This window comes from Corythoichthys intestinalis, chromosome 20, assembly GCF_030265065.1.
Source record: "Corythoichthys intestinalis isolate RoL2023-P3 chromosome 20, ASM3026506v1, whole genome shotgun sequence".
Classification (NCBI taxonomy): Eukaryota; Metazoa; Chordata; class Actinopteri; order Syngnathiformes; family Syngnathidae; genus Corythoichthys; species Corythoichthys intestinalis.
The window spans coordinates 32,655,857-32,727,945 of record NC_080414.1 but is presented as its reverse complement, the minus strand read 5'-3'; the positions used below and the strand labels follow the sequence as shown (position 1 = coordinate 32,727,945).

Below are 72,089 nucleotides of genomic sequence, written 5' to 3'. Positions count from 1 at the left end.
GACTATGTCTTTCGGCTGGCCTGGGAACGCCTTGGGATCCCGCCGGAGAGCTAGTTGAAGTGGCTAGGGAGAGGGAAGTCTGGGCTTCCCTGCGAAAGCTGCTGTCCCCTCGACCCAACAGCGGCAGATGATGGATGGATGGATATCTGTAACCAAAAAGATTACGAAAGTGTGAAGGAATTCAAGTTTACGGCTACGACTCACTGAGTGACGCGACCCCCAAAACAACAACAAAATGGCTGACTGCAGTGTTGTGCGCAGAACTAACCTGTCAGGTGAAATATGATGAATCACTGGTAAAGTCAATAACATGTTTGCCCAATACATTTTTCTTGTAATTGTACTTTATTAAAAGATGCATAGTTCATTGACTCCTATAGCCCGCAACTGTTTTTGTTTTGGCGCATGTGCTGTTAGCAGAATCAAGGATAGTTTTTCTTGAGACCTATGTAATGTCATTTCAACCTATTTGAGTCATAGCCGTAAAAAATAATTTGTTCACAGACAAGCTTCATAGTCGTCGAAAAGAGTTGTGTTCAGATACACACAATAAATCAGACGTCAGAGTTTTATGGTTACAGAAACAAATGCCTAAATATGAACATGAATGCGTAAATATGAATAGGAATCGTTTGTATGCTAACACAAATGTGTAAATACGAGTACGAATCTTTTTGACTGCTATCTTACTCCATATTCTCAATCTTGCTTGTTTGGAAACACAGTAAGAGTAGATGTCTTATCTTGGCAAAAGAGAATATGCAATGCTGCTTTAGTCTTTAAAGGTCTGTGCTGAGTGATCATCGGACTAATTGTAACTCTATGCGTTAGCGTAGCATTCGTGTTAGAATTAGCTTCGGAATGGTGTCCTCCTAAAACACTGGCCAGTCTTAAGCAGAGCCTCTTGATTTTCTGGTCTAGAGGAGAGCTACGGCCAAACACTGCTAAATGCGTTCTAACTAAACATACAATAAGAAAATATTTGCCTGGTACACCAGACTCACCGCTGTTCCAGCTATTGAGTCTGGCCACCATTCAGTGGATACAATTTCCAGGGCGGAGCAAGCCACAGCAAACAGACAGCGGAGTGGACCAATCAGCGACGGGCAGACGTGACGTTAGTAAAATGACGAGGGCAGGATGAGAGACTTGCGCGCGGAAGTAAACATACGAGGAGAGCGGAGTTTTTTCAACATGGCTAGTGTGAGACAGACTGTTGTCAATGACTCGTGTCGATGTGTTTTTTTGTTAATTTAAAACTGATTTTACCGTGGATTGGAACATATTCTCGGCTCTCCTGTTCACCATCTGTGTTGTTGTGGAGACGACTTCCAACACGCAAGGATGACGTTGCTAGTTAAGAACACGTCACGCAAATAAACAAATCTGATTTGTCGATTGATTTTGTACCTGCTCGAGAGGCCGTTAATGGGCTGGTTCCCAGACTTTTCTCTCAGTGTTTGAAAAATACAGGGAGAACAGTCTGGCCGTGCCAGGCAAAGAAAATATCACACATTGTGAATTTATGATGGGAACTATGGCGAATTTTCATCTCGTTCTCGTGTCGTCAGTTGACAACTGGCATCCATCTTTTTATGTTTTTGTCTTCCAAGTCACGTTTTCAGCGCATCATCGTCATGAAAAAATTGTTCGCTGACTAAATATTTTCGTTATTACCATCGTTGACAAAACAACACTGATTTTGAGTAACTGTCGGCTAAAACTAAATGAAATCTAAAACTAGATGAAAACGAACGCATTTTGAAATGACTAAAATATGACTAAGACGAATAAGTATTTTCGTCCAAAGGATTAAGACTTAGGGCTGCCAAAAACAACAGTTGCACAGAACAATATTGTCTCCTCTGAGAAAGCCTGTAAGCATATGCTAGGGACCTTGACCCCAGCAATAAACAATGTTTCCACCCAATGATGAATTTCAGTACTTGGATCTATTTCTTCCATGTTTGAGACTCCATAATTTTAAAGAGTTCACTGAATCTGCTAAATAATGAATACTCGTCAATTATTATCCATGTGTCCATATGTCCAATTTGTGAGGAAAGACAGAAAGTTATGCTTGGCTGGAGTCCATGTTGTTGTCTCCAAGGTCTCCTCATTAGCTCAGATGTAATTGTCTCATCCTTTGCGGCCTTTTTATTTACCACCCAAATAAGAGATTATCTAATGCTGTCGGATCCTTTACTATCTAATTTGCCCTTTCGAACAGTTCATGCATTGTTTGTCATGCCCATGTTGCCATTTCCAGTTCAGCAAGGCCATTGCAATGTGCAGGGAGGGGAAACACTCTGTTTGTTTTTATGTGACCTGAAATCCGCTGAGACTAGTCTTTGCTTTAACATATTTATGTCTGGAAGTCAACTTCCTACCTCTCTAGGGCAGGGGAAGAGGCTCTCTGTGGGATTGGATTCAAGAACGTTTTAATTAGGGCTGTCAAACGGTTAAAATTTTTAATCGAGTTAACAACAGCTTAAAAATTAATCAATCGTAATTATTTGCAATTGAACCCATCAATAAAATATGCCATATTTTTCTGTAAATTATTGTTGGAATGGAAAGATAAGACACAAGACAGATATATACATTCAACATACTGTACATAAGTACTGTATTTGTTTATTATAACAATAATTCAACATGATGGCATTAACATTATTAACATTCTGTTAAAGCGATCCATGGATAGAAAGACTTGTAGTTCCTAAAAGATAAATGTTAGTACAAGTTATAGAAATTTTATATTAAAACCCCTCTTAATTTTTTCGTTTTAATAAAATTTGAACAATTTTCAATCAAAAAATAAACTAGTAGCTCGCCATTGTTGATGTCAATAATTACACAACGCTCATAGTGCTGAAACCCATAAAATCAGTCGCACCCAAGCGCCAGCAGAGGGCGACAAAACACCTAAAAACACAAGTAACAAGTGGACATTACACTGTGCTGTCATTTTAATCTGTTTGAGCGGGGCATGTGCGTTAAATGCGTCAAATATTTTAAAGTGATTAATTTAAAAAATGAATTACCGCCTGTTAACCCGATAATTTTGACAGCCCTAGTTTTAATAAGATGGGTCTTTTTTCCAGTCAAAATCAGATATTGTATGACCTTGCTTACCTTTCGTTGTGAGTTTATTTGACTTTTTCACATTTTAATTTGGTGGGCAAATGTATCTTACCTCTGAGTTAATGTCAGCGGTGATAGGCTCCAGCTAGCCTGCTTTTCTAACAAGGTTAATGAGTATTCACAATGGATGGATTTTACTGTAAATGAAGGGTATGAACCTCTGGGTATTTCACGATACGATGCGATTTTCAAGATATGGCTCACAATAACAATGATCTCACGATATGTTATCGATACATGGGTCAAGAAATCCTAGAATATTCTACAAAACAACAAATAAATACAAAAATAATTTTTTATCTTTCTGCAGTTGATTAGAATAAGTTTATTACAAGTAGCTGCATAAGCAGAGTTTAAGGGGGACCCAGGAGGGCCAGCCCCCTGGTGGCCGAAAATTATCATTGCATCTAATTGACTTTTTTATATATGGTTTTAAAATTAAGAGTTTTCCGGTAAACTATTGTCTATAAAAGTTGTAAAGCAATAAAAGAAACAACAAAAATTAATGAAAGAAATGAAAAAATATATACAGTATTTTTATAACGGGTCAAAATTATTTTTCGAACAGATCATGTGACTAGCATCTTAGACGGTCATTTGCTTTGCTTAGCCAAAACCACCCGAGGACCGAAGAGGCAAGATGAATAAACGTAATTTTTTTCACACCTAAGCTTTCAAAAGCGACAACAACTACTGAGCAAGAACCAAGGATTGAAAATGTGGGCCATGAAATGCCAGAGACCACCGTCAAAATGATGAGTGGCATTTTAATTTGCCCTAATAAAGAATTGTACAACAGAGTCACGACCAGTGTCTTGCCAATGTATTTACCCCCATCATAAATTGTATCTCCTGGCCGCGGGAGCGCACACACTCACATTAGTTATGAGTTATGTCGACTTAAAACAGTTAATCGGTGTGGTTTGGAAGGGGCGTGGTTTGTAGCGGCTGTTGCTTGGCTCTGGGCTGCAGTCAGACCCTTCTCCAAACACGAGGAAGAGCGCATTTGCCCCCACGAAGAAGTCGCAAGAGAGTGAGGAAAGATTGCAGCTTAGCTGACTGTCTAGCTAGGACTTACTGTAACTCCAACTTCTTGGCGAGGACAGTAGAATGACATATAATACATGTTTTTGGACAGTTATTTTGAGATATAGGTGGTATTTAGGGGGTACTTAAAGGATTCATTCTGATTTACGTGGAAATCCAGGTTACGTTGCCAGCGAAGGAACAAAAACTCATTCGTAGCCCAGGGACCCCCTGTATTTATTTATATATATATATATTTTTTAAACAAATTTACATGAATACCATAATTTTTGCAATATTAGCCGCATCTGACTATAAGCCGCCACCCACCAAATTTGGCAAGAAAACAGCAGTTGTTCATATACATGACACACTGGACTATAAGCCGCAGCTGTCCTCACTGTATTATGGGATATTCACAGCAAAAGATAATAACCGGTAACACTTCATTTGGCAGCGGCATTATCCGACTGTCATAAAACCAAAAGAACCACCATGAAGCTTTAAACCAAATGGCTGCAAAGCTTCATTGCTTCAAGAAGCTTCATTTGGCTATCACTGCTCCCTTGGGGGAGACACTCAACCTCTGCTGCCACCTGCCGTCAATACTGTTGTTGTCCAACATGGTTCCTAGCATGCATTGCAGCGCTACAGATAAATAACAATCAAAATTCATGTTCTGTGCTTCAGTTATTGCTCCAGTTGTTTCATTAATCTCACTTTTGAATGGATGTAAAAGATCCAAGCTGGACATGAATGGAGTTGGTGATATAATTTGCCAGATGACACCCACTGACATAAGCATTCAGTAATGCCCATGATAGTGTAATGTCATAATTATGACAGTCTTATCACAGTCTTATGATGCCACTGTCAAATAAACTGTTACCTATCAACCCAAATGAACCACCATTAAGCTTTGAACCAAATGGCTGCAAAGCTTCATTGCATCAAGAAGCTTCATTTGGCCATCACTGCTCCCTTGGAGGAGACACTCAACCTCTGCTGCCACCTGCTGTCAATACTGTTGTTGTCCAACATGCCCCCTAGCATGCATTGCAGCGCTACAGATAAATAACAATCAAAATTCATGTGGACTGCTTCAGTTATTACTCCTGTTGTTTCATTAATCTCACTTTTGAATGGATGTAAAAGATCCAAGCTGGACATGAATGGAGTTGGTGATATAATTTGCCAGATGACACCCAATGACATAAGCATTCAGTAATGCCCATGATAGTGTAATGTCATAATTATGACAGTCTTATCACAGTCTTATGACGCCACTGTCAAATAAACTGTTACCTATCAACCCAAATGAACCACCATGAAGCTTTGAACCAAATGGCTGCAAAGCTTCATTGCATCATGAAGCTTCATTTGGCTATCACTGCTTCCTTGGGGGAGACACTCAACCTCTGCTGCCACCTGCCGTCAATACTGTTGTTGTCCAACATGCCTCCTAGCATGCATTGCAGCACTACAGATTAATAACAATCAAAATTCATGTTCTGTGCTTCAGTTACTCTTCCAGTTGTTTCAATAATGGCTATGTATGGTATTTGGTAACACTTTATTTGAAAGCGGTGCCATAAGACTGTCATTAGACAATCATAATTATGACATGGCACTGTCATGAGCATTAATGAATGCTTATAACAGATGTCATTTAGTTTTATCGGGAAAATTGTCTCACTTTTGAATGGATGTAAAAAATCCAAGCTGGACATAAATGGAGTTGGTGACATAATTTGACACTTAACGAGATAAGCATTCAGTAATGCACATGATAGTGTCATATCATAATTATGACGGTCTTATGATAGTATTATGATGCCGCTGTCAAATAAAGTGTTACCTATTAAATCAAATAAATCAACAGATAAGCCACACTAGACTATAAACCTCAGGATTCAAAATGAAAGGAAAAAGTAGCACCTTATAGTCCGAAAATTACGGTAGTCAAAAGAATTGACATGGCTTAAATAATTTAACACAGTAAAATGCATAGAGAAACTCTAGTAGAATAAATAAAAGTGTGCTTGTACAGTATTTCAATTGCAGGAATACAGTGAGTGGTAGTAACTTGTTTGCATGACATCATGTCTTGAGGTGCGTTTGATCACTGTAATACGTATCCAGTAGTTCTCAAAAGGAGTCAGGCCTGTCCTGACAGAGAGTTGAGTGATACAGCTGTCTATCTTGTTCTTTGTAGTTTGCCAGTGAGGCATTCATTTGACATACAAAATCAGCTTCACCCAATAAAACGTGTCCGTTTGAATTGTCTGTTTATTTTCCATGCTCTCTGCTTTAGTAGTTCTATGTCACTAGGAACTGTTTATTGACTACGCGTTCTAATTTCTCATGGCCATCGGGACATTTTCTTCAAAACATTCCCAAGGAAATCATAAACTGCACGAGCAAAAGAGTAATTACCCAACATTCCCTAACATACAGCAGTTCCTACATGTGATTTTACATGCCCCCGGGCACTACCCTGAACATATGGTTGCTGTGTCACTAAGCAAAGGCTTGAACATAAACAAATAGATCCATTCATTTTGTCAGAAGGGGGGAATTTTAGTGCTCTGCTTGCTTTTATCACATACAAACTCCATTGGCAGCATGAAGTAATGGTTCTTCTACAAAAAAATACGTTAACATGCTGTATGGCTTTACTCAACAAGTCCAGAATAAACACCAGATGAAGACGGGCCTATAAAGTATGTGGTAACACAGTCAGGCCTTGCTATTTAGTCTATGGGATTCTTTTGGACAAATTTACCAGAGCTGCACTGCAGGAGATAACCAGGCTCGTAAATACTTGTCTGTCGTCATCCCTCCTCTTGGAAATAGGATCCGTTACAAACCTCTGACCTCTTAAGATGAAAAATTAGTAAAGCAAGAATATGACAAAAAACGCACATGGCAATGTATCACAATATTTTTAACTGAAACCATATATCCTCAACGCAGTGAAGCCTCCTATTCATTCTCGTTTCTTCAGCTTCATTTAGTTTAAATTAATAATTTAATCTGTTCCAACATCAAACTTTATTGAATAGGAAAACAAAGCAAAAAATTTCAGAAACTAAACTTCAAATATTTTCCTTTCTATGCACTTTGCCCAATATTTATGACATATTATGTGACGGACAAGTATAAAATAAATTGTATTCATGTGAATTATCCAAATTACTGTAATTTTCAGACTATAAACTACTACCTTTTTCCCTCATTTTGAATTCTCTGGCTTATAGTCCAATGCGGCTTATTTGTTTGTTTGGCTTCATAAGGCTGCCATAAATCATCTTAATTATGACATGACGCTATCATGGGCATTAATGATATTTTATATATATGTTATATTTATATATTTGCTATTTTTAATGATCTTTTACATCTATTCAAAAGTGAGATCATTTGCCGGATGACACAAAATGCCATCATAGGCATTCATTAATGCTCATGGCAGTGTCATGTCATAATTATGATGGTCTTATGACAGTTTTATGGCACCACTGTCAAATAAAATGTTATCAACTACCAGAGCTAGCAATTAATGAAACAACAGCTAATGAGTAACTGAAGAAATAATTAGCACAGAACATGAATTTTGATTGTTATTTACATCTGCAGCGCTGCAATGCATGCTAGGAGGCATGTTGGATGACAACAGTGTTGACAGCAGGTGGCAGCAGAGGTTGACTGTCTCCCCCAAGGGAGCAGGGATAGCCAAATAAAGCTACTTGAAGCAATGAGGCTTCGCTGCCAATTGGTTCAAAACTTCATGGTGATTCATTTGGTCTTATGACAGTCTTATGATGCCGCTGTCAAATTTAGTGTTACCAGTTAATGTCTTATGGTGTAAATATCCCATAAAACAGTGAGGACAGCTGCGAGTTATAGTATAGTGTGACTTATTTATAAACAAATGCTGTTTTCATGTCAAATTTGGTGGGTGACAATTTATAGTCCGGTGCGCCGTATAGTCCGAAAATTACAGTACATTTATGTGTGCAAATTAGAGGTGGGAACCTTTGTGTACCTCACGGTACGGTACGATACGATTTGCGGTACAAGGCTCACGATAACAATAATCTCACAATATGGCGATACAACATATCATATATTATTGATACATTGGGTCAGAAAATCATACTAGGATACGAAGTGTGTAGAGCAGCCAAAAATGTTTACTTAAGTAAGAGTAGCATTACTTCAGAATAATATGATTCAAGTAAAAGTAAAAGTAGTCATCAAAAATGTACTCAAGTACAAGTAAAACACTATTTGGTAAAAACAATACTCAAGCAATGAGTAACATTGTGAGTAACTGCTTACGATGTTGGATTTTTTTTGTAAACAATGTTTTTTTTTTAAATCTATACGAACTGTTAATATTTTACTTTGAAGGTGAAGAAGAACACTACGACCTAACCACATTAAGCCAAAGAAATATAAAAAAAAAAAAAGTTATAATAATAATTGAATTCTGGCGACAGAAAAAATATACTAAAATGAACCATCATTCGTCGAAAGAGCATGAGTGCCCTCAAGTGGAGAAAACATATTTCCTATTATGAACCTAAGAGGATATTTCTGGGTTTCTGTGGTCAGTCGGTGACAAATAAAACTAGGAAAGAGGTTTAAATCTGCACTTTCGAGTCATGTTGACGGCTCTATACCAAATAATCATATTTTTTTTTAGAGTGCTTTAAGGCCGGCATCATCATATAATGGCAAGCTTGAGTCTGGTTGGTCTAATGGAGTCATGTGATTACTGTTGCGACCTTTCATTGATGAAATTGCCAGCGCCACTGTTGGCGTCTGTCAAAAAATAAAAAATAAAAAAAGTAAAATCTGATATGCAGAATAAAGAAGAAAAATGTACTGTTTTGTCTTCACAAATCTACTCAGGTAAAAGTAAAATGTGTGACTTAATAGAACTACTCTTAGAATCCATTTTTCTTAAAACGTTAATCAAGTAAATTTAACAGTGTAATTATAACGCACCTTTGTCTAGGATATTCTACAAAAAAGATAATACTAAACAGAAAAACAAGCTCTTTTCATCTTTTTATCGCGAGTAGACGTCTAATTCGTTTGAACTGGGAGTGAACTGCCGCTCCATCCCTCCCACTTCAAATGGATTGGACATCTAAGGCCGTCAGTGGCAGCCAATGCCAGGCACCGCGTTCATTTTGGGGTATTTCACGTCATTTCCTTTTAATTTTAGGTGACTTCCTATTACATTTGGGATATTTACGGGTCACTTACTGTTGATTTTGGAGCATTCACAGGTCACTCCCCGTTGATTTTGAGTTACCGAAACGGAAGTGACTCAAGAATCTCCCTTAATGAATAGGAAGTGACTCAAAATCAACAGGACCGAAAATCAATAGGAAATGACGCTGATGTTTTTTGTTGATGTCTATGGCCGCCAGTAGCAACCAATTCCAGGCAATGAGTTAATTTTGGGGCATTTCACGTCATTTCCTGTTGATTTTCGGTCACTTCATATTCCCTTGTGAACTTTTACTGGTCACTTCCTGTTAAATTTTGGGGCATTTGCAGGTCATGTCCTATTGATTTTAAGTTAGAGTTGGTCAAAATGAATTGTCTAGCACCGTCAATGGCAGCCGGTGCGCTAACAAAAACACTGTTCTAATGGAAGATTTTGATGGCAATCTCTTGGAGGGATCATATCGATAACCTTTAGGGCTACAAAGTATCGCGATATATCACCTTTTCGATATTTTATCACACCTCTATATTAAGCTATACCATGTCATTTGCCTCCAAATGTACAGTGGGGCAAATAAGTATTTAGTCAATCACTAATTGTGCAAGTTCTCCCACTTGAATATATTAGCGGGGCCTGTAATTGTCAACATGGGTAAACCTCAACCATGAGAGACAGAATGTGGGAAAAAAAAAAGAGAAAATCACATTGTTTGATTTTTGAAGAATTTATTTGCAAATCATGGTCGAAAATAAGTATTTGGTCTATACCAAAAGTTAATCTCAATACTTTGTTATGTACCCTTTGTTGGCAATAACAGTGGCCAAACGTTTTCTGTAACTCTTCACAAGCTTTTCACACACTTTTGCTGGTATTTTGGCCCATTCCTCCATGCAGATCTCCTCTAGAGCAGTGATGTTTTGGGGCTGTTGTTGGGGAACACGGACTTTCAACTCCCTCCTCACTCCGTGGTGTCAAAATGATAACAAGAACGGGGAGCAAAAATCCCAGAACCACACAGGGGGGCTTAGTGAATAACCTACAGAGAGTTGGGACCACAGTAACAAAGGCTACTATCAGTAACACAATGCGCCGCCAGGGACTAGAATCCTGCACTACCAGACGTGTCCCCCTGCTGAAGAAAGTACACGTTCAGGCCCGTCTGCGGTTCGCTCAAGAGCATTTGGATGATCCAGAAGAGGACTGGGAGAATGTGTTATGATGAGATGAAACCAAAATAGAACTTTTTGGTAGGAACAGAGGTTCTCTTGTTTGGAGGGAAAAGAATACTGAATTGCACCATACCCACTGTGAAGCATGGGGGTGGAAACATCATGCTTTGGGGCTGTTTTTCTGCAAAGGGACCAGGACAACTCATCTGTGTAACGGAAAGAATGAATGGGGCCATGTATCGAGAGATTTTGAGTGAAAATCTCCTTCCATCAGCAAGGGCATTAAAGAAGAGACGTGGCTGGGTCTTTCAGCATGACAATGATCCAGCCAGGGCAACAAAGGAGTGGCTTCGTAAGAACCATTTCAAGGTCCTGGAGTGGCCTAGCCAGTCTCCAGGTCTCAACCCCATAGAAAATCTGCGGAGGGAGTTGAAAGTCTGTGTTGCCCAACAACAGCCCCAAAACATCGCTGCTCTAGAGGAGATCCGCATGGAGGAATGGGCCAAAATACCAGCAACAGTGTGTGAAAATCTTGTGAAGACTTACAGAAAACGTTTGGCCTCCGTTATTGCCAACAAAGGCTACATAACAAAGTATTGAGATGAACTTTTGGTATTGACAAATACTTATTTTCCACCCTGATTTGCAAATAAATTATTTAAAAATGAAACAATGTGATTTTCTGGGGGGGTTTTCCACATTCTGTCTCTCATGGTTGAGGTTTAACCATGTTGACAATTACAGGCCTCTCTAATAATTTCAAGTGGGAGAACTTGCACAATTAGTGGTTGACTAAATACTTATTTGCCCCACTGTAGTTTGAGGCTTGTGCGTGGAGGGTTGAGAGCCTTTTTGCTTCAGGCCCAGTAATCCCTGGGATCTGCAGCCACAATGAACACACATCAGAGTAAATAGGCAAGTATCCAGTCCCAAGGCTAGGCTGTCAGCTCAAGGTGCACATCTCCATTCCACAGAGATGCACTGGCCCTCTGCCAAGCCCAATGGCTTTGTGGAAGCTATTATCATGGGCCTTTAGCACATATACAAGAGCTGGGAGGTCACCACACCTCTGGGTGTCCTTTTTCCCGCTCCTGATGTATAGTATGTTTACACTAGCACGTGAGTCAAGTTGCCATAGCTTTTACTGTGTAGACATAGTTGCCAAGTACCAAGCCTAAAAAATGTGTATAAAATGTGACTTATTAGCAATGTGGCGTTTACCAAATCCTTCTTCCAGAATAACAAGGCCATTTCGCAATTAGGGCACTTTCAAGAGGACTCGGGTACCTTGCAACAACACTTGCGAATGGCATGTTGAAAAGGTTCAGTATTCACACTGCGCCAACTGAACTTTCACATGGACGAAAGGCTAACTCATTGATTGGACAAATTTAGAAGGGGAAATAAATGTCTTCGTCTTGGGAGGGGAGGGGGAGTGGAGTGTCACAGCAGCTGCATGCAATGTAGCATAAGCGCAAACTGCTGCTTAAAGCGGACCAAGACCAACAATTTTTGAGTGGACCAGAGTTCGTTTGTTTGGTCCGAATCAGAGTTTGGATGCGCGTTCACATATACAAAACTAAGCGGACTATCAGAGAAAAGAGCTCTTGTCCATTTAAAAAGGACCAAACAGTGCTAGTGTGATAGTGTCCTTATACTGTACAGTACTATGCAACTAAAAACACCAACGACAAACAAATGTAACTACTTATATCTACTTTAACTCTGTAAAACTCTTATAATTTATCTGTGATAAATACATTGTTGAATTCACACATTTCTGACAGTGATAATGAAAATTAGAGATAGATCATAGATCATGGACATGGATCCATCTATTTTTTAACGCTGTTTAACCAGATTGCAGAAAATTGGAGCCTATTCTAGCACACCAGGGACTAAAGGGCAAAAGTCACTCACGATGTACATTATGGGTATGTATTGCCTCATATCTAGCGATTCGTATCACGGTTCACAGGTCACAATTTTGATTGACTTGAAGACGATTATTGCGATATTAATACTGTATATCAATTTTTTTTTTTTTAATCAAAATAGACATAAGTACATTTATATCAATTTATTCCTCAAACCTCATCCAGCACTCAAGTAAAAATGTATTTTTCTTTTATACAGTATTTGAACAACATATAGCTTTCACTACAACATTTTCTATTTTTGAGTGCAACATTATTCCAAAACTGCTTAAAGGCAAAATTCTAAATCAAGGGCTTAGGTTTGCATAGGGACGGTAGGGACACAACACTACCAACTTTTTATGATGCTGAAATTGTCCCCACCAACCTTTAAGCAACCTTATACGTATGCATGATGTATTGAGACCAGTTATATAGGTCAGTTAGAATGTCTTCACATATGTTGTAAGGATTGAATTGAGCCTACCATCATTAAGTGAATTATTTACATTGTGTTCAAACTTACATTTACCCCTTTTCCCTTGCTAAATGCGCCGGGCCGCCCCCACCCCCCGATCCCCCCGAAACGCTTAATTTGCTGATGACTTGACGCACTCCCGACACACACACGCACATTCACACACAGCCGCGACAAAAATACATGTCGACAACATGCCGCTTCCTCCGCCCCCTTAGAAGAAGGGGATATTGGAAGTTTTTTTTCGGCCAGCGGCAGCCACTGTAAGTAATGTAAAAAGACGTCAGTGTTGAGGAGGTGAGGAAGATACCTTTTGCTACTGAAAGTCCGTCTTGCATCAGAGTTAGCATTAACATTAAACCGTGTGAACTTGCTAACCTGCAAAACCCGTGTAGGAAGCTGCTTATAGGGAAGTGTCCTTCTGTTTGTGTTTTGTACTGTTAACTTTAAATAAACTGTGAGAAATGTAGTGAGCTCTGCTGGAAACTACAGAACTAGAAAAACGTGAGCAAGAAGCTGCTTGGAGGGACAGGGGTGATGCAATAACCTCATGTTGCTAACAGTGATGTTAATAACAGCGTAAGAGTATAACGGCGTTACTAATAGCGTTGTTTTTTTTTCATTACTAATATCGTTATTTTTTTCAGTAGTGAGTAATCTAATTAATTACTTTTCTCATCTTGGCAACGCCGTTAGCATTACTGAGGATGTAAAGGCGTGCGTTACTATGCGTTAGTACATTGATTGAATGATGCGAGAAAAGTCTGTGAGAGACACGGACTCACAGAGACAAGAGAGCAAAGCGGGAGTAGGGAGGAGGGACGGAAGTTGTGATGTGGTGCTAGGTGGCTCCAATAATACCTGACTGTAGCCGATAGCCTACAAACTACGCCCACATGAGGCTAAGGTAGATATCATATGTATATATAACTAGATACGAAATGACAGACACGGCTGCGTTAGCACATGTATAGAGAACTAGATGCGAAATGATCGACTCACCGGCGTGAGTAAACAGCCGCCATCTCAAAGCAGTAGACTTCTCAGGAAGGCTCTCTTGTACAGAACCTCCCTAGCGAACCTAAGCAATGTTTTATCTAAAACACTCCTAAATCAGCTAAATCTTGAGTTGGATCTATCTTTAAATGATGAAACAGTTTTAAACTTTCACATGTCGATAGTAGACAGAAGAGAACTAATGCAATAATGGGAGCAATTTTAACAACTTTAACAGTTGATTCACAACATTAAATGACTTCCAAACACAGCAAAGGTTGCTATGTTTTTTGGAGGGGTTTTTGGGGGGATGGAAAAAAAAAACATGAAAAGCAACACCAGTTACTTTGCCAAATAACTAATTACTCTTACATTCAGGTAACTGAGTTACTAACTCAATTACTTTTTGGGAGAAGTAATTTGTAACTGTAATTAATTACTTTTTTAAAGTAAGATTAACAACACTGGTTGGTAACATAACACAACATAATCATAATAACTATATACATTTTTTTTTTTTTTTTTTTGATGCCACAAGCTACCCACACTAGCGTTGCAATCGACTGGTCGATCGTGATCGACGTAATGAGCACCCCGCATTCAGCATATCAATTAATTAGGTTCATATTCTTGAGAAATGTAGCTCTGACCCCCATTCACCCAATCTGTTTGTTCTTAATAATGTCCCATCCCGAGCAAAAAGTGCACATGCATGTTATGCTGTTGCAGGGTGACCCAAAAAAAAGTTTACACTCAGTTGACTGCTTGTTTAAAAGCCATTGAAACATATCTAAATAGGTTGTCATGCTTAAGTGATTCATTAAGGTCACTCAATGCAGCTGGTAATCTCTCGTCTCTACAATTCCTGTGCTTCTGCTGAAAATGAAGAAAACTTTAGCTGTACCTGATTTGCTGCGTGCCGGTCTGACACCTACTGAGATTGCAGCAAATCTGAGAATATCCAGATGTGCGGTCTACAAAGTTAAAAAGAAGCTGAAAGATACTGGAACAGCCTCACGAAAAGGGTCTGGAAAACCCGATCTGTGCGGACCAAAAAGTTGATTGACAAGGTGATATGTGGCCACCCCAGAGTCCAGATCTCAATCCCCTGGATTATAGCATATGGGCAACTGCGGAGGACAGTGCCTGTAAGAAGCCACAAACCTTTGTGGCAGCCTTGGAGAGGTCCATTGTTAGATCTTGGGAAAAGATGACAGCATCCTACATAAAGAAGACCTGTCAAGCGTTCCGCAGGCGCCTGGAGGCTGTTGTGACACTTAAGGGAGGACACATTGAAAAAAAGAGTGTACTGTACATGTTCTTTACAATAATGTATAATTTGTGATTAAATTCTAATTCTAAGCTGAATAAACATGGCATTTAAATTGTATTATGGCAGTGTAAACTTTTTTTTGGGTCACCCTCTATATCATCCCCACCAATGTTGAGACCAAACCTACGCCCTTGTTCTAAATACTCCAGTTAAAGCCAAAATCAGCCCAAATTTCAGATTTATAGAAGGACTAATCCGAGCAACCACTAGAGGGTGACATACATAAATCCCTACTCAGATTAGTCTAATGTTGTTGTTACTTCAGCAGACTGCAAGCCAATGCTGCTGAGCACTGTTAACTACTGGACGGGAGTAGTAGTGCAGCCTCTGAATTGTTTATTTCCATCAAAAACACACAAAAAACACAATTGCGAGACGTAATATTACGATATATCTCAGAATCGATTTTTGAATCAAACACCCGAGTGTACATTCAGTGGAACAACAGTTCACACTCACATTTCACATACAGAATTCTGTATTGTCTAAAATGATACAGTACAGTTTATATTGAAAGGTCATTATACTATAACCTTCTGCACAAAGTGGCCCAGAAGTTCAGTAAACATTCCCAACGTTAGTATTTTTCTTTTGGGGCACAATTTGCTCTATATCTCACTGTTAACAGCATTCTGGGGTAAATGTTTAGATAAATGGGATGAGTTAAATGAGAACATGCACTGAAGAGGCTCTACTTTTATCCATTGGAAGGAAGTGAATTAGCTAAATATTTAGAGCCTATCCTCTTTCAGTGGATGTCTTTTTAAGAAGGGCAAGATTTGTTCATGCACTCATCTAATTTCGACTTAAAAGAAAAAGTACTTTTTGTTCCGTGGAAAGACAATCTGTGTTTGTTTCCATGAATTTGTAATTTGTTTATAACTGGAAATTGGTAAACAGCCCTCGAGTATTTGTGATTTTATTTATGCCAGAGATACTTCACACGAAGATCTGAACAGAATACTACTATTGTATCAAATTAGTGTGGATGTCAATGATGTCATAAAATGGAAGCAATCAAACTTAGTTTGACAACAACAAAAAAAAGTTTGACACATCAATCTTTTTGGTTAATGTAACTGTAATGTGACCATGACCGAGTTAGCAAACAGGCGTAAAATGCCTTGTTAAAGGGAAAGATTCAGGAAACTCCCTATGTAAAGCTGCACATTGAGAGGAGGGCGATTTGAGATATATACAACCCCGAGCAAAAAGTATGGAATCACCAGTCTCGGACGAGCACTCACTCAGACATTTTATCATGTAGAACAATGCAGATTCTTGACTCTTGACACACTGTCCAATGCAGATTCTTGACTCTTGACGAGGTGATGGTGTTTTTGTTTGGTGCTGTTCCAGTGAGATTTACAAAGATGACTGCCTGAATAAAACACCAAAATTTTCTTCAGTCTTTGATGATGTGGTGCTGCATGTCAGGCAAAGGCACTGGGGAGATGGCTGTGGTTAAATCTTCAATAAATGCACAACTTTACATTGAAATTTAAGACAGCTTTCTTATCCCTTCAATTGAAAATATGTTTGTCATTTTCCAAGATGACAATGCATCATGCCACAGAGCTAAAACTGTTAAAGCATTCCTTGGAGAAAGACTTATTTAGTCAATGTCATGGCCTGCAAATAGCCCAGATCTCAACCCTATAGAAAACCTGTGGTGGAAATTGAAAAAAAATGTTCCACAGCAAGGCTGAGATCTGCAACGATGATCTGGCAACTGCAATCAAAGAGAGTTGGCACCAAATTGATGAAGAATACTCATCAAGTACATGGTGGTGCTACTAAATACTAGAGATGTGTTTCGATTGTTATTTCTTTGTTTGTTTCTCATGATTGCATTGATATTCCTCAGAATGGAGTGATTCCATAAATACTTCCCTGCACTTGCTCTGTCAAAGTAACATTTACTGACCACCACAATATTTTTTTATTCATTTCTTTTAGTATTTCTGAATGCTGAACAGTTGCACTTTTGAACTAATTCTTTTTTTTTTTCAAGCTTTTTATCCGAGTTTGTTCTACATGATAAGATGTCTAAATGCTAAAGAGCTGCACTTTTGAACTAATTCATTATTTTTTCAAGCTTTTTATCTGAGTTTGTTCTACATGATAAAATGTCTGAGTGAGTGCTCGTCCGAGACTGGTGATTCCATACTTTTTGCTAGGGGTTGTATATAGACTTTTTTTTCCACTATTTTGCACTGTTGGTGTACTGTATATAACCCGTTTTGACCATAGCCTATGACTATGACCATACCTGCTGTTTGTGTTGAATTGTCAGATATAAAACCACTTAGTCTTATTTTTTCTGTTGAATGTTTATCCGAACAAGTTGAATAAATATAATCAAGCTTCAAAACAGTTTGTCGAGTATGTTTGGTTGTCAATGGGACATCAATATTACTAATTTTGACAAAAGACTTTGGTCTTTTTTGGTCTTTTTGGGTCCAAAATGTTGATTATAATTGGTCAGTGAAGAAAACAACAGTTTGGACAGGGAGGTTATGGTGTCCTAAAAAAACGGACCTAATCAGGTGATGGTGAACAATTTTTTCTTTGAAATATAAAGGCATCATCAAAAGCACGCAAATTCGGACAAAATTGGCTCAGTTGTTAAAGGGTTAAACTGTTAAATTTTTTGTCGGATTTATTTATAGTTTATTTGTTTTGCTTTGTGTACCGTATTTTTCGGACTATAAGTCGCACCTGAGTATAAGTCGCACCAGCCAAAAAATGCGCAATGAAGAGGGAAAAAAAACATATAAGTCGCATTTTGGGGGGAAATTTACTTGATAAAATCTAACACATTGCTATTTGTAATTGTGCCTGCAGTATTTATTAGTGATTTAGCTAGGTTTTTGGGCTATGGAATGAATTGATCTAATTATAATGTATTCTTTTGGGGAAATTTTGATATATAACCCAAATCCTGGAACTAATTAAATTGGTATGTAGAGGTACCACTGTATATGACTTTTGCTTTTATATGGCTTTTCCTGTTTTAATTGTTTTTAACTTTCTTGATGATTTAAAGTAATTCATAGACTTCATAACCTATTGACATGAGACAGGAAACGGGGCCGATTCGTAGAGGGCCTATTTTAAAAAACTTCAAATTCAAATATCTAAAAACCAAAGCTGCTACTGACCTAAAACCAAAACAGGCCTTTGCCATATTTGAGTCTCCATGAGAAGCGGCTTCAAAAAATTCAAAGTCGTTCCCTTATTAAATCCCGATTAATTATTTTTATAGAAGTATAAAACAACTTAAAATGGCTACAAAAGTCTCAGATTTTACACTAAATGCACAAAAATCAACGAAATGCAGAGAGAATCATCTATATTTTCAGTATCAATAGCAATATTTAACATATCATATACGTTTTTGCCCAAAATAGAAACTTTAATTTTTTTCAACAGCTAATAAATCACTCAACTTTTACATCAGAGACTTAATACTTGAGGAAAACATGCAGAATCAATCATAGACAATATATAAATAGATAATTAATAAGTTCTATATGCAATCACAACTTATTATAGAATAGAATAGCCCTTCATTGTCATTATACAGTTGTATAGTTAGTTAGTTATACTGGACTGTCTCAGAAAATTAGAATACACAATATTCTAATTTTTTGAGACAGTCCTGTGTATATATACAGGACTGTCTCAGGAAATTAGAATACACAATATTCTAATCTCCTGAGACAGTCAGGAAATTAGAATATTGTGTATTCTAATTTCCTGAGACAGTCCTGTATATATACACAGGACTGTCTCAAAAAATTAGAATATTGTGTATTCTAATTTCCTGAGACAGTCCAGTATAGTTGTAGTGAATGAGGCTAGCGGCCGCCTGACGTAAACAGAGCTTTTCTGGTGAAAATTCTTGTGAACAAATGCTTAAATCCCCAAATTCTTCATAGATATGGACGTAAAACAGTCTCGATTCTTGATTTTTTAAAAAAAACATGCAGTTAGCGTCTATTTTATGTAAATATGTCAATGTACAATGCTAACCTGTTAGTGTATGAGGCTAGCGGCCGCCTGACGTAAACAGAGCTTTTCTGGTGAAAATTCTTGTGAATAAATGATTAAATCTCAATTTTTGGTTAAAAGCAACAACAACAAAAAACGTGCAGTTAGTGTTTATTTCTTGTGAATAAATGATTAAATCTCGATTCTTGGTTAAAAGCAACAACAACAAAAACGTGCAGTTAGTGTTTATTTTACATAAATATGTCGAAGTACAATGCTAATCTGTTAGTGAATGAGGCCAGCATCTGCCTGACATAAACAGAGCTTTTCTGGGGATAATTCTTGTAAATAAATGCTTAAATCAATGAATACTTTATAGATATGGGCGTAAAACAATCTCGAATCTTGGTTTAAAGCAAAACACCATGCAGTTGGCTGTTATGTTAAGTAAATATTGCGAAGTATAATGCCAATGCTGTAGCCCATTCTCCCATTCATTTTTTCGTTTCAAAATGCATGTATGGTACGAAAAATATAATTACCTTGAATCCTCCATCAAATCACTCCTGAAAAAAATCCTTCTTGTTTGTATGCGGTACAGCTTTCGTACTTTTTCAAAAATCCAAGCTTCGATCCGGTTTATACTCGCAGCGTCTACTGTCTTCGAATAACTATCACTAAATTAAGCGGACTTTGGCACGGCCCCCTACGGGAATGCGTGACGCAAAGAATGACGAAGTGTCAGGTCAATATAATGATGAAGTCTATGTCTAATTATAATGTATTCTTTTGGGGAAATCCCTCCCGACATATGACAATTTCGACATATAAACCAGGTCCCGGAACTAATTAAATTGGTATGTAGAGGTATGTATATGACTTTTGCTTTTATGTGACTTTTCCTGTTTTCATTGTTTTAACTGTCTTGATGAGTTAATGTGATTTTTATCAATCACTTTATTTATGTTTTTAGATTTTTATGAGATATAAAGCACTTTAAATTACCTTGTGTTGAATTGTGCTTTACAAATAAATTTGCCTTGCCTTCATTGACTATTTTATTTTAGTTTTGTTTGCTATTTGTCGGGGGAAAGTACAAAGGGATGCACTGATAATTAAATCTAGCTGTGGAAACCAAATGCAAGCTTTCCCCCCCCCCCAGGTCATCAATTGTAATTGATTAACACGGCAAATTTGACACTTTTAAGAGAATGTTCTAGGCTTGTGAAACCCTCGCTTCAAGGACATTGAACAGACCAACACAGTTTGGCATTAAGGTTACACAACATGTCCATTTCTGCCATACAAAACAGAAGAAATAATGTATCACAGAGTAGAAATCCCTAAATTGGAAGGTTACTTATCTTTAAAACCGTTAGATTCAGGTCAGTTCAAAAGAAAAATGGCTGCTACTTCTGTGGGAGGTGTACACTCATATGTACGTGTTAACAGCTTCCATGTGTGTTTACACCTCATATACTCTTTCAACATAGACCTAGCCTGCAGCCAGAGAGGATATATGTTAGGCCTGACTCATGCTATAATTGCTGGGAGAATGACAGCAATGCAAACTGCTGTTAAATAAATATAGTTTCATGAGAATTATCCACGTGGACGACAAGTTGCGCCACTGAGCCAGAGAGCGGATCAATACAATTTTTCGTCATAATGAATAAGAAATATGTTTATCCTTTAGAGAAATGTTTGAAATTTTTAGGGGGAAAAAAACAAATCCACAAGATTGTTTTTTGGTTTTTTTTTAAATGGCCCAAAATGTTAATCACTCCTTAAGTAAAACACTCTTAAAATTGGTCTATCGCACTACTTCCCAGTGATTGAGTTGTTCACTTGGAGTTGAAAATCTTCATCAATGCACATGCAGTAAAGTGTCGTGCTGCTGCTTGTGGAGGTCCGCCGCACAAAGTCGCTTCTAAACAAATTGGGTCCCTTTTGACCGCAGCCGGTCGGCTACCTCATTAAATTTGCATTTGAATACAAACAGCTTGACTGCCTAGTGTTGCACAAAATGGCCGGTGCTAATGACCTTGCCATGGCTGCTGGCTTTGGCAATTGTCACGACTGAACTGACTGCTGGAAGTCGGTGAGAGGCGTGTGTGCGTGCGTGTGTCTGGTCATCTAGGAGGTGGGTGTCATTCAAAACAAAGTGTGTGGTACCATTATTGAATAGACAATAACACCTAAGGTTCCACAATTTGGAAATTGGCCAAAAGTTTTAAAATTATATGAGCATCCACAGATAGGAGTAAGAGCAATGCGATAATTTTGACAGCCCCTTTATTTTTTTTAATGTTTTTTTTTTTTTTAAGTCTGTGGAAACTCTCCTGTTTGGAGAAAAGTATTTATAATCTGAAGTATGTCTGGGGCTATGCAATGGAAAAGTTTGAAGGAAGGATGTCAAGGCGGCATGTTGTGGGCTTTAATTTTGACACAATTTCTGTTAAAAGGGCCTAGTCCAAGAGGCTAAACTGTCTAAGATTGACGTGGGGGACATTTCGGGAGGCATTTATGTACCAATTGTTGATCTGGAGTTGCACACAGTTTGTCTAATCTTTAGTACTTTGTGTGTAAAGAATGCTGCGAAATCATTACTGGACACCTTAGATGACAATTCCTGAGGTACTGATGCTTGTGGGTTTGTCAGTTTGTCAACAACAGAAAATAATGTACGGGTATTGTTGATGTTTCTACTAATGGTCTCTAAAAAATATGACTGTCAAGCCTTTTTCAGTTCCTGGTTGTATTTGCGAAGACTCTCTTTGTAGATATCATAAAAAAGCAGCTTCCTGCTCACGTTTTTCTGGTTCTATAGTTTCCAGCAGAGTTCACTACATTTCTCACACTTTAACAAACATTAACAGTAGAAAACACAAACAGAAGGACACTTCTTTCTAAGCAGCTTCCTACTCGAGTTTTGCAGGTAAGCAAATTCACACAGTTTAATGTTATGCTAACTCTGATGCCTCGGCCGAAGCCTCGCTGCCCAGCTGTACCATGTGACTGTTACAGGGAGTGCTTTAGATTTTGGCCCACGCTTTGACAGCTCACGACAGTATATAAACACCTATGGCTACATTCAAAATGTGGGTGTTTGAGGGAAAGTTGCGATCACGTGAGAGTGTGGATAGTTTGGAGGTGGTTTGGAGAGTGGAAAGGTTAAGGAGTTCTACAGTAGTTAATAGGATGGAGCCAGCAAGAAAGAGGACTTTCCCCTGTGTGGAAAAACATTTGTTTTTTAATAAAAATGAATGAACCCCACCCCTGCCCATGCTGTGCATCAATGTTCAAGTTACACTTTTACTGTCGTCTTCCAAAATTACAACTGGGTGACAACATAGGTGTTTATTCACGGACGACGTGCAGCCAAGCTTGACACTGAAGAGACAGGACACAACAGTGTACCGTCCTTTGTTTTGTTGAAATCAGTCAATGTTTTGGCCACTCTGGTATTTGCCTTTCTGCCGCTTTCCCCGTTTGCATACCGAGTGTCCGACATTCTGAACTTTCCACGCATGTATATTTTTAACCCTTCATTAACCGTCGACGGGATGTTGTGCTCGTCAACGGATTTACGTCATCGATGACGTCGACTAGTCGAGACAGCTCTAGTCTGTAGGAACTGTCTCGTCAACTAATGGTGAAGTCTATGCATGCATTTTCGGTGCCGTTTTTCCTCACGAGGGTTGCGTGAGGTGCTGGAGCCTATCCCGGCTAACTACGGGCAGTAGGCAGCAGTGTTGTTAATAATGGCGTGGCGTTATTTTCTTTAATAGTGAGTAATCTAAATAATTACTTTTCTCATCTTGGCAATGCCATTACTAGAGGCGTGCGAAATTTCCGTTTCTTAGATTATTCACGATTCGGCCGTGGAAGATTCGAGAACGATTCACAACATCCAAATTCCGGTTATTGAATTATACCAGGTAAAGCAGAACTAAAACAGTCAGCTTCAAATATCAGCTTGCTCCTTCATCATGAAGGAAAAAGGTACCGTCATCGCACACACATTATAATTGTTTGCATTAGTCTAACACATACTGTATATAGTCTAACACATACATATGGTAGAGGTACCGTCTAAACTGTTTGCATTACTCTAACACACGTAATATAATTTATCAGGAAATAGTATCATTTTCATATTTACGGTAGGACTACACTACTAATATAAAATAAATAGCACACCATAGTTTAATGAGAAGAAATAGAAGAGATATACAATGCCGTCTTATCACAAGATTGACGCACCAACTCATGCAATCAGCTCTCCCAGCAAACTCCAAGGACAAAGCGCTTTGTCCTAAAACAAGTACAACCAGCCCGGACAGCAAAGTTGATAGCGGGCGTCCCAATCCGCGCACGAACCTAAGCCGCCCAAAACCGGCCACAGAGGGGATGACCCAAAAGCAACGCCCAGAAACGCCTTCGACAAGGCCCGCCTCAGCAAAGACTTTAAAAAGACTGGACACTGAGATAACACAGATTTTTTTCTGCTCGGAAACATGTAGCCTTGTTTTGGATCCAGAATTGTCCCTCCGTCGTCTGTTTTTGCCTTATTTTTACCATTGTCGACGAATAAATTGTCAACCTGTTTTCGGTGAGTGTTCTTCAAGCTTTTGAAACATGGAGTCAGTACAAAGGGTTAAAATAAAAGGACGCGCGAGATTCGGCCTTCCCGGCGGGCGCACGCGGGGCAGCGTCAGCCGAGCCGCACTTGTTTTGGTTGGTGCTGTCCGCGGGTGCGTCTGGGCCGGGGGGGCGAATTTCAACATTCAATAGCTTTAAAACTTTATTGGGAAAAAGGTGTGTTCTCCAAGTCACACACAAACACACAAATCATTTAATACAATACTTGTCAAATAGTGGGGCGCGCTCCAATGCCGGGGGTGGCGCATGTGAGCTTGGAGAACATACTTTTTTGCCGTACTAGAATAAAGTGTATTTGTACATCCCCTCAGTGGGTGGCAGTGGAGCGCTTACTTTCAGAGTGTGCGCAGTATTTTCCAACCAAACAAGAGCACACAGTAAAGAGCGCTGGAGATATGAGCTGAGGAAATATGACGAAGCGTATGTAGCGTTTGCCTTTTGGCTTAGACATTTAATACAGTGGGAGACGAGGAAAGACCAGTCTATTTGCTGTGTCTAAAAATGTTTGCAGCGGACAGCAGGAAGCCAAATCAGTTAAGACATCACTTAAAGACATTACACCCCAATCACATTGATAAGCCGCTTGATTTTTTTTTTTTTTCAGTGAAATGAATATTGCTAACAATCGTCCCTCTTTGTCATTGTTACATCAGTAAACCAGTGAGCACTGTTAAAGGGATTTACAGAATGACTTGTAATTCTTAAAAGATAAACGGTATTATGAGTTAAAATAATTTGAATTGAACCCCTCTTGATGTTTTCGTTCTTATAAAATGTATTAAAAAAATTTAGGTCGCCAGTGTTGTTGACGTCGCAGGGCGGTAACGTCACATGGTTATCCTGCCGGCAAAGAGTTAGGTCAATAAGGACACCCTACCACCTAAGAGCTAGTGTTATCTCCTTTAGCTGAAATAACTTCAATGAGACGCTTTTTGTAGCCATCTACCAGTCTTTGACATCGGTCAGAAGAAATTTTACCCCACTCCTCAATGCAGAATACTTTCAACAATGACTGACTGTTGAAGTGAGAGAAAACAGCATGGTGAGATCAAAGGAGCTGTCTGAGGCCTTTAGAAAGAAGATTGTAGATGCTTTTGAGGCTGGTAAGGGATGTCAAAAGATCTCAAAAGAATATAAAATCCACCATTCCACTGTCCGGAAAATAGTCGACAAGTGGAGGACATTCAAAACAACTGCAAACTCTCACCCCGAGAGAAGATGCTAAAAGAAATCTGCAAAAACCCTAAAATGTCATCACGGGACCTACAGCAGGCTCTTGCTCCTGTTAATGTGAAAGTGCATGCCTCTACAATCAGAAAGAGACTAAACAAGTTTAACATTTATGAGAGGTGTGCAAGAGGAAAACCTTTGCTCTCCAAGAAGAACTTGAACACCAGATTGAAGTTTGCCGGAGTGAATGTAGACAAAGACCAGGACTTCTGGAATAATGTTCTTTGGACAGATGAATCAGAACAGAATACATATTTGGCATAAACCCAATACAGCATTCCAGGAAAAGAACCTCATACCAACTGTGAAACATGGAGGTGGAAGTGTCATGGTTTGGGGATGCTTTGCTCCAGCAGGACCTGGCCAGCTCACCATTATAGTATCCACCATGAATTCTATCGTGTACTAGAGGGTGCTTGAGGAACATGTCAAATCATCTGTGAGAAAATTCAAGCTGAAGCGAAACTGGACCCTGCAACATGACAATGACCCAAAACATACCAGTGTATCCACCAATGACTGTCTGAAAAGGAAGAAATGGAGAGTCCTAGAATGGCCGAGGCAAAGCCCAGATCTTAATCCCACTGAGATGGTGTAAAGTGACTTGAAACGGGCTGTACATGCAAGAAATCCCTCAAACATCTGACAGCTGAAAGTATTCTGCGTTGAGGAGTGGGGCAAACTTTCTGCAGCCCGATGTCAAAGACTGGTAGATGGTTGGGTGGTAGGGTGTCCTAACTTTTTCCTCAGTGAGAATATCCATTTTTGTTGATATACAGTGCTGCTCGAAAGTTTGTGAACCCCACAGCGATGGTCAGATTTTTTGTAAAAAAAACTAAAATAACCTTATTAAATGTTAAGTTATACCCAAATCCACAATACTGACATTCCAAATAATGGACTGAAACAAAAGAAATAGTTATATTGTCATTCTTTATTTAACAAAAGTGGTTGATTTAAGAAAAACTCAGATATCATGTGTGCAAAAGTATGTGAACCCCTTCAGTTAATAGGATATTGCGCCTCCTTTTGCAGAGATTACCTCAACCAAACGGTTTCTGTAGTGACTAATCAGCCTCTCACATCTACTTTGGGGGATTTTTGCCCATTCTTCCTTGCAGAACGCAGTCAGTTGAGAGAGGTTTGATGGGCGTCTGGCATGAACTGCTCGCTTCAGGTCCCGCCACAGCATTTCAATGGGATTTAGGTCAGGACTTTGACTGGGCCAGTCCAGAACACGAATCTTCTTCTTTTTCAGCCATTCCTTGGTTGTATTGCTGGAATGCTTTGGATCATTATCATGTTGCATGATCCACCTTCTGCCAAGCTTTAACTTCAAAACAGATGGCGTCAGGTTATGTTCTAGGATTTGACAATATTCCTCAGAATTCATGATTCCCTGGACTATGTGGAGTTGTCCAGGTCCTGAGGATGAAAAGCAAGCCCAGATCTTGACATTCCCACCTCCATGCTTCACTGTTGGGAGAAGGTTCTTTTGGTGGTATGCAGTGTTGACTTTTCGCCAGACATGGCGGTTTTGGTTGTGACCAAACAGTTCAATTTTGCACCTACATCAGTTGATGAAAACTCTTTTTAATTTAGTCTCGACAACACAACTGTTAAAAAAACAAACAAAAAAAACTACTGAATTGATTGATTAGGAAATCAGGTTGAAATAATAGAAAATTCCAAAATGTTGAGGGGGTTCACAAACTTTTGAGCAGCACTGTATTTGGTTTAATGAGTAAGACAATGTTAATTTTTGTTGTTTACCTGCAATTAAAGAACTTTCTTTTCTAGTGATAAAGAAACACAAGATCAGATATTTATATGTGAACATTTCTTTAATATATATATATATATATATATATATATATATATATATATTTATTTATTTATATATTTATTTATTTATATTTAATGGGGTGTCCTAATTTTTTCACATGACTGTAAATAATTACAATTTTAAAGACAAATTATACTATTTACAGTGGCAGCAAAGAGTTGGGAAACAATTTGTGTGCGGGGTTGGCTCGCAAAAAATAATTGAGAATCACTGATTTAACAAAACACTGATTTTATCCAGGAATTTACCTTACCTACTATTTAAGGCCATTGATATGTATATTGTCGCCTGTCTGGGAAACTTTTCAAACACAAATCGAGGGGGGGGGTTGTTTTAACTAGTTGTTGTCATGTAAACACAGCCCCAGCTTAAGGTAGACACTCAGCGTCTCGTCTCACTGCCACCCGACACCTAAGGTAGAGCCAGCAAAGTGGACTGGGGCTAAAGCAAACAGCAGTCACATTAGGCAGGCCGGGGAGAGGACATTGTTATGATTACATGTGTAATAGTCCTGGGGGAGGCCCCCCGACTATACGCTGAGCCCCCGCTAATGCAAGCTGCCGTTAAGTGGTTAGCTGCTAATAAGAGTTTTCCTGTCCTAATGGAAAGAAACAGAGGTCAGTTCTCTGCACATAGAAAAACTATTCAGTGAATGCAGCTCAACATTAAATGACTGACTGAGTTACTCTTGTGAGTGACAGATCTTTAGGGTGTTTTTCATACTTTTTGTGTTATTGAATTATTCTTTTTAGTACAATACATTAACAGAAATGAGAGACGAGTCCATTGTGAACGTTGTCCACAATGCTCACTTATGTGTCATATCAGGGTTCTTGCACACTTTTAAAAGTCACATTTAATGCCTTTTAAGATGTTTTAAGACCTTAGAAATAGTGATTTTATCACTAGTAGACACCCAATCCGTTTGAAGTGGGAGGGTGGCAGCGATTCATTCGCCGCCACCCTCCCACTTCAAACAGATTGGACGTCTATGGCCGTCAGTGGCAGGCAATGAATTCATTTTGGGGCATTTGACGTCATTTCCTGTTGATTTTTGGTCCCTTCCTTTTCCTGTTGAGGCATTAAAGTGCGTATGACACCAATAAGCATGTTTATTTTATATATATATATATATATATATATATATATATATATATATATATATATATATATATATATATATATATATATATATTTTTTTTTTTTTTTTTTTTTTAAAACCTGTCCTGTTCAGCTGTTTGACACAGAGAATGGAAGTCTAAGTGCCCGGATTCTGAACAGTTTTAATGTTTCACATGGAGAGTCTGACATACTCCCATTGTGATCATTCAAAATACCTTTTTATTATGACAAAGCAGCGAACAGGAAGGGATTATGGGGGGACAGAAGAAAAGAAATACAAGAGAAGAAAGAAAAGAAACACATACACAAACAACAACAAGAAATACATTGAACATCTAAACTAGTTACTAATATGCTGGTGCTATCGTCAGCGAGATGTATTTCCGGTTTACACCATGTGGGGGCCAATTGGCCAGTGAAAGACGAGAATGGGGGTGGGGGTGTCTATAAGACTATAAGCTAAGTGATTGAAAGGGGTAGAGTGTACACAAATCAGTTCTGTGATCTAGAACCCAGTAATCGTGTGAATCTCTTATGAGTGTAAGCCCGTTGGCGACCAACCCTACGCCGCCTCATCGCCAATCCCGGCACCGGAACCCCCAACCCGAGCATGCCCTACCACATCCAGCAGCACGCAAGCCCCACCGGGCGCGCGACAGCCACGCAGACGGGGTTTATATTTAATGTGGTGTTTTATGTTCCTGAATGAAATGGACCGCTTGGACGTGGAAGCGATCATTTTATATATTCAATTTTTGAACCCCGCACCATGAAAATGAGGGACTTCCTGCTTCAGTCTCGGGTTTAGGACGAATGCGAATGTGACGTCACCCGGGTCAGCATCTCACAATACAGTTATACAGTACATGCAGTACATGCTTTATAGCATGCAGATGGACTGCGGATTCAGCTGATTTTGCAGATTAATTCGTTTATTTTTTGCATCACGCAAGCCAAACGGCTGCAGGCTTTTGTAGCTGCACCAGGGAGAGGCGGGTGAGCCTTTTTGGGTTTCAGAAAGTTTCGGTTCACCCAGAGATCAGCCAAGACAAGTGTGTGACAACTGTGGGACAATGGGACTTACAAGGAAGTGAGTAAACATCGTGTTTTGTATTATGTCAAATACTGGGATCATGGCACATGTTTTAATACTGAGGTGGCTTGCATTTGTGGCTGACAAAGCCCCTTGTCCACCACCGAGAATGCCACTAGGCCGACGACCGGCGTCTTGTCGCAACAATGACATTTTGCGGCTCTCTTCGCGTATTTTCCTCATTCTGAATAATTCCCTCTCAATGGGCTGATTAGTAAAACAGATGAGACCATTCTCCTGCCGACGTCATCCTCCTTTTGGGGACGCTATAGCCCTACAATGGTAGGCATGGCTAAACGGCGGATTAAAAGACTAATTTCTCGTCATCTGCACTTTGCCAAATTGTTGTATATAGTTGAATCGTTGCAAAATATGATCCTAATTCACATAATAATGCTATTTAAGACTTTTTTTTTATCCTGTAGTACGCACTTTAACAGGTCATTTCCTGATGAATTTGGGTTAGTGAAAAGGAAGTGACTCAAGAATGTCCCCAAACGAATAGTAAAATTAACAGGATGAAACCTGTAAATGTCGTAAAATTAACCGGAAGTGACCTGTAAATCGCCCCAAAGTTGGCTGTGAATGCTGTGGTTTCAGTGCCATTGATAGCGGCAGACGTCCAATCAAGTCAAAATGAATTGGATGTTTAGCGCCATCAGTGGCAGCCAGTGAGCTAACGTCGACCTTGTTAAAACGATATATATAGATTTTTGGTGGGAGCATATCGATAACCTTTTGGGCTACAAAGTAGATAGCACCTTTTCAATATATTGTCACATCCGTATTTTGTACTGGGCACTTCTGTTGCTTTCACCAGGGGCCACCCGGTTCTTAAGTAAAAGGTTTTAAAGTAAAGGTAAAACATAGACTCCATAATGATATTGACGGGTCAGATTCAACCTTCACTGCGCCATGCCTTCAAGTAGGGAGCCATCCCACAATCCGCTTCAGTCGGTCGCAGCAACACATCCAATGCCGGATTCATGTTCAAATAGTATGAAAGCTGTGCCACATACAAACAGGAAGGGTTGTCTCAGGAGTGATTTGTTCGAGGATTCAAGGTAATTATTATATTTTTCGTTTTTTCCACAAGAATTTTCAATGTAAACAGCTCTTTGTTGTAAGGCTGCCGCCAAATTGTCTAACAGACAAGCATCATTCTTCGACATACTGTATTTACAGTACGAAAAATAAATGCTTACTGCACTTTTTTTTTTTGCTGTTAACCAAGAATTGAGACTGTTTTACGTCCATATCTATAAAGAATTCAGGGATTTAAGCATTTATTCTCAATCATTTTCACCAGAAAGGCTCTGTTTACATAAGGCAGCCGCCACATTAAATAACAGACTTGCATCATTCTTCAACATATTTACGTAAAATAAATGCGAACTGCATGTTTTTTTTTTTTTGCTTTTGCTTTTAACCAAGAATCGAGACTGTCTTACGTGCATTTCTGTAAATAATTCGGGGATTTAAGCATTTATTCACAAGAATTTTCACCAGAAAAGCTCTGTTTACATATGGCGGCCACTAGCTACATTCACTAACAAACTAGCATTGGACTTCGAGATATTTAAGTAAAATAAATGCTAACTGCACCTTTTTTTTGCTTTTAACCAAGAATTGAGACTGTCTTACACCCATATCTATGAAGAATTCGGGGATTTAAGCATTTATTCACAAGAATTTTCACCGGAAAAGCTCTGTTTACATTAGGCGGCCGCCACATTGACTAACAGACTAGCATCATTTTTCGACATACAGTATTTACGTAAAATAAATGCTAACTGCACTATTTTTTTTTTTTTTTTTGCTTTTAACCAAGAATCGAGACTGTCTTACGTCCATATCTATAAAGAATTCAGGGATTTAAGCGTTTACTCACAAGAATTTTCACCAGAAAAGCTCTGTTTACATATGGCAGCCACCACATTGACTGACAGACTAGCATCGTACTTCGACATATTTATGTAAAATAAAAGCTAACTGCATGTTTTTTTTTTTTGGCTTTTAATCAAGAATCGAGACTGTTTTACATCCATATCTATAAAGAATCCAGGGATTTAAGCATTTAGTCACAAGTATTTACAACGAAAAAAGCTCTTTGTCTGCCACGCCAACAATGCAGGCCCCCTATTAATCGCCTCCGATCCACGTCTCCCATCAATATCATTATGAAGTCTCTGGGTAAAGTAAAGTAAGTAAAAGTTTTTGATTACCATAATTTTCGGACTACAAGGCACAACCGACTAAAAGCCGCCACCCACCAAATTTGACACGAAAACGGCATTTGTTCAGCGATAAGCTACACCGGAGTATAAACTGCAGCTGTCCTCACAGTATTATGAGATATTTACACCAAAAGATATTAATCGGTAACACTATATTTGACAGTGGCATCATAAGACTGTCATAAACCAAATGAATTACCATGAAGCTTTGAACCAATTAGCTGCAAAGTTTCATTGCTTCAAGAAGCTTAATTTGCATATCACTGCTCACTTGGGGGATACAGTCAACCTCTGCTGCCACCTGCTGTCAACACTACTTTCGTCCAACATGCCTCCTAGCATGCATTGTAGCGCTACAGATGTAAATAACAATCAAAATTCATGTTCGGTGCTAATTATTTCTGCAGTTACTGTTCCAGTTGTTTCATTAATTGGTAGTTATAGTATTTGGTAATGCTTTATTTGACAATGGCGCCATAGGACGGTCGTAAGTATGACATGACACTGCCATGAGTATGACAGATGTCATTTTGTATAACCTGGCAAATTATCTCACTTTTGAATAGATGTAAAAGATCCGAGCTGGACATAAATGGAGTTAGTGACATAATTTTGCAGGTGACACTTAATGACATCTGTCATAAGCATTCATTAATGCCCATGATAGTGTCATGTCATAATTATGGCGGTCTTATGACGCCGCCGTCAAATAAAGTGTTACGTATTAACCCAAATAAATCAACAAATAAGCCGCACTGGACTATAAGCCGAAGGATTCAAAATGAGGGAAAAAATTTGCGACTCATAGGCCGAAAATTACTGTAATTTCTCTTACGTTGATGTGACTGCGTTCCCAACTCAATTACTTTTTGGGAGAAGTAATTTGTAACTAACATTACTTTTTTCAAGTAAGATTAACAACACTGCTTGTAGTGTGAGCATAGCATTTGCGTTAGCATTAGCAGTAGCATGGCGAGCATCTTATTAAACTCTCACTTGTTTACAGTTCGTAGTGACGACCTGATGGAATTAATTATTTGAAAATAATGTACTGTTCTTGCTCAATGTGTGTAATCATAAAAGTAACTGTTGCGTTTGTTGGCTTAGTGGCACTACAGTGGTATTAAAAAGTATCGAAACCTTTTGGAATTTTTCACATTTCTGCATAAAATCACCATCAAATGTAATCTGATCATTGTCAAAATTGCATGCATAGATGAAATTACAATGTCTGCTTTAACTAAAACCACCCAAACATTATAAGTTTTCATTATTTTAATGGGGATAGAATGCAAACAATAATAGAAGGGGGAAAAATAAGTAAGTGAACCCTCTGCCTAAGGAGACTTAGAGCAATTGAAACCAATTTTTACCAAACATTTTAAGTTAAGTGTGCGCCCAATCACTGATTAGTGGTTTAAAGCTGCCCTGCCCACTATAAAACACACACCTGATAAGAAATGTCTTGATGAGAAGCATTGTCTGATGTGCATCATGGCTCGGCCAAAAGAGCTGTCTGAAGACCTGCGATCAAGGATTGTTGATTATTATGAAGCTGGGAAAGGATACAAAACCATCTCTAAAAGTCTGGATGTCTATCAATCGACAGTCAGAGAGGTGTTGTCTATAAATGGAGTTTGGCACTGTTGCTTCTCTCCCAAGGAGTGACCGTCCACCAAAAATGACGCCAAGAGTTCAGGGCAGAATACTCAGAGAGGTAAAAAAGAACACTACGGTGTCTGCTAAAGATGTACAGAAATCACCGGCACAGTTCAATGTCTCTGTGCACACATCAACTATATGTAAAACTATGGCCAAGAATGGTGTACATGGAAGGACTCCACAGAGGGAGTCACTGCTGCCTAAAAAAAAAAACATTGTTGCTCGTTTAATGTTCACAGAAAGGCACTTGGACAATCCAGATAAGTTCTGGCAAATATTTTGTGGACTGATGAAACCAAAGTTGAATTGTTTGGGAGTAACACAGAACATCTTGTGTGGAGGAAAAATGTAACAGCTCACCAACATCAACTCATCTCCACCGTAAAGCATGTTGGCGGGAGCATCATGATTTAGTACTGCTTTGATGCCTCAGGGCCTGGACAACTTGCAATCATTAATGGAAGAATGAATTCAAAAGTTTCACAAAATATTAAAAATGATGCTTCACTTACTTTTCCTCCTTCTGTCATTGTTTGCATACTATCCTCATTAAAATATGAAAACCTATAAATGTTTGGGTGGTGTTAAAGCAGACGCTGTTTTTTCATCTGTGTGATTTTGATAAAGACCAGATCACATTTCAATGTGATTATATGCAGAAATGTAAGAAATTCCAAAAGGGTCAGATACCTTTTTCATACCACTGTAGACTGAATTAATCATTTATGTCTCAGGTCATCATTTTAAATTTGACGCTGTTGAAGCAATTTTTTAATGATTGCCCTTATAATATACTTGCTTTAAAAAAAAAAATTAAATCGGCAAAAAAATAAATAAATCGGCAATCGGCTGATTTTTTTTTTTTTTTAACTTATCCGCATTGGCATCGGCATTTGAAAATCCCATATCGGTCGACCTCTATTTAAGACAATTTAAGACCTTGATTATCCGGATTTTTTATTTAAGATACTTTAAAAAAGCACTCGCGGAACCCTGAATATTGGTTGGAATGGTTGAGTTTGTCTTCATGAAAAAAAACATGAGCTCAGAAACCTTTGCCAGCAAATAGCAATCATAACAGTGCACACGTGCTAGTAGACAGGGGCTATCATATATCTACCAACACCAGAAGAACCAGGTATAAGCAGTGCAGACGGGGAAAAAAACTTAACCTCTGAGGGGAAGCAGCTCAACTACGAAACAAGGCCTCACTGTTCACAACTTCACCCCCACACAGACATCACCTTGCTAGGCACACTTTTGCATCCTGCTTCATACACGCTGCCCTATCCAGAAATATAACCACAATTGCGTGTGCATCCCCGGTATAATTAACCGGCATCTATGAGGGGGGAAAAAAAAAAAAACTTCAATAAGTCAAATAAATAAAAAGTCACTTTTAATGAAGCCTTTCACGCTCAATCAAGCTTAAAGTCTGATCACACAGAGCGATGGTGAACATTCAACTAAAACAAGACACACTGGACAGTTTGAATCAGACAAAAAATATATATATATACTTTCAAAATCTTTACAATAAGCTTGAATGTACACAGAGGAGTGCGCACACCTACACTTTTAACTCCTCAAACAAGTCTTTGTACCCTGGCGTCAGTGTAAAAATTACTTTTTCAGCAACAACTTTTATACAAATGTGCAAAATTCGGATTGATGTGGAATCCTTCAGCGCGCAGTGTACAGGTCCAGGATTTTCGGGTGCTCTCGTTCCACCTCGGTCCCCGCCCTCTTGGTTTTAAACACGGCTCCTCGCTGGTTAGCCTTTTCATTTTTCAAGTAAAGTGCTCCTCTAGCAAAAACCACACGGCATGAGATCAGTCTCGTATTTTTTTTTTTTTTTTTTGCCACTGTTAAAAATAAATGAAATCACAGACCCAACAGTCCAATGTGAGACAAAATGGGAATGTTTTTTTCCACAGTAAAAAAAAAACGTCTGCAACACTTGAGTTTCTCCTAGACAGGGAATCATACAAACTCCAGCTTGCCATGGCCGCTGTACATTCCCCAGTGGACGAGGGATAGTATCTTATCATTACTGAGGTCCGTCTGCCTCATCTTATCGCAGGTCAGACAGCAGTTTTCGTGACCCGTGACGGGCACCATGCACTCCAAGTCCAGCTTTGCCACATGGCCTTTCTTGGTATGGTGGCCGTGGAAGCTGTAGTGAAGCCGCGACAGCATCTGCTGCCGTTGATCCTGTAGCCGCTTGTTCTCACTGCGCAGCATACGCAGCGCCAACATGATGAGTAGCACCAGTATGAGGCCGCCGGCGATGGGGACGGCGATCACCGCAGCTCGGAACCACACCTCCTTGGCCGAGGCTAACTCCTGAACACGCGTCACCAGGTTTCTGTTGTTGCCCTCTTGCTGGTATCGACCATGATCTGCAAAAAGAGTGAAAATTAAGATGGTGAACCAAATTTTCTCACTTGATTAAAAGCTTTTCTGGTGATACTTTTGAGTATTTAAAGGGACAAACAATATACCGTATTTTTCAGACAATAAGTTGCTTTTTTTTTTTTCCCCCATAGTTTGGCTGGGGGTGCGACTTATACTCAGGAGCGACTTATGTGTGAAATTATTAACATAGTATGATTTCACATGTTATTTTGGTGTTTTGGAGTGACACTGATGGTTTGGTAAACTTGTTAGCATGTTCTTTATGCTATAGTTATCTGAATAACTTAATAGCTATGGCCACGTTCGCGTTCTGCCATTGGCAATGTGTGTTCAATTGTATTATTGACTTTTTAATATTGAACTGCATGCTTTTAGTTTGTGGCGCTTTCACGCCCATGTGAGGGTGCACACGCACTTGTTTACGTGAAGAAGACCGCTCACACGCCAGAAGAAGACGGACAGCTACGCAGCTTGAGTGAGTGGGAGAGTTATCAAGAAACACGGCTGCGAACCTACGTTCATTGTTTATGCTGGTAAAATATCTCTACAGAGGTAACGCCTGTGTGTATCATCATTTCTGTTGTTGTTGTGTGTTTTCCACCCACGATCAGACACTTAAAGCCAGTTGTGTGGTTGTTTGAACGATGTGCTAATGCTAGCGAACACATGCTAACCGTTTGTGTCATTGCTGTAACAGCACCTAATTATCATTTATTTATGTTGATGCGAACCTGTTTGGTATCGAGGACGAAATTGATTTTGCAAATTATATGGACGTCAAGCATCGTCATTTGGGAGTTTAACTCGCTATATAGCCAGGACCGAGCCGTAGCGTCCTGGTGAGGACAGTATATTCGCATTTCGTTGTTCATGCGCTGTACACTTATTCAGCATGTTGTTCTGTATTGTATTTTAATATTAAATTGCCTTTTAAGATGACAGATCTGTTCTATGTGTTGGATTTTATCAAGCAAATCCCCAAAGTAAGTCCCCCAAAATGCGATTTATACTCCGGTGCGTCTTATATATGTTTTTTTCTCTTCGTTGGGCATTTTATGGCTGGTGCGACTTATACTCAGGTGCGACTTGTAGTCCGAAAAATACGGTACCTTTAACATGTCCATTGCAGCAGAACGAATCTTGTTTATTAAGACATTTTGTGATTTTTTTTTTTTTTTTTTATAGTTGGGAAAAACGTAAATAAAATTTCCAGGAAATGGCCTCCTGTAGTGCAGGCAGACATTTTATTAATGCTGGTACTCTTTTAGCCAATCGAATGCAAGTATCCCAGCTTGCACTGCTAAAACAAACCTCCTTAAAACTAGTTAAATTCCCTTGTTTTCAGTGTAAATCTACTACAAATAAGTGAAATTCTCTGCCAGTGCTTCAAGTAAATTTTACTCAATTAGATTTCTTGAAATAAGAAAAATCGCGCGCTGAAAATAAATTTAAGAGACTTATTTGAAGCAATAAATTAGTATATTTAATCTTTCACAAAGCTTTGAAATGTCAAAATGTTCTTAATTCAAGGATATTGCTCAAAACATTATTTGAAAGCAAATTTTTCTTGACTTAGTTGAAAAATGACCAACTTTTAGATGTATGGGCTTAATAAGAACAAATAATAATATTTACTTAAAGTAAGTGGAATAATCTGACGCAATAATTTGTTCACTAGTATTTAACACTCAAAACAAGATGGGCAAAATTATTTGACTAGATAAAAAAAAAAAAAAAAATCAATTAAGAACGTTATAAATTTGCAATGTAGTCATCCTTACCCGTGACGTCAGTAATACCAGTTCCCATGCACCTGTGTTTGAGTGTACAGTGTTAATAAACATCGGTCTAATTTAAGCAGCATAATTTTTGTGTTTAAACATTTGTTCTCGCCTATAGACCCTACCCACCGATGTCACAAAACCACGTGCTCGCTGTATGGTTCCGCCCACTTGTCCGTCATTTTGTCTCTGTATTAGTATTGGTTTCAATTGATCGAGGAATTTAAAATGCATTTCATGGAAGACCCGGTGCTTTCTGATGCCGTAAACTCACTGGATGTGTTGCATAAAAGGCGTTATGTGGAAAAGCTTCGTTCTATACAGTCGCCAGATCCATATTTGATGCCCAAATCGATGTTTTTCGACCCACTGTCTTCGCCCTGTCTGCCTGACATCTGCTACGCTGATATTTACAATTATCTTGTCCACACAAAATCAGCCTATTCTCACGAAAATTTGAAAAACTTCAAGAGCTTGGAGGCTTATAAATACTTCGTTGCTGGTTGGGTGAAACAGGTCCTCGTCCACGAAAATTCGGCAGGAATCTATCTTGTGCTTGGAAAATCTTTTGTTATTGCTAACATCCACTGTCAAGTCTAATGTATTTCATGTCGTTTGTCAATGGAGTTAAGGCTTTTAATGTTTATATGGTTTAGCGATAGCACTCTCACTACATACATACGTGTATGTTGTCGGCGATTAGCCTAGCAATGATCTTAATTGTGGTTATTTGTCAGCCCAAAACCCTCTAAGTATATCTTAAATGCATCTTACCGGATATAAAATGACTACTACATAGTCTGTGGTGATTTTTTGGTGCCCAGTTTTCACGTCGAATTGCAGCCGTCCATTTCGCTCTCCTCTTTGGATCCCTCGGAATACGGTAAAACTTCAAGTCTCTCCTTCCATCTTCTCTGTTAGTGCAACCAACAGCCACACACGCCTTCACCATTTTGATTATTAATGTTAAGGAGCAGAAAAACACGCCGTAAATAGGAGGAATGTACGTAGCCGTAACAGGTTAACACTATGTTTTGACGGACAATTGGGCGGTACCATTCAGGAGAGCGGAGTTGTGACGTCACGTGGGTAGGGTCTATACGAGGTCCAAGAAATTTGTGATTTGGACACTTAAATAAATTGATTAAGTGTAATCCACATAAATACCATTTACTATATACTTAGCGTTGTCAGTCTCTGAGCCAAATTGGACTTTTACCCCATTACTTTGTTATGCACTATGGATTTGCAGTAAGGCTGCAACAACTAATTGATTAAGTCGACTAAAATCAATTAACGAATTTGATAATCGATTTTTACCGGCAGCTATTTGCAGTCCTGTTTGGGTCGTTGTTTGTGTGCGCGCGCGCCAGTGATTAGAGCAAGAGAGAGAGAGTTCACTGCTACATTCAGGTTGGGTTGCTGAATCAATAATATTCTGAAGTGTCGAGAGTTAGATTATCTTTTGTGGTGTGAGATCCAGCGTGCCTCTGTCAGAGGTGAGTAAATAAACCAATTGTCTTGTTTGTTTTCTGTGTTGATGAGACATTACTACTTAGCACATAGCGCTAAGCTAGTTAGCGGTTACGCTCATCAGTGTCTTAAGTGTCCGTTTGTATTGTATTTTGGAGCAGCATGTTAGCAGTTCAGTTATTGTTTGATAGTAAAGTTGTCTAATTTCTTTTTATAAAGGAAGCACACATATATAACCCTTTAATATAACATCTTAGAGTCTCCTTTCAACACAAACTGTAAATTGTCATACAAGAGAGCGTGCTTTGAAATTGGATTTGGATTGTATTTATGAACAACAGCTTGTTTAAAAAAAATAAATTAAAAAAAAACGGATTCATCACAGTCTGCCCCCTGCTTATTCGATTTTGTTGTTTAGTTTGTTTACAGAAAATAAATGAATCGTTGACACAATTTTTGTCAGTGCTTTGCCCACAAGAATAAAACACTGTCAATCAGCGCACTTTTTTTTTTTTTTTTTTTTTTTTTTTTTTATGTATTCATTATTTATTAAACAGGACATTTGTCTGATTTGTGTACGGTACTGAGAGATAACTTTTATGTTTTATACTCATAAAGTTTATTAACCTTGATTAAAAACAAAGAAATACAAGTTTTATGTACTGAAAACAGTAAAGTTGTAGACTACAGTTAAGTCAGGAAGCTGTCATAAAATATTGTTTATGAAGGATGCACTTTTTTTTTTTAAATGTGTTTATTATTTCCGCGACCCGCGTGAGGAATAGCGGCATGGAATATGAATGAATGAATATTTATTATTTATTAAACAGGACATTTGTCTGATTTGTGTTCAGTACTGAGAGATAACTTTTGTTTTATACTAATAACGTTTATTAAGCTTTATTAAAAACAAAGAAATACAAGTTTTATGTACTTAAAACAGTACCATTGCAGACAACAGTTAAGTCAGGAAGCTGTCCTAAAAGATTATTTACAGTATAAAGGATATAGTCATCCATTTGGTCTTCAATGTTAATTACAACATGCCTAAAACAACTTCAAGTTAAAATGTAAAGGTAATTGGAGAAAAAATGACGTCCGATTAGTCGATTAATTGTTTAATTAATCGTCCCGTTAATCGATTATACAAATAACCGTTAGTTGTAGCCCTAAAATGCAGATTAAAATGTTTACATATTTTTAAATTGTCATCGTTTTTTGGATAAAATGCCCTCCACATGCTACATGTTCACCGTCCATAAAGCAAAAAATAAAATAAAATATAGGTAAGAAAATTAGGAATAGGGACAAAAAACAAATCGCCCAACTATAAGCCAAAATTACAAATTTGACTTCATAAAAATCAGATCCATTCAACACAAGAGAATGGATTTTTTTTTTCTTTTAAATAATGAGAATTCCTATCTGCACACCTGGGGAATTACAAATCTTTCTCAGTGGAGAAATTACAACGTGAGCATAAATTGTAAACGGGATATTCCCCATTTTCCTGTTTTAGCCTATTACAGTCTAAGTGTAAAGCTGGAAAGTAGAGAAATAAGTAAGGGGGGGTGCATGGCTGGGCAAAAGGACTGTGAACAAAAAGTGTTTAAAGACCTCTGCAGCTAAATCTATTGCTTTGGGGACAGGAAAGAAGAAAAAAAAATGAATATTTACAAGGAGGGAATCATAAAATTCCCCAGGAGGGATCACTTTTTAATTTATGTGAAGGGCTTTTTATATTTAATTGACCCTGAAATGCAAATAAACATTTTCTAACAGTAAATGCTTCTACTCCTCTTACCTGTGGAGTCCCTTGTGTGTGCCAGGTCATGCAGGCCTCTGTAGTTACACATGTCGTCGTGGCAACAGTCCAGAGTGGCGGCACCGGCGAGGGCGTCTGAGGCCCTCTGGTTGCTGCAGACGTCGCCAGCGTTGGCGATGGGGTCTAAACACCCGTGTGTGAGGGGAGAGTTGGAGCTTAGTGGGTCCAACACCTTGGTGAAGCAGGCGTTTAGCTCAGACTTGCACATGTATCCTGTGGCCACACAGTGAGGTGCATCACAGTAACACCTTATTTCCCCTGGTAGTGGTAGAAATTTGAGATGATGGTTAGTTAAGACTGCAAAAGTGACATAGGTTTCACATCTTTAGCTTGGCATGTAAGAGTTCTTGAGCATTTGGGTCCTTGTAGAACCTCTGAACCTGTATCTTTAAGTTCAACGCATAATTTTGAAAGGCTTAAAACAGTGTTGTTTTACATCAACGATGACGATAACGAAAATATTTCGTCAGCGAACAATTTTTTTCATGACAATGACGAGCTAAAAACATGTCATGGGAGACTAAAACATAACGAGACGATGTCCGTTTTCATCTGATGAAATGAGAACTAGATGAAAATTTGCCATAGTTTCCGTGTTAAGTTCACAATGTGTCACATTTTCTTATCGTATGTGTATCATAGCAGTGTTTGGTCGTGTCACGCATGTGACGTTCCAGATTTGACTTTTGTGAAATACGTCAGGTGCTGCTTGGTAAGTTTTGTTTCCTTATCTTGGCTAGATGTGCCATGTTGCTTTAGCCTTTAAAGGTCTGTGCTGTGTTATCATCACACACTAAATGTAACTTGTACCATTAGCATAGTGTTCGCATTAGCATTAAGCAGGGTGACTGTCGTCTTAAACTCTTGGAAAACTTTTTACATACAGTTTGTGGCGTCCAGGTGAGTTTTCATTGACTAAAACTAGACGAAGACGAACACATTTTGAAATGACTAAAATATGACTACGACTAATAAGTATTTTCGTCCAAAAGACTAAGACGAAAATTAAAAGGGCTGCCAAAGACAACACTGGCTTCAAGTTCTGTCTGTGTTCCGTGCCTATCAAGCGTTAAAACTTGGGAGTGGTTTTGTGTAATTGGTCTGAAAATCATTAACTCACTAAACACAATGACGTTGTTCAACTCTGTGCCAGCAATGTAAGGACAGAAGAACAATTACTATAAACAATTATGCATAAGCTGGCAACAATCCGTATTTTCCACACTATAAGTCACACTTATCAGCCTTGAATTTTCTCAAAAGCAGACAGTAAGGGAGTTCCAAAAAATCGATTATTAGATGCATCGCGATTCGACACGTGATGATTCGATTACCATTCATAAAGGTTCAAAAACGATGATTTTCCTTAATAGCTTTATGACAACTGCTCGTAGCGAAACGAAATTCAAGACACGTCTGCCGCTACTCCTTTTCAGTGTTGTTAATAACGGCGTTACAATATAACGGCGTTACTAACTGTGTTATTTTTTTCAGTAGTGGGTAATATAATTAATTACTTTTCTCATCTTGGCAACGCCGTTACCGTTACTGAGGACGGAAAGGCATGCGTTACTATGCGTTATTATATTGGTCGAAAAGTCTGAGGGAGACAGACTCACCGAGACGACAGAGCAGAGCAGGAGTGGGGAGGAGGCAAGAAAGTTGTGATGCCGAGCAAACGCGATGCTAGGTAGCTCCAATAATACCTGTTGTAGCCGATAGCATACAAACTACGCCCGCATGTTATGGTAGATATGGTAGATATCACATGTACTGTATATAGATATAACTAGATGCAAAATGACAGACACGGCACTAGATGCGTTAGTAAACAGCCGCCATCTTAAAGCAGTAGATCTTTTATTACGGCTCTGTTGTAGAGAACCTTCCTAGCGAACCTAAGTAACTTTTTATCTAAAATACTTCTAAATCGGCAAAATCTTGACTTGAATCTATCTTTAAATGATGACACAGTTTTAAAACTTTCATATGTCGAAGGTAGAGAGAAGGGAACTAATGCAATAATGGGAGCAATTTTAACAACTTTTAACAGTTGATTCAGGGTAAAGGGTAAGAGTGTGACAATATCTCGATACAGCGATATATCGCGATATTTTGCAACCCGATCGGTTATCGATATGCTCCCGCCAAGTATCGATACTTTTATTTAACATATTGGCCATACAATGGAGTATGGATGCTGTCAACTGCTCAATGTTTGTTGAGCAATTCCTTGGCGGGCCACTAGGGGCGCTCGGGAGTGGCGGTGAGGGTAAAGTGCGCACAAGTTGTCTAGAGAAGAAGAAGAGGAAGCTCAAGTGGGTTGAAAAAATAAAAAAAGCTCCGTGAGAACGGTGGAGGAAAAAATGAGAAAAATATTGCTACAAATCACACATGGGGACACACTTTAGATTTTACACCAACAAGAAAGGAAGTAAGGTGAACAAGGACTTTGCTGTATGCAAGAATTGTCTAAGAAAAATAAGTTTCACTGGGAGCTGGTGACGTAGTGGACACTGGAGTTTGTGAACTTTGCTTTCATCACTTCAGGTAAGAAAGTTTTGCAATGTAATTGACTTTTTAACTTACATGTATTTTTTTGATGACATTTGGTGTTGAATGATATAAAATAAACCAGGACCCTAAACTGGATGAAAATGAATATCGAACAAGCCCTCATGAATTTACCGATTTATTTGATATTATTTGAGAACCACTTTCCATCTAGTTTACTACACAAACTGTTATTACTGTCATTTTGATACAATAAGCTATAAAAATTGTTTGAATAGGTTCCAAGATATATAAAGTGATGTGCATGATAATTAATGTTGCTTACATATTAAAAATAGGTAATTTTTGCACTTTTAATTTCTATACATTCAATTCATATTTCTTTTAAATCAATACTTCCAACACAAAAAAAGAAAATCAGGATTTCAACTCAAAAGCTATGAAGTAGCTAATATTTTTTGTTTTATTTTGTTGTTTTTAAGGTGAGGAAGACTGTGACTGAGCAAGTCTGGCATCTTAAATGCTGAAGCAGATAGTGGAAGTGCTCAAACCATGCAAATAAGGTCATATAAGAAGAAAAGACCCACCAATTTTATCATTGCCCCACTCCAAGCTCAACTGCTGACACCTATGGCACTTTTTATTTATTATTATTATTATTTTTTAAAGATTTAAAACTTTAAAGAAATTAAGGGTGCCATTCATCATGATCTTTCCAAGCGATATCAGTGGTTGTGGTTTGTTTCCTCTATATGTGCAGGTGCACAATTTGCAGTAGATTTATATTTTACAGCAATGTTGCACAGAAAAGGTGTCACTGTTTAATAAATGACTTAAACAGTATTTTTTTTCTATTTTTAAATATCTTTTTTTCCCGTTTCAACAGTTGTATCGTAGAATGTCATGTATCCAATTTCTGACCAATATATCGAAAATCGCTGCATCGTGATATCGTGAGATAATCGTTATCGTGAGCCTTGTATCGCGAATCGTATCGTATCGTGAGGTGCCCTGAGGTTCCCACTCCTAGTAAAGGGTAAATTAGGGTAAAGAATTGGGCTCGGGCCAACTGAATCAAAAACCTTCACAAAAAACTTTACATAGTGTGGCCAATGTTTTTTTGTTTGTTTGTTTTTGTTTTGTTTTTTTTTTGAGGAAAAAAAAAAGTAATTATCACCAATTACTTTGGCAAGGAATTAATTACTCTTACATTCAGGTAATTGAGTTACTAACGCAATTACTTTTTGGGAGAAGTAATTTGTAACTATAATTAATTACTTTTTTTCAGTAAGATTAACAACACTGCTCCTTTTCAAAAGACTGGAAAATAAATTTATCTATGAGACCGGCGGTCGGACTTCAGTGCGCAAGTTATTTTTTAGAGCGAGAGAGGAAGAGAGATGGTCCGTTGCTCCTTTCAGTTGTCTAGCAGTAGTTTCAAGTCATGTCAATTGAAAAATGTCCTGAATGTGTTGCTAAGACCCGTGTGCGTCTATAAAAGGTGAGTACACGAACAGTCTTGTACTGCTTAGCCTTTATTGTTGCTTTTTTTTTTAGATGTTAACAGCTAGTGTCGAGCGCTAAGCTAATCAGCTAATTCGCTAACGTGCGTTAGCTGTTGTTTGTTTGTGTACAAAAGTCACTCCATATGTGGAATGTGTAAAACCATGATTGAGTACAGCGGTAACACTACAAAAATGCGAAATAGTACAGAAATCTGTGAAAACAAAGTAAATTGGTTTAAAAAAAAAAAAAAGTCTTATTTCTAAAGACACTTTGTTTCCAGAAAATGTGGACTTCATTCCACCTGTGTAAATTGTATTGTATTGTTGAGAGAAATAAGTACTGCCTTTAAAATGGTTAATGTTTTTGCACTTTCTTGTATTAAAAAAAAAAAAAAAATCAGTTGAAGGGCAGGTTTTTGTTGTATGGGCATGTTTCCATCGTTCCGGTTGAATCATTCAGATATTTTGAATAAATAATGGAGATAAATTTGTTTGGCTACTTTATTAATTAGTAATGCGCGATGCATCGATAATCGTGATAACCGTGATCATCGTCAACACCGTGATCATTGTTCAAGAATCGACTCTCAGCGCCCTGAATCGTGATCGAATCGAATCGCGGGGTGCCTAAGATGGCACACCCTTAGCCGACAGTGCGCCTTAAAATCCGATGCGCTTTATATATGGACCAATATTGGTTAATCATGGCATGAAATTCCCTTAAGCGGAGCTCCATCTAGTGGATGCGTAATGCAACCCCAACCACTACTACTACTGCACCTTATAATGGTGTGCGCCCTATATATGAAAAATATGATGCTCCTTATAGTGCGGAAAATACGGTACATTCTGAGCATGTATATCCAGTTTTTGTGTCATTTCTGTAGAGTTGTTTGACATGAGATTTTCTCAAAAGTAAAATACTTGCCTGGGTGCAAAAAATACAGCTTTAATAGAACTTTACTGATGTTATTGCAGCATTTATATTACATTTTTGAATCAATTAAGCTTCATATGCCATTTAACTAAACAGGAACTAGGTAGTGCTGTGTATAATTAGTGGTTTGTTCACTAAAGTCAATTTCTTTTAACTCAAATGGAAACTCATAAAGAAGGAGCGGGGGTTTCGGAGTGGCGGCGGAGAGGCTCCTTTTCCCATTTGCACGCAAGCGAGCTTTACTTGTGGCTTCATTGCTGAGAAGGAGGGGGGATGACACACTGAGGTCCCGTGCAGCTACCTTATCATTACGACTGCCTGCTGCTTCTAAACCAGACCCGGTCATTAGTTCATCCATGTCTTCTGTTCTTTCACAGCATACACTCACAAACCACGCTAGGTATACTCAAACGAGCCTTTCACAAGCATTAGTAAGGGAAAGCATATTTTTGTAACCCCTTTCAAAATACTTGGTGGGTATTTATTGAGGATAAAAGATACTAGGTGAAATATAGATCACTTCATTGTAGTGCACTTGATGATCTCTCACAGCAAACTAATGCACACGGTACACACACTAGTTGGAACTCACAGGAAATACAATTTTGTACTGTTATGCTAATAAATTACAATTTACCTTTTATGTTATAGAACCCCAGTGGTGGAACGTAACGAAGTAAAAGTACTTTGTTAATGCACTTAAGTACATTTTTGTGTATCTGTACTTTACTTGAGTGCAATTATGAAGTGGTACTTTTTACTTTTACTTCACCTTCACCTTACACCTATCTGTATATTTTACTACTTTTCAATTTGTCGCCTGCGTTACACTTTTCTTTTGTTTGTTTTTTCTCATTGTGAATGAATATTTTCGTTTCCATGCCTCCGGCGCAATCGATAAGCCCCGTGCAACTATACCGTAACCGAGGCAACATGAGTACAAGTAAGATTAGGTAGGTAAACAAGATATTGGCCAATGAAAACCAACAGTGAGAGGAGCGCACCTTTAGATTGGTGCTGCACACTCTTGTATAGTACGTGGCGGTATGCCCCTGATAGTTGCTAAGTAGATAGTTGCTATTAAACTGCATTTTGGAGTTGTTTGAGCTTGTTAAGCTTCTGTTTACAATACAGTGAATTTTATTGCTTGTTTTTCCCATTCTGCAGTTTTGAATAAAATTGAGCAGTCAAAGAATTTTCTGGTTCTTTGAATATTGGCTCTGACCTCTGTGTGTAATGTATATATTACACATATACCGATAATCGGCCGATTATTAGCGCCGATATTTGGAAATTTCACGTACATTGGTATCGGCCTTTTTTTTTTTAATCTGGCCGGCCAATATTTTTTAAAAAATCAATTTAAACTGGGCTCTCTGCTGACAGTGTCCTGCACTAGTATTCACCTCATCCTCTGATTGGCTAAATGGTAAATGGAGTTACACTTATACTGCGCCTTTCCACCTTTTTTAAGGCCCTCAAAGCGCTTCACACTACTTCCTCATCTACCATCTTCCTCATCTCCATTGTGGTGATGCAGCACCAGGAGCAACTTGGGGTTTAGTATCTTGCTCAAGGACACTTAGACGAGGTCATCAGGACGAAGAATTCAGGGGAAAATTCAGGGAGCTATTATCTAAGTTTTTATTTAACTTTATAAGAGGTGCTGCTGAGGCTGAGAACTCCCTGTATTTTTGTTGTACTGTATTTTCTGTGGAAAAAAAATTGAGAGGCATTTATTTAACCTTTTATTCAACTTTACAAGCACTGTTTCTGAGTTTCTGAGTCTTGGAAATTCAGGCACTTCTGGAGTTAGAATTTGTGCGATTCAATAAACATGCTTTAAGTATTTCAATGAAGTTCATTGTTTGCATTGTTTTTTGTTGTTTTTTTCGTCAATTTTTACACTTTTACTGCAATTGAATTTCAGCTCCAAAAATCTGTTATCGGCCTTTCTAACCACTAATAAACGATATCAGTCCTGAAAAACCCATATCGGTCGATCTCTAATATATTATCACATTTTTGCATTGGGAGAAAATACTTTTTATTTGCAAAGTAAATTTGAAAGCAAGCACTTTTGTACTTTCACTTGAGTAATTTTTTTGCCCCTGTATCTGTATTTTTACTTCAGTAAAACCAAAAGTAGTTCATCCATTTCTGTAGAAAACTTTTTAGGCTGCAATATCGGCTGCTCAGTAGCTTTACATAGTTACACTTTTTAAACTTGATAATCATTTTTTTTAATAGTTATTGGATTTGATATCAGAATATTGTTCCAGCTTGTGAGCAAGAGGAAAAAATCAAATTTCTGTATATCTTAGTGCCAGTCTCCCTCCTCTCTGAACGTTTCAGTGTAGAAGCGCATTCATTAGATCAGTGTTTTGCCTAGGAATGATTGGAGCTGCAGGGCCGGGCAGGTCATTTGGAGAATATTTCATTAGAAAGGAGAGGCCCCTTTGTGGGCTGAAAGGGGTGGAAGAGGAGGGGGGTCGACCTGAGCACGGAAGCTTTTTGGCCCAGTTTACTTTATAAAATGAATGGCAGCTTTAAAACTGAGTTCCACTGAAACGATCCTTGGAAACAAAATGCCATATTGCCTCTTATTTTTAAAACAATGACTTCACGTGGAAAGCATGTCAACAGTTAATATATTATTATTACATTGAAGCGTTATTGTTTTCTTGCATTAACCAAATTGAAAATGATTATTAATCCGAAAAACGAGATTATAATTTGGCAAAAAGGCTACTTATATTGGATTTTGGGAGAATGTTATCACAGGTAAACCTCGAAGCATTTTGGGACGAATTTCACCCTTTAGCGGAGGCGCCAAGGGAAAAAAACGTAGCAGGGACACAGAGTAAAATATATACCTTTAGTGAGAAGGACAGCCATGGCGCAAAGTTCCAGTTGGAGCCAAATCGAAATCAAACTGAAGTGACGATCCATTGACGCCAAAGTCGATGCGCTACACGCGCTCGTGTGTCCACAACTTGCAGCAATTTGGTCTCCTGAGCCAAGAGCTGGACGTGAAAAAATAACACTTTACATGAAGCTATGGAGAAAAACAGGCCATTCCTACTCATAAGAGTAATATCGCATTTCCGAAAAAAGTACAAAAAGGCTCTGAAATGCTTCCTCTCAAGGATGGAAGCATAGAAAAGTTGCTTTTAAAACCAAAAGTCACCACGTTAGAAGGAACTCAAAACACTGCGTCTACTTCAAGTCCAAAGAAGAAAAAAGGAGAGGGTATAGTCCTGTTGTGGAGCGTTTCAAATTGTAAAGTTAAAACTGTTTGTCCGTCGTTCAGTCTTTCTTTCGCTGTTACCGATGACGTTGGAGGAACATTTTAGGAATCCTGGAAGAGGAATCTGTTGAAAACGACGAACAATTCCGTTTCGTCAGACAGTAAGACCAGACGCGAAGTAGCCAAGATATAACAGAAGAAATAGCTGTGGTCCGCAAAAGTCCCGCCCCTTCAAGTGGATTGGTCAGTTTATCAGGAAGGTTTGTGACAATCCTTCATCCGTTTGACTTGCTTTCAAAATAAAGTCCCATTATTTGAGGAGGAAATTTAAAGTTTTCGAGTAGGTGCTGTATTCAAATGAAGTGATGAATGTCCCCCAAAATGAATGCAAAAATGGAGCACATTCATTTAAAAATAAGAATGATACCAAGCCTGTCTATCAGATTTAAAAAATGACTGTCCATAGAGTAAGTATTCCTGTCAAAACAAAGTATTCATTTGGGTATTAAATAGGTGGGTGTTATATTTAATGTTTTAGATGACTAAACTACAGACTTCATAATGATAGTGACGAGGCGCGGAGCCGATTAATAGGGAGCCTGCATGGTTGGCGTGGCCGTCAAAACTGACCAAGTGGAATCACAGACAAAGAGCTTTTTTCGTTGAAAATTCTTGTGAATAAATGCTAAAATCCCTGAATTCTTTATAGATATGGACGTAAAACAGTCTTGGTTTTTGGTTAAAAGCAAAAAAACGTGCAGGTAGCATTTATTTTACGTAAATATCGCGAACCATGAGGCTAGTCTGTAAGGAAATTAGAGGCCGCCATATGTAAACAGAGCTTTTCCGGTGAAAATTCTAGTGAATAAATGCTTAAATCCCTGAATTCTTTATAGATATGGACGTAAAACAGTCTCGATACTTGGTAAAAGCAAAAAAATAAAAAACGTGCAGGTAGCATTTATTTTACGAAAATTTTGCAAACTATGAGGCGAGTCTGTGAGGAAATTAGCAGCCGCCATATGTACGCAGAGCTTTTGCGGTGAAAATTCTTGTGAATAAATGCTTAAATCCCTGAATTCTTTATAGATATGGACGTAAAACAGTCTCGATATTTGGTTAAAAGCAAAAAAAACAGCAGGTAGCATTTATTTTTCGTAAATATTGCAAATTATGAGGTTAGTCTGTAAGGAAAGAGCTTTTTCCGTTGAAAATCCTCGTGAATAAATGCTTAAATCCCGAATTCTTTATAGATAATGACATAAAAGAGTCTCGATTCTTGGTTAAAAGCAAAAAAACAGTTTGCATTTATTTTACGTAAATATGTCGACGAATGATGCTAGTCCGCAGCGGTTAATTTCCCCCATTGATTTGTTTTTTCACATTTCAAAATGTATGTATGGTACAAAAAATATAATAATTATCTTGAATCCTCGAACAAATCACTCCTGAGACAATCCTTCCTGTTTGTATGCGGAATACCTTTCGTACTTTTATGCTAAACTCAGCGTTCAATCACTGCATGTGTCGCTGCGACCGACTGCGAATAACTGAAGCGGATTGTGGATGGCCCCCTGCTTGACGGCATTGCGCAGTGGCTAGCCGATGTGAGCCATCAATACAATTATGAAGTCTAAGACTAAACAGATCACAAGATAAGAATAAGTGCAGTTGTGCCGTGAAATACAATTTATTGAAGACTTAAAACGTGGGAGTGGGTGGTTGTTTGTCTAAATGTACCACTTTGTTGATGAATGGAATTTATCAGTTTGTTTGCAGGTTACAATAATATATTAATAATGTCATTTAGTGCTGCACCGATTGATGAATTAACTTGAGTAACTCAATTAGAAAAAAGTTTCGAATCAAATTTTGAGTATTCGTTTAATAGTGTACTGCACGCAACACTTTGCTCATTAATATTCATGACATTAGCAACTGTTGCTAGGGGTGTCAAACTTGCGTTTGTCCCTCATGCTAGATGCATGTAAATAGTGTAATAGTGTAGAGATGTTTACTGAATTAAACCTACCAATTCTGTCCGAAAATGATGTCCCTGGTGCCAAATTTACTGGTAAAGATGTGGAAGAACATACAAATGTTCAGTTAAAGAGATGGCTTAAGTGTCGAGCGCTGAAAAAGACGGGAAACAGAGCCGGCCTCATCCAGAGGTAGCTTTTTTATCAACAATTTTTTCTTGTGTGCATTGCCTTACACCTCTGACAATGACATTCTCCTGTTTCAACAAGCTATCCTTTACCACTATATGCCCTGTCTATATGATATCCTCTGGTTGTCCTATGTCTCTGACTTTTCTTGGAGGTAATTTATATTGCTATTTTTGTGTAGCGATCGCAAATGCTAGTCAGTGACAGCCAACAAACACTTTTAAATTTTTTTTATAATAACAAATCTTAATTTTATTCATTTACTTACACTTCCCCATTACTAAGGTTGTTTCTTTACAATGGAAAAGGTAAGAAAAGGTGCAGTCAGATACCATTAGAATTTTTTTCAGGTCATTTATTGTCAAACAGAAGCAGCAGTTTCAAAACGCCACGCTAAAAAAATAAGTAAAAATATCAAAATGGCTTACCTCTTTGGCGCAGGCTGTGGCAGGCAATGAATCACTATACATATACATACATACATATGAATAATATGTTTGACCGTGTTGTTAAAAGCTTTGTGAGAAAAAACGTTAGCATTTTACAGCATTTAAACTAGCAGACTTTTCCTATTGTACATATATATATTTCCATTTATTCACACGAATACATATCTGTTCATTTCACATGGTTGTAAATGATTTTCTCATAGCTCTGTGTTAACTGCAGTACAAGGACTTTCGCTTCCATTGTTTTGTCTAGCTATGGGCAGCACTAGACAGCAAATAAAAACTATGCTCTCCGAGATTCGGGGCACTTCTTCTGGTGTCACCTCGTGGTGTTTCGGGTGATGTGCCCTGATCGATCACCTTTAAATGACTTTCCCCTTCACAAATGTATAAATCTTAGTTTATTAAAGCTTTCTTTATGTTCCTGAATTGTGTGTCGACATCTCCTGTTTGTTAAAGAGAATTAAAGAACTTGTAAAACGCAAAAATCTGCTTTTTTTTTTTTTTTTTTTTTTTTTAATTCCATTTAGCTGAGCTAAGCTCAGGTATTTTAATTTACATTTAAATGCATTTAATGCTGTTTTGAAAGTTCAATCATAGAAAGCTAAACTAAATATTATTGAAAGCATGGACACTTGTTTCTTTCCTCTAAAATTTATTCTGCAAGGCATTAAATGTTTGTAATCCGATTACACGATTATTCGAAATAACTAATCAATAGATTAATTGATTATTTAAATAATCGACAATTGGAGCCCTAATGTCACTATGTCTATTTTGGGATTTATTTATTTATTTATTTATTTGTTTATTTTCAATTCAAAAGTTACAATTTTCTTTAATTTCAAAGAAATTATTTTTTTATTCTAAATTTGAATATAGAAATGTTAATCCTATGGCTATGTTTTTGTGAGTATCTTCTCTCCCACTCTACTGGTGCACATTACACAGTAAATCCCTGTATGATCCTCCCTAGTCTCTAGAAAATAAAAACTGTAATTTTGCATGGATAATGTAACATCATTGGCGCACTTATTTAATTGCAACGTGAAATATTGAGTGTATGTTTGAGGTCATAACAGAGTTGACTCATTTTACTGCATCGCTGAGCTATTGTCACTAAAGTGTGGTCAGTGAGTGTTTGTACCTGCACCGTCATCTCTGCTTTGGCAGCCAGGTTGACGCCGGACTGAACCTTCAAGCCTTCGGGCGACTAGGCTGCTTGCTATTGCCGCCTTGAGGGAGGAGCGGACAATCGTTAAAAGAAATTAGCAATCCAAAAAGACTCACGGCGCCACTGAGACAACGGCACACACGCGCGTACGAGCACGCACGTACACACAAATGGAAATCAAAATCTGCAATGCAAAATAAAATACACGGATGGAGCAGTAAAATGTTGTCTAATTCCTTCAAAATGTTTGTTCAACTTAATTAAAGTGAATTTTAAAAAGGTAATCACATGCACTATAAATAAGAGGACAAGAAATACAGCTTTTATGCATGAAGCCCGCAGTTTAACTGAAAATGAGGATACAGCTTCAGCCTAAAAAATACACATGACAATTACAGCAATTATCTGCAATTCGCAGAGGCGCCAGTCCGGGGCCGTGTCAGCTATGCAAGACTGCCGCAAATGACTCGACTGCTTTGCGTCTTTAAAATAAAACTTCGCAAGAATTATTTCTTCTTAATGTATTAGGACGTGGTCGCGAGTGGAACTTCTTCTGCACATTTTTCTGTGCTATAGAAATGAAAATAAAATTGCAGTTCTGTAAAATGAATAGATTTCAACTAGTCCATTTACAATCCATTTTAGTAGGTGGTTTTATTATACCATCTAGTGGAACGATTTGGTACTGCGTCATCATGACCTTTGCTGTATTTCAATGCATCTTTAAGGCAGGGGTTCCCAAACTTTTTCCTGTAAGGGCCACATAACTTTTCCCTTCTCTGATGAGGGGCCAGGTCAGTTTGTGCCAGAAAAAGTGTGACGATTGCAGGAGTGCCTAAATGTAAAAATGTATTGTTTTTCAGAAAGCCACAATCAAATAACCCTTTCTGGATTCTTCACGGAACAAAATAATATAATATAAAATAATATAATATAATATAATATAATATAATATAATATAATATAATATAACTTTTAATTAAATAGATAATAACCAAATAACCCTCTCTGGGTTCTTTACAGAATAAAGCCAGGAAATAAATAACACTATTGAAAAAAAAAAATGTTCAGGGGGCCGGCCCAAATGTGGAGGTGGCCTTAATCCCGTATCCGGCCCGCGGGCCGTAGTTTGGGGACCCCTGCATTAAGGCAACATTTGTAGGCAGAGGTGGGTAGAGTAGCCAAAAATGTTACTCAAGTAAGAACAGCATTACTTCAAAATAATATTACTCCAGTAAAAGTAGTCATCCAAAAAAATGTACTCAAGTACAAGTAAAAAAGTATTTGGTGAAAAGGCAAGGAAAATGTATTTGTACAGCACAGTTCAACACAAGGCAATTCAAAGTGCTTTACATCACATGAAGATCCACAAAGAGATAAAATGATTCGCAAAAATCACATGAAATCAAAAAGAAAGTTAAAAAAAAGACAATTGAAACAGGAAATAAAAATTATACAGTACATAAAAATCACATTAAATGACCCTAACCCAAAAAAACAATGAAAAACAAATAACTTGACTTTTGAAAGTAAGGGCACAGGGTTGCAAAGGGACATAACACTACCACCTTTTCAGGATGCTCAAATTGTCCCCTCCAACTTTTAAGCAATCTTATTTGCATTATACTGTATAATGACCTCAGTTGCATAGGTCATATACAGTACATTGTCTTCCCATATGTTGTAAGGTGTAAGGATAGAATAGACCCTATTGTATTATATAAAATGAATTATGTTCAGATTTACATTGACCTCTTGTCACTTGCCGAATGCCCCAGTCCATTTTTTCCCTGAAACGGTTTGATTGGCTTATGACTCAACCAAAAATACAATATGTCACCTCCTCCACCCCCTTCGAAGAGGAAGGATATTACAAGTTTTTTTTCCGCCAGCAGCTGCCGCTGTCAGTAATGTAAAAAGACGTTGTGGAGGTGGGAAACAAACCACTAATTTTGCTCCTAAAGTCCGACCTGCATCAGAGTTCGCATAACATTAATCTGTGTGAATTTCTTGAACTTGAGGAGGAAGGTGCTTTGAGAGAAATATCCTCCTGTAAATTTTCTACTGTTCATTTTTATTTAATGTATGTGTTCTTAAAGCAGCCCAAATTAAGGAGCTTTCATTTTTTGTTGAGTTTGGATGGGCTTGTGGACAAAAGCAGTAATATTTTACCTGAAGAAAGGCTCCATTTTTATTTATTTTTGTTATTCCCTGACTAAGAAGTTTTTTGTGATATCTAATTTATTTAGTTTATTTAGTTTGTTATGAGTGGTCTTGAGGCAAATGTTTATTTATTTATGTATTTATGTATGTATGTATGTATGTATGTATGTATGTATGTATGTATGTATGTATGTATGTATGTATGTATGTATGTATGTATGTATGTATGTATGTATGTATGTATTTATTTATTTATTTATTTATTTATTGCATTTCTGGATAGTTAAGAGATGGTTAGCAAGTTTGTATTTCTTGTGTATGTTAATATAATTTGTGTTCAAATATTTCAATTTCAATTTGCTAATAAAATCCAGATATTTATTCTGGAAGTTTTCAAAATGTTTCTTTAGAAGTTTTTGAAAACAAAGGTTTGAATTGAAAGGTGTATCACCTGAACCAATACATATGCATTGCAAAAACCCACCTCCTTAGAACTGGAAAAAACAAAACTTCAATCCCTTTGTTTTCAGTGTAAATCCACTTGAAATACGTGAAATGATCTGCCAGTGCTTCAGGTAAATTTTACTCAGATTTCTTAAAATAAGAAAAACAGTTAGCTGAAAATAAGCTTAACAGACTTATTGTAAGCAAAAAGTTTGTATATCATAAAAAAATTAAAATAAAATAAAACTTTTTTTGTCAGAAATGTCTTTAATTCAAGAATAGATATTGTTCAAAACATTATTTGACAGCATTTCAATTGCTAATACACACACACTCAAAAATAATAATAATAATAATAATAATAAGTTGAATGAGTATTTGTCCAACTTTAGAGAAAATACAGCTTAAATTTATACCAGGAAGACAAATGGCATCCTAAAAATATTTACCAAAAAAAATGACCCAGGTGTGGCCCGGTACAGACGATGAGGGCTTTGTGCCACAAAAGCCCCCCCTGCTGCTTGGTGTCTGTTGATATGATGGGGGGGGGGCGGGTCTAACAGTAACGTCTACCAAGATTGTGAGCACGCCAAAACAAAACCCCAACGCAACCACCCTTTACACGATTCATCATAGTAGAAAATATGTTGATCAAGATCTCCCCTTTGAAGATGTGGCCTTGAAATGATCTCTACATGATGCCAGACCAAGGCAGGCAAGCAAACATCCTGCAACACCTCCTTGGACTTCCACTCCTTACTTTGATGTGAGCCATTTCAAGGATGGAACAAGAGACAGACAGGCTGTCTCCATGCTCATGATAATGGACCGAATCTTCCCTTTATGTAGTGGCCAAAAGTGGCAAAATAAAGCACAATAAAATACCACGTCAGGCTTCTTCTGAACAAACTAAACAGGAGGCTATAGGACAGAATAAAAACAAGTTGTTTATTATTAAGACAGATACAGTGGTATGAAAAATTATCAGAACCTTTTGGAATTTCTCACATTTCTGCATAAAATCACCATAGAAAACAGTGCTTTAACTAAAACCACCCAAACATTTACAGGTTTTCATATTTTCATGAGGATAGCATGCAAACAATGACAGAAGGGAGGGGAAAATAAGTAAGTGAACCCTCTGCCTAAGGAGACTTAAAGAGCAATTGAAACCACTTTTTACTGAACAATTTAAGTCAGGTGTGTGCCAAATCACTGATGAGTTGTTTAAAGCTGTCCTGCCCACTATAAAATACACACCTGTCTGATGTGCATCATGACTCGGTCAAAACAGCTGTCTGAACACCTGCATTCAATGATTTTTTTTTAATTGTATAAAGCCGGGAAAGAATACAAAACCATCTCTAAAAGTCTGGATGTTCATTAATCGACAGTCAGAGAAGTTGTCTACAAATGGAGAGAGTTCGGCACTGTTGCTTCTCTCCCAAGAAGTGGCCATCAACTAAAGATGAAGCCAAGAGTTCAGCGCAGAATACTCAGAGAGGTAAAAAAACAACCCTAGAGTGTCTGCTACAGACTTACAGAAATCACTGGCACAGTCCTATATCCATGTGCAAACATCAACTATATGTAAAACTATGGCCAAGAATGGTGTTCATGGGAGGACTCCATGGAGGAAGCCACTGCTGTCTAAAAAAAACATTGTTGCTCGTTTAATGTTTGCAAAAAAAGCACTTGAACACTCCACAAAAAATTGGCAAAATATTTTTTTAACTGATGAAACCAAAGTGGAATTGTTTGGGAGTAACACATAACGTTATGTGTGGAGGAAAAATGGAACAGCTCACCAACATGAACACTCTATCTCCATCGTGAAGCATGGTGTAGGGAGCATCATGATTCGGGGCTGTTTTGCTGCCTCAGGGCCTGGACAACTTGCAATTATTATTGGAAGAATGAATTCAAAAGTTTATCAGGATGTTTTGCAGGAAAACCTGAGGCCATCTGTCAGACGGTTGAAGCTAAAAAGAGGATGGATGTTGAAACAAGACAACGATCCAAAACACAGAGGTAAATCAACTTCAGAAAGGTTTCAGAAGAACAAAATACACGCTCTGGAGTGGCCAAGTCAAAGTCCAGACTTGAACCCCTTGAGATGCTTTGGCATGACCTAAAGACAACGATTCATGCCAGACATCCCAGGAATCTGACTGAACTACAGCGGTTTTGTAGAGAAGAATGGGCCAAGATTAGTCCTGATCGATGTGCCAGCCTGATCTGAAGCTACAGGAAGCGTCTAGTTGAAGTTATTGCTGCCACAGGGGGTGCCACAAAATATTAAATGTGATGGTTCTCTTACTTATTTTCACCCTTCTGTCAATGTTTGCATGCCATCCTTATTAAAATACGAAAACCTATAAATTTTTGGGTGGTTTTAGTTAAAGCAGTCACTGTTTTTTCATCTGTGTGATTTTGACAAGTATCAGACCACATTTGGTAGTGATTTTAGGCAGAAATGTGAGAAATTCAGATACTTTTTCATACCGCGATAAGCATTAACGGTCATATTCGATACTGCTTTGCAAGAGTTATCTATTTAACGAGACTGGTATGATTAACAAGCATAAAGATGATAAATTATCGAATTGACACTATAAAACCAACGCACAGCAATGCTCAAAGGCAATTAAAACATAAGGCCCATTAAACACCACGGGGGAAAACAGTGGCACACCACAAAGTCAAAGTTCTTTAAAGTAGGCAAAATACATGAATAGATTGAACACAAATCGATACAATACATTGCTTAAATGGCATACCTCAATGGTGCACTTCTCAGGTGCGCCCATTCCTTAAAAAGCCATACATGTACCTCGACATATGAACGCATTGTCATAGGATTTTTTTTCGACATACAACGTAAAATTGGACTTGTCATCTGTCTCGACATATGACAAAAGGTTCGAGACGATTTACGACAGCATTGCAATTTCATTGTTTTACAGCAAGACAGCAGGACGTCGGATTTTCTTGGGAGAGAAATCATCATGGGTCCCAAGATGGTCAGTGCAGGTGGTAGCATTGGCGAAAAAAAGTGTTTTGAGAGGTCGGTTCAGGAGCACATCACTTCACGTCTTTTCTTCACACTCGACCCCTTCCAGTTTGCCTACCGATCAAACTGCTCAACCCAAGGGCGTAGGTTTGGTCTCAACATTGCTAGGGACAATATAACAATATAACCTGCATTTACACTTTTTGCTGGGGACAGGGCATTAATAAGACCAACAGATTGGGTGAACGGCGATCAGGGCTACATTTCTCAGGAATATGAACCCAATTAATTGATAGGCTAAATGATCAATGCAAATTAATTCTGTATTGACTTTATACTAACTTTCATATGTCACATTTGTTATCAAAAACTACTAAAGAAACATTTGGAAAACTTCCAGAATAAATGTCTGGAATTTCTGAGCAAATTAAATTGCAAGATTTCTCAAAAATGTCTCAAATATTTTTTTCCCATTCAAATACTTTTTTTCTATGATTATTTTTTTTTTTGAGTTGATTTTTCTTTTGAATATAGCGGTAAACACAGACAAGACTGAAAAAGCAGCTTCTGCTCTTGCACTCCTCTTTAGAGGAAACTGCAGTACAATATGTCTGTATGCTGCCATAGCAAATTCATGGCGCATGAAGCCCCCGAACTATTTTTAATTTGTCCGTTTAACCCTGAAAACTCCCGTTTACAGACGTCGCACAACCGCATTTGCTTCAACCTAGCCATAAATAGAAGGTAAGTATTTATATTTACTATTCAAAACGTCTGTCATTTTTAGCTTAGAATCATTCATTCATGTCTAATATTTAGTTTTTTAAAAAACTTTTTAAAATTATTCACTCGCATATTTTAAACTTTTAAACAAATTGTGTCACAATAAAAGATTTGGCTTCTGTAAAAAAAAGTCACGGATATCGACCTCATAACCATCGCTGATTTGTTTTTTTTTTTGTTTTGTTTTTTTTTTGTTACTGTCGCATTTTCCCCGATATGTTAGATGATAAATAATCGATCCAAACAAAGAAAAATTGAAAAATAACGTTTAAAAGGTCAACTATATGAAAAATAAAATCTCAACCACTCCTTGTTGTCTGCGATTTCTGCATTGCTACCCTTGTCATTATCACCAAGTTTCACCCATAAAATCCCCAAAAAGTCCGGCTGTGGCCATTCACAGCTGTGTCTTGACACCCGGTAATACATGCTTCATGGAGTTTTTGGATCGAAACAAGGTAAGTACGCGATAATATCTCGTTAAAATCGTGGCGTCTTTAATTCTGCTCTCTCATGCTCTCACCTCCAGTTTTATAGTTTTTCTAAAATGCCCTCCTGTTCAAAATTTTACTTCCCCCTAGAAAATTGAGATTTTAAGCTTTCCAATTAAGTATCACACAGGCATATAGGACAATTTTGAAATTTGGAAAAATTGGGGGTCTCCAAGCGGAACTTCAAGTCACCTGAGTGTTTTCCGCCATCTACCGGTATATTTTTTTGAAGCAACTTATTTTTTGATTGAATATTGAAGACACAAATGTCCATGCCAAAATGTGGCGCAAACTCAAAACATTACGTCAATCAAAAAGTTGTTTCAATAAAAAATAAATAATATTTTTCGAATGCTTTTTTTAGTCTCTAATTTATTTTTGCATTCTTTTTTTTTTTTGTTTTTTGTTTTTTTAATGAAAGTGACTTTTTGGGGGATTGAATATACAGTACTGTGCATATATATATATATATACATATATACAGTATATATATATATACACGTCATTCAAGAAAAGTTTAGGGCAAGTGCCTATTTTTGGTTATGAAATATATATATATATATATATATATATATATATATATATGCAGTACTGTATATATTTTGATTCAAGCAACCTTTTTTTTTCCAGTAAAACAATAAATACACGGAGCTACCTCCATACTAAATGCCCATTTAGTAGTCTCAATACAAAGATGCTTCTGTAAAACCCCCTTCGATCCTTGTCCACAGCCTTGTCATTGCCGTCCGGATTACTGCAACGCTACCCACGTTTCTGTGAGGAAGTCGACCCCTAGTGGCCAACAATATCACACACATCCCTACATAACCGGAGCCAATATGATGCACTCATTTGAGATCACTTATTTTGTACACATAAATCTGCATGTGCATCAAAAGAGAAGTAACAAACTGAGAAGATCATTTTAAGGTAAAGCGCTCTGAGATGAAAAAGTTCGTTCAAATGTCTTTTTATATGAAAGATCAAAACCTGGAAAATTGTAATTAAGTGCAATGATGTATTACAAATTTCTGCAGAGTGTTTTCAAATGCAACAAAAACACTGAGAAAAATTTTGAGAACTAAATTCTGATTTATTCTCCAAATTCATGTCCACACAATAACATTTTTACTATACATTTTTAATTGCAAAGAAGGCCAAAAACAAGCTGTGCAAATGACAATGACATTTTATTTGATCAAATACATAACTATATACAATATTTACAAGGAAACATATAAACAAATGTAGCAAAAAACAACAACAAAAAATACGGACGCCGAGCCACTTTGATGGAATCCTCGAAGCCACTGTAGTTCACACCCTTCCCCTAGAAAAAAAAACAACAAAACACAATAATTCTGTTGTTTTTTTTTTTTATCTTTTCTTGCACAATATCAGAGATGTAAGTCACCTGTTATAAAGTATGTATGTTGTTGTTGTTTTTTTTTAAGGAATTGTGGACTATTTGTGTCAGTCTAAATTGGGTTAAAGTCACAGCATAAATCTCTCCAACAAACACCCTCAAATTTATAATAAATAAATGGCAAACAATGTCTGGAAGTCAAGTCACTCATTGATCAAGGCGCCATTTTTTTTTTTTTTTTTTACTTTTTTTAAACCAAGAAGCCACAGAATTGGATAGAAGTATCCCTGATTTTGACTTTTGGCTCTTGCAGAGCTTTGCTGTGATGGCTTTAGGAATACCAATCGGCTCCTTGAGTGTACCCGTCAGGTGGAGGGTGTGTTCCTTGTTTAGCTTCCGGATATGTTCGATCCAGTCCAGCTTGGTTTGAACAGATGACGCCTATTCCGAAAGAGGAAAGTCGAAGGTTATAAGGCCATTTGGAAATTAAACACTGATTTTCATTCGTACATACACTCCACCATCAGTTGTCAACACAGCTCCCACAGACATTGCACCACGCCTTCCCATAGGGGGCCTGACTCCGTCAGAATGTTGAGTTGGCTTTCACTGTGATAAACTCAAACACACTCCAACGCCGGATTGAGGTGGAAATAGGACTAACGTTTTACTACATACAAGCAGGCAGCAATGTCTCAAGAGTGATTTGGTCGAGGATTCAAGATATTTATTATATTAAATAGCACCATGCATGCACTTTGAAATGTTGTGGGGGAAAAAAACAATGGTTTTAATTAGTGTAACTTTGGCTTGAAATATTTATGTACAATGAATGATAACTGCCCATTTTTTTTTCTTTTTAACCAAGAATCTAGACTGTTTTCTGTTCATATATATAGATATTCTGCGATTTAAGCATTTATTTACAAGAAATTTCAGCTTTGTTAGGTTTTGTGTTTGTTTTCTCCTAGTGTGACTTGTCCCTGTGATTGCCCATTGATTTCACCTGATGTGCCTTCTCCTAGACTATCCTCCTGTGCTCACCTGTTCCTTGTTGTCTCATTACCCCTTGTCTGCTTGTGTGTATATAAGCTCCCATTTTCTGTTCACTCCTTGTTGCGTCATTGTCTATGTCTACGTCTGCCAAAGTCAAGACCTGTCCAAGCCCTCGTGTATCCGTCCCTTCGATTTAAGTAAGTTTTGTTTGAATCTTGCCCTTTTGATCCCCAGTGGTTTTGGTTGTACTTTGTGTTTTTGTTAGATATCATTAAAACGTTTTTTGAGTTCACCTGCCTTGCCGCTTTTGTTTCCCTGCAATTGGGTCCACACAACATTCCTGCCTGCCCGCGTCCCTGACAAGCTTAAAAAGCGCTTTGTTTCGTGACGGCCACCTTGTAGGATTGCACAATACTGTAACTTTGGCTTGAAATATTTACGTAAAATGAACGATAACTGCCCGTTTTTTGATTTTGACCAAGAATCATGAATGTTCAGCTCTGTTTTGTGACGGCCGCCATGGTGGATTTTGTATCTCTACACAATAGCAGAATGCAACCTAAATAAGTTATGATTGTATATAGGAAAATGCAAATTTCGCTTTTGTTGAGTAAAATTAAGATGATTCTGCATGTTTTCCTCAAGTATTAAGTTTTTGATGTGAAAGTTGAGTAACTAGTTGTTGAAAACTTGACCTAATTTAGAAAAAATTTAAGTTGATATTTTGGACAAAAACTTATATGATGTGTTAAATATTTCTATTTATCCTGAAAATATAGGTGGTTATTTCTGCATTTGGTGATTTTTGTGCATCTAGCATAAAATTTGAGAATTTTATAGTCATTTTAAGTTTTGTTATACTTGTATAAAAAAATAATTACCGTACTAATTTTTGTCGCTGCTCATGGAGACTCATACATGCCTAAGGGAGGTGCCTGGTTTGGTTTTTGGTCGCTGGCGGCTTTGGTTTTGAAAGTATCTGAATTTGAAGTTTTTTAAAATAGGCCACTTACGCATCGGCCCTGCGCCCAATCAACTGATAGTGAAGTCTATGGCTCAGCATCATGTCAAAACCCTGTTAGTAATATGTGTGGGAATCTCACTTTGTTTTCAGGAAAAGAGGAAAGAATGTCTTACCTTAAGAACAATTCTTTTGCTCGACATCAAGCTGCGGCTCACCCTAAGGACAAACTTGCCAGGGTCTCGCTTAAGATGTTCTGTCAGCTTTACATCAGCTAGCTAAAGAAGAAATTAAACGATCATGTTGATTGAGAATATTGCATAGGTAAAAAAAGTAAGTAAAGGATGACTCACGTTGAGTTTTCTCTTGTAAATGTATTTCGTCATGCCTTTCTCATCCTTGACCACCTTGCAGACGAGCAAGGAATTTTTCAGGAGAAAGAGTTGTGAATTCTTCCCCCTGCAAAATGGCAGTTTTGTATCCCACATTTTGAATGCCTCCTGTCGGAGCAACTCACCTTGGGATTCACCGCTCTCATCGAAACCTGACGGAGGAGAGAATAGGTCATGTAAGCAAACTATGCCTCAAAAGCAAGTGCATGTTCAGCCATTTTGCCCATGTTAACTTACCTTCCAGCACGGAGAAATGAATTGCATCGTTAGCTCTCTTGAGAATGCCGAGAGTCACCTCCAGGGCTTCCTTGAGTAATCCTTTCTCATCTTCGAAGCAATCGAGGAGATTCTAAAATAAGCAAAAATACACTTAAAAATGCTTTAAGACCCACAGAACATAGAGATTATATACCTGTGAATGATGTTGTATCCTCTGTTTGTATGTGTATTGTAAAGCAATTATCTGAAGGATTAAAGTAACCATAAAAATCTTTGCACATCGCATTACATTTGGGGACTTTCATGAGACAAAATTATGTGATTTACTTGAACAAACTAAACATTGTTGAATTATTTTGTTTGTTGAATGTTTTACGTTATATTTTTTTATTATGAGTGTGTCGTTAATGTATCTTCTGCGTTTTATGTTGGTTTTCTGAACAACGAGCTTGAACTTACCTTTATCAGGAGCGGATATTTTGTCATTCTCTGGATTGGCTTGATCAGGAATGATTGTAACGAGAATGGCAGTCCGTGCTTTTGCTGAATTTTCTGTTGAGCCCATGGAAAGAAAAAGAGAAAAGAATGTAAGACAATGAAGCATTATAATTTGTAATTTCACGTTGATAACTTTGATATTTAACTTACATTAAAATAGGTGACAGTATGCTCCACGATGAGGCGAGTGGATTTGTCACTATTCTTGGCGTAGTCCACGTATAATTGGAACTTCTCAGCCTTCAAAAAACAAAACCAACAACATGCTCAGAATTGTTTATGGGTCATTTATCAGTATCATTATGATTACGGTAGTGACAAAGCGATAAATACCCATTTCACAAAGCAATGTCCGACATCTTCAGGGACGCTTTCATGTTTTTCCAGTTCCTTGAGGAAGATCCTGAAGATAGAACAAAAATTAATACATTCCAAAAAGTAAGTGGTGGTGGTATGTTTTAAATATGAGAAATGACCAGAGGTAGACAATTTGTCTATTTTGTCCAATCGGATTCAAAATGTCAGTCATTTTTTACTAAAGTCACTGCATATGCTTACTTATGATGGAATTCATACAGCTCCAACAAGTTCCCGAAGATGACGTGCTCCATATTGATGAGTCCTGCAGGGATCTCCACCTCGTGTGTCATCATCTCCCTCATGTAAGTCTGCAAGATCCAACAAAAAGATTTGAGTATAGTTTTTTCTAACAAGAACTGCACGTAAACAGAAAGGAAACTCGCATAAATGCATTCTCGCAGGTCTTGCACGTAAGCCTTTTCGGTTTTAATCAGCTCAGCCAAAACGAACCTAAATGTAAAATAGGCAATTGTTATTATTTTGAATTATGAGTTAGCAAATGGTATAAGAGAAAAAAATCACATACGTTTCCCTGCTTGCAGCCTTGTTTGCACCATTGCTCATCCGGTCCAAATCTGTTAAACTCAGAGGGTGCTCCAATAAGTGCTCTGCAGAAAAGAAAGTAAAACAAACAATGAATGAGGAAACACTGATGGATGCATGAAATGATTTGATTGACAAGTAATTCCCAACCGCTGTGCCATGAGATATCATCAAGTGTCTTGCAGAAAAACATCCACTTTCACCCAATAAGGGGATTTATTTATTTAAATAATGTTCTTTTTTTAACCATTAATCTATCTACATATCCCTAAAGAACACATAGACAGGCCAAACAACCAAATTTTCGTCCACAAAATGATAAACCCTTCCTGGATGAGTCGCAGCAAAAAAACCTGTTCCGTTGTACGTTGTCCTCGAATTCAGCCCCAAAACTGACCATGTTACTCGCCACACCTCCCGTCAGTTTCTTTTCCTCAGGAGCCGATCAAGGTACCTTGACGACATTTTTTGGCCGTTAGTAAAACAAAAACTGTCCACTAGCCGTTACCTGTGATGCGTTGAGCACAACCCCACATAGCAGACAGACGTTCACTTTTGCGCCCTCAATTAATGTTGTTTCAATGTTGAAATCCTTACAAAACCTAAACGTCATTTTGATTATTAACAATGCTGAATCAATGTTATGTTTTCGACCAAAACGCCGGCTCATCCATAATTCACATTTACCGGTCAATCATAAATCAACTCTTTGTCAACATTACTACATCAACTATAAAACAATGTTAACCCAACCATTCCCTGACGTACCATAGAACAACGTTGTTTCAATGTCACTTGACGTCGAAAATTTCGATGTCAACCATACTGATGAGTTTGATGGAAAATCAACGTTTATTCAATGTCGGTCTGCTATCTGGGTTGCGCACTCTACATGTGGATTATGATGATGAGTTTAATATTAACATGTAGGACTTTTCATGTTTCAGCTCCTAGTTTGAATTTTGGCCGTTACCTGTGATGCGTTTAGCACAACGCGATATCCCAAAAGTTTTCGACTCGACGAACATTCGTCGGTTAAATGTTAAAATTGTCGTAATAATGTTGAAAACTGGCTGCAAGTCCTGATATTCTGTGTCTAACAATGTCACGAAAAAAAAAAACGCTGTAGTCGATTACATTTTTTTGGCCGTTAGCATCAACGTTGATTTAATTTAGAGGTGAAAACAAACTACATGTGGATTATGATAAAGAGTTTAATATTAACAAGTAGGACTTCTCACGTTTCAGCTCCTAGTTTGAATATTAGCCGTTACCTGCGATGCGTTTAGCAGAACGCGATATCCCAAACGTTTTCGACTCGACAAACTTATGATTGTCAAATGTTAACATTGTCGTAAGGTGGAAATCTTTGTTTTGGCCGTTAGTTTACAAAAAAAAAAAAAACGAAAAAAAGTCCTCTTGCAGTACAATTAACATGTCGTTGCACTTTGCTAGCATATAGGATGAGCATTTTCATACCGCCTGCTTTGCGCACTCTACATGTGAATTATCACGAGGAGTTTAATATTAACATGTAGGACTTTCACGTTTCAGCTCCTAAAGTTTGAATTTTAGCTGTTACCTGCGATGCGTTTAGCACAACGTACGCGATATTCCAAAGGTTGGTTTTCGACTCGACAAACATCCGTCGGTTACATGTCAAAATTGTCATAAGGTGGAAATCTTTTTGAATAATGATGAAAACAGGCTGCATGTCCTGATATTTTTTGACAAACAATGTCACGAATAAAACGCTGTTGTCATAAATACTCAACAACAACACGACGCAAAACGAACAAAGTTCAGAAAAGCCCACTCAGTCATTAAACTGCAATTTTTTTAGACGAATAATGCATGTTTAACTTTGACTAATTCACTTACCTCCCAGCCTTTCGATGGTCGCAAGAATTTGAGATGCAAGATGTTCCATGGTCGAAGTCTTTTGTCCAGCTCGTATCTTCAGATAAGTCTTGTGCACTTGACTCCACTGCTGCATCTGACGGAATGTCACTCGCGGATTATGTTTTGTACTGTGATTTGACATCAAAGACCAAATATCGTTCTTTGTGACGTCACGCGATCGTTCTTTGAAACGTCACGCTCTTTGATCGCAATTTCAGTTTTAGCGCCATCGGCATAGAATAAGTAGGCTGCCATCTAGTGGAGGGGGTGCAAATGTTCACTTTTTGTGACTGTTACCTGCCTAGGGACTGCGGATGTAAATGGCGTTGTAGGTTCACTATCCTCTTCCCCTCACTATCCACTCGCTCTCGCTATATAAGCTATATAATTGGCCGAGGAAATGCTTTCCCGTGAAATGCCTGTTTAAAAATGTTCCCGTTGTTACTTCTTGCGTTCGCTTAAAAGTGCCCATTTAAAAAGGAAAAGCGATAGATGATACTCCACGCAGACCGTATTATTAACAAATGTTAAAGTTGTATAAACATATAGCGAGAATAGGGAACGTCACTGACAAGCGCAGGCCCCCGCGAGTGGATAGTGAGGGGAATAGGATAGTGCACCTACAGCTGTGCACCTACAGCTGTCGTACCGCACGCAGGCTATTTTTAGACCGTGACGTTGCATCGTAAAGCGGAAGTAAAGCCGAAGTGGGACATTATAGACCCGCCCTCGCATAGACACAACGCAATTAGTGCTACTTGTTGCCGGTAATCTTCGAAAAACGAACATGCCGATTATGCATTGCTTTTTTGGAACTTGTTGAAACGACTCTAGACATTACTACACATGAAGGATGTTTTCTTCATACGTTTCCGGAAACCAAAAACTCGGGAGGAAAAAATGTGAAGACCGAATCAACTTCCGCGGACTTTAACACCAGCTCGGCGAATCCATTCACGTTTCATATGCAGTAAACATTATGTTGGGTTGGCGTGGTCTTTCAGAGGACAAAGAGGTAAGCCATTTTTATATTTTTAACTTATTTTTTTTTGCGTAACGTTGTGCCGTACTGCTTCTGTCTGACAATGAATGACCTGAAAAGAATTACAATGGTATCTGACTGCCACTGTTACCGTTTGTTTTATATATATATATATATATATATATATATATATATATATATATATATATATATACACAGTATATATATATATAAATAACAACTTTAGTAAGGCGGAAGTGTAAATAAATTATAGGATTAAGATGTGTTATTAATGAAAAAATTAAAAGTGTTCGTTGGCTGTCACTGAGTAGCATTTGCGATCGCTACACAAAGCTAACTAAATTACCCCCAAGAACGGTAAGAGACGTAGGACAACCAGATGATATATAAGAAAGACAGTGCTGATGGTAAAGGATAGCTTGTTGAAACAAGAGAATGTCATTGTCAGTCGCGTCGATAAAAAAAGCTAAAGCTATGCTTAGGTCGGCTCGTTTTTTTGTTGTTGTCTTTTTCAGCCTTCGACACTAAAGCCATCTCTTTAAGTGAACATTTTTATGTTCTTCCACATCTTTGCAAGTCAATTTGGCACCAGGCACATCATTTTCGGAGAGAAATGGTAGGTTTAGCTCTGTGAACATCTCCTTCGTACACGATTTCCATTCATTTCCTATTAGGGACAAACGGTGGCTTGTCCCTACTTAGCAACAATAGCTAATGTCATGAATATTAATGAGCGGAAGTGACGTGTTACTTGCGGTACGCCATTAGCTTTTTTTTTTTTTTCTACAATCTGGCATATTTACATCTTTTAGATGTTCAGTTTATGTTTGTAGATGTCACTTGTTTAGATGTGCACTGTCGCTATAAAGCAGATATAGCTGAATTCAAGACGCCATGACTTTAACGAGATATTATCGCGTACTTACCTTGTTCCGATCCCAAAACTCCACATAGAGAAGAAAAGACAAATTGAGAGAAAAAAAATGTTGAAAGGGTAAATGTATGAAAAGAACATCTTGACCACTCTTTGATGTCTGCGATTTCTGCATCGCGACCCTTGTAATATTACCATGTTTCACCCATAAAATCCAGCTGTGGCCATTCACAGCTGTGCCTTGACACTCAGTGATACATGCGACATGGAGTTTTTGGATTGAAACAAGGTAAGAATGCGATAATATCTCCTTCAAGTCATGGCGTCTGTAATTCTGCTCTCGCGTGCTCTCACCTCCAGATAGGGTTTTGCTGTTTAAAAAACATTTTTGTTTAAATGCCCTCCTGTCCAAATTTTTTCCTTCCCCCCAGAAAATTGAGATCCCAGCTTTCCAAGGATGTATCACACTTCATCGGAACTTTGAGTCAACTGAGCGTTTTAGCCATAATGGCGCAAAACACTCAGGTGACTTGAAGTTCCACTCTGAGACCCCCAGTTTGGCCAAATTTTAAAATTGTCAGATATGTATGTGTGATACATCATTGGAAAGCTTAAATCTTAATTTTCTTGGGGAAGAAAAATTTTGAACTGGAGGGCATTTTTGAAAATGTTTTTCTTCGAACGGCAAAACCCTAACTGGAGGTGAGACCATGAAAGAGCAGAATTCATGACGCCATGACTTTAACAAGATATAATTACCTTGTTTCGATCCAAAAACGCCATGTAGAGAAGAAAAGACAAATTGAGAGGGAAAAAGTTTAAAAGGGTAAATACATGAAAAAGAACATCTTGACCACTCATGTCTGCGATTTCTGCATCGCGGCCCATGTAATATTGCCATGTTTCACCCTTAAAATCCCCCAAAAAATCCAGCTGTGGGCATTCACAGCTGTGTCTTGACACTCGGTGAGACATGTTACATGGAGTTTTCTGATCCAAACAAGGTAAATACGCGATAATATCTCATTAAAGTCGTGGCGTCTTTAATTCTGCTCTTTCATGCTTTCACCTCGAGATAGGGTTTCACTGTTAAAAAAAACAAAAATACCCTCCTGTTCAAAATTTTTCTTCTCCCAGAAAATTGAGATTTAAGCTTTCCAATGATGTATCACACATGCATATCAGACAATTTTGAAAGTTGGGGGTCTCAGAGTGGAATTTCAAGCCACCTGAGTGCTTTGCGCCGTATATATGTACCCAGATAGCAGACCAAAGATGAATAAACATTGATGTTCCATCAAAATCATCAGTATGGTTGACATTGAAATTTTCCACACTAAACAATGTTGAATCAACATTGCAAATACCGATAACGCCTTACAGTGACGTTGAAACAACGTTGTTCTATGGTGTGTCAGGCATTAACATAACGTTAACATTGTTTTATATTTGATTAAATAATATTGAAAAATAGATTATTTTTGATTGACCGGGAAATATGATTGAAAAGTCATTGAATTATGGATGAGCTGGAGTTATGGTCAAAAAATGGTTCAAAGGTAAGCCCGTTGCTTTTTCTGCGTCTTTATCAGCAATGATGTCTTACGGTAGAATGAACCACATTTGTCATCAAAGTAGTGTATAAAACGGTTTGCCTGACACAACGTGACAAGGTTGCCGAAATTGTAAGAAACGGTGCATTTGCTGTCATTGGCATACAAGTGAAGACCTACTTAGCCTGGGTGTTAGCTAATTGGAACTTAGTTCAGGCAATTCGTTTTCCAATTAAATCGCTAAAATAACAAGATATTACAAAAACGAGCCTTGTCTAAATTAACACCAAGACAGTGTGGTCATTTTCCCATCGTAGTTTACATGAAGCCCTAATTTGGTTTGAGATTGGTTGAGAAACTCACTTCACCACAAAATACTGAAGTGTGTTCAACTAACCTATGATACCTGCTTGAATTCATTGATATGAATTAACTGTGAATGCCGTTTTGTTTGGATTTTTCAGATTCATTGAAGAGGCAAATAGAGATGGACTCGTCACAATATGCATTTGATGCTGTTGTGCAGAAGTGGCTACGCTATGCCTCAAAACGCTTTGCTGGACAAATTCACAGCGAAGTTCATCAGACTGGGGAGGAGGTTTAAGTTTGAAATAAGCAGAGGTGGGTAGTAACGCGTTTCATGTACTCAGTTACATTTACTTGAGTAACTTTATGAGGAAAATGTACTTCTAAGAGTAGTTTTACGAAGCCATACTTTTTATTTTTACTTGAGTAGATTTATAAAGAAAAAACGCTACTCTTCCTCCGCTACTTTTGGGCGACAAAATAGTTGTTATTCTTCCTCTTTGTTCTACATATTAGATTTTTTTTTTTTTTTTTTTGGGTTATTGTTATTTTTGCTAGCGATGCTATTGCCAAGAGTAGCGCGACAATTTCACCAATGAGACGTCGCAACAATAATCATATTACTCCATTGCACCAATCAGCTTGCCGTTCAGTTTTCACTCAAGCCGGTTCAATCACGCGTCTTTCAAACACCGTATCAAATGAAGTATTTGACATAGAGCGTTCCCCTAACATGAATCGAAAGCGCAGATTCAAAACTCTCTCCCAGTTTTTATTTGGCACCGATTGACCACGGAAAACCGGAGATATGATCCTTTTAATTTCATAATAGTAACTATAAAGGAACTGCTGTATGCACTATCAAAACTAGGAACTATTTTCTCCACTAGAGGGCAGGGCACTCCTGCTCTTTGGACAAGTAATGCTTCATTACCATTACTCTATTTTTTTTTTCCTCTAATGTTTTTAATTTCTTTGGCCTAATGTGTTCATGTAATGGGTTATTGTACAGTATCATTATAACAGTTCATATATATAATTTTGTGCTGAGAGACAAAAAATACCATTGTGTAAAAAAAAAAAAAAAACTCAAAATGATTTATTACTTGAGTATTATTTTCACTGGATACATTTTTTTACTTGTACTTGAGTACATATTTTGGATGACTACTTTTACTCGACTAATATTATTTTGAAGTACGTTACTCTTACTTGAGTAAAATTTATGGCTACTCAACCCACCTCTGGAAATAAGTTTACTGAGTGTTAAGTTTTCTATTGTTGTGATTGAATTAAAATAATTTGAAATCTAGAAGTTTTTATATATGGCGGAAAAACATTCAGGTGACTTGAAGTTCTGCTCTGAGACCTCCAATTTGGCCAAATTTCTAAATTGTCCTATAGACCCTACTCACATGACGTCACTACCACGCCTCCGCGCCATATTGTCCGTCTACTTGTCGTGTTGACGCATTACCGCTACGTAAATTCCTCCTATTATGGCATGTTTTTCTGCTCGTTAACATTAATAATCAAAATGGTGAAGGCGTGTGTGGCGGTTGGT

The 72,089-nt window shown here is 37.9% G+C and overlaps 2 protein-coding genes and 1 long non-coding RNA gene across 3 annotated transcripts; 1 reads left to right on the top strand and 2 right to left on the bottom strand.

Moving 5' to 3' along the window:
- Positions 1 to 28,278: 28,278 nt before the first annotated feature.
- Positions 28,279 to 49,579, bottom strand: bambia (BMP and activin membrane-bound inhibitor (Xenopus laevis) homolog a). Its single transcript, XM_057824890.1, has 3 exons — positions 48,494 to 49,579; positions 40,641 to 40,919; positions 28,279 to 35,566 (listed from the first exon to the last, which is right to left on the bottom strand). Exons 1-3 carry the CDS (start codon positions 48,567 to 48,569, stop codon positions 35,148 to 35,150), a joined length of 774 nt encoding a protein of 257 aa, XP_057680873.1. The 5' UTR covers positions 48,570 to 49,579; the 3' UTR covers positions 28,279 to 35,147.
- On the top strand, positions 42,986 to 44,018 carry LOC130908939 (uncharacterized). Its single transcript, XR_009061676.1, has 2 exons — positions 42,986 to 43,211; positions 43,658 to 44,018. It is a non-coding gene; the product is annotated as an uncharacterized LOC130908939 (long non-coding RNA).
- Positions 49,580 to 60,754: 11,175 nt separating the features above from the next.
- On the bottom strand, positions 60,755 to 66,883 carry LOC130908962 (triple functional domain protein-like). Its single transcript, XM_057824945.1, has 11 exons — positions 66,769 to 66,883; positions 64,871 to 64,952; positions 64,728 to 64,794; positions 64,543 to 64,652; positions 64,318 to 64,387; positions 64,135 to 64,224; positions 63,946 to 64,038; positions 63,505 to 63,616; positions 63,229 to 63,419; positions 63,052 to 63,153; positions 60,755 to 61,359 (listed from the first exon to the last, which is right to left on the bottom strand). Exons 1-11 carry the CDS (start codon positions 66,881 to 66,883, stop codon positions 61,126 to 61,128), a joined length of 1,266 nt encoding a protein of 421 aa, XP_057680928.1. The 3' UTR covers positions 60,755 to 61,125.
- Positions 66,884 to 72,089: the final 5,206 nt, after the last annotated feature.

Excerpts from the sequence above, each read along its gene's own strand:
- bambia (XM_057824890.1), bottom strand. The coding sequence starts at position 48,569 with ATGGATCGTCACTTCAGTTTGATTTCGATTTGGCTCCAACTGGAACTT. Across the intron at positions 40,920-48,493 it reads GGCTGTCCTTCTCACTAAAG|GGGAAATAAGGTGTTACTGT; the intron begins GTATATATTTTA and ends TACCACTACCAG. Across the intron at positions 35,567-40,640 it reads ACACACAAGGGACTCCACAG|ATCATGGTCGATACCAGCAA; the intron begins GTAAGAGGAGTA and ends CTCTTTTTGCAG.
- LOC130908962 (XM_057824945.1), bottom strand. The coding sequence starts at position 66,883 with ATGCAGCAGTGGAGTCAAGTGCACAAGACTTATCTGAAGATACGAGCT. Across the intron at positions 64,653-64,727 it reads ACCTGCGAGAATGCATTTAT|ACTTACATGAGGGAGATGAT; the intron begins GCGAGTTTCCTT and ends TGGATCTTGCAG. Across the intron at positions 63,617-63,945 it reads AATATCCGCTCCTGATAAAG|AATCTCCTCGATTGCTTCGA; the intron begins GTAAGTTCAAGC and ends TGCTTATTTTAG.